Source organism: Cottoperca gobio, chromosome 13 (genome assembly GCF_900634415.1).
Source record: "Cottoperca gobio chromosome 13, fCotGob3.1, whole genome shotgun sequence".
Taxonomy (NCBI): Eukaryota; Metazoa; Chordata; class Actinopteri; order Perciformes; family Bovichtidae; genus Cottoperca; species Cottoperca gobio.
In genome coordinates, this window is record NC_041367.1 from 10,656,241 (window position 1) to 10,728,329 (window position 72,089).

The 72,089-nt window shown below is 39.5% G+C and overlaps 2 protein-coding genes across 2 annotated transcripts in view; one reads left to right on the forward strand and one right to left on the reverse strand.

Annotated features, from left to right (window-relative positions):
* The first annotated feature begins 14,911 nt into the window (after window positions 1-14,911).
* Window positions 14,912-51,581, forward strand: drd2a (dopamine receptor D2a). Its single transcript, XM_029446231.1, has 8 exons — window positions 14,912-15,288; window positions 36,006-36,316; window positions 41,491-41,600; window positions 45,405-45,541; window positions 47,194-47,402; window positions 48,307-48,393; window positions 48,703-49,090; window positions 49,611-51,581. The coding sequence occupies exons 2-8, from the start codon at window positions 36,038-36,040 to the stop codon at window positions 49,805-49,807; spliced, it is 1,407 nt and encodes a 468-aa protein (XP_029302091.1). The 5' UTR covers window positions 14,912-15,288; window positions 36,006-36,037; the 3' UTR covers window positions 49,808-51,581.
* A 14,685-nt stretch (window positions 51,582-66,266) lies between these two features.
* Window positions 66,267-72,089, reverse strand: part of ankk1 (ankyrin repeat and kinase domain containing 1) — a 5,842-nt gene continuing 19 nt past the window's right edge. The window contains exons 1-9 of the mRNA XM_029446839.1: window positions 71,924-72,089; window positions 71,419-71,701; window positions 71,158-71,309; window positions 70,807-70,856; window positions 69,835-69,990; window positions 68,801-68,925; window positions 68,349-68,382; window positions 67,605-67,845; window positions 66,267-67,299 (exon numbers count right to left, since the gene is read on the reverse strand). The exon at window positions 71,924-72,089 is cut by the window's right edge and continues 19 nt beyond it. Coding sequence (XP_029302699.1) covers window positions 66,267-67,299; window positions 67,605-67,845; window positions 68,349-68,382; window positions 68,801-68,925; window positions 69,835-69,990; window positions 70,807-70,856; window positions 71,158-71,309; window positions 71,419-71,701; window positions 71,924-72,089 — 2,240 coding nt within the window. The remainder of the gene's footprint in view (window positions 67,300-67,604; window positions 67,846-68,348; window positions 68,383-68,800; window positions 68,926-69,834; window positions 69,991-70,806; window positions 70,857-71,157; window positions 71,310-71,418; window positions 71,702-71,923) is intronic.

Sequence of the window (72,089 nt, forward strand, 5' to 3'; positions counted from 1 at the left end):
TTGTGCTGTATGTGGCCCCTGAACTAAAATGAGTTTGACACCCCTGTTGTAGATCCTGCTCAACAGGTAGCATTTACCAGGGAGGGGTGGGGTAATCGAGTAAACGGAGTGATGCGAAGCAAAACGAAGCAAAACGAAGCAAAACGAAGCGAAACGAGGCGATACGGAAATAGGCGAAAATAGACGGAAAGAGACGGAAATAGACAAAGGGAGGCGGCAATTGAAGGAAAGTGACGGAAACAATTGAGAATTGAGAGACAGATATATTTAGTATTGGTCCGAATACAGCTAAAACTGCACGTTAGAGTGGCCTTTTATTGTGACAGCCTAAGGATAAGGATATATATGATGCAATAATCTTAACACATGTGTGCCATATCGGTGGAGGGACCGCTGGCAAGTTGCTGCCGCGCCTCCACCGTGTTCTGTTTGTTTTGTTTGTTTTTTCTTTGTTGTCTGCTGCTGAAGCATCTCTACATGCTGCTCGTTTGGCAGTCGTCGTCATTTCGATGCCGACACCTGGTAGCCTGGAGCTAACCTCGCCGGTAAGGGGCTCACCTGAGCGGGACTGACAGGTGTCCTCTGTGCTCTCTGCGGCTGCATACTCCGATCTGGCGTGCCTTGCTACACACGCCTGACCGAGGCTGTCTTGCTGACTATCCTGCCTGTTCTCTGTGGCTCAAGGTTGTTCCTGTGTTGTATCGCTAACACGGAGGCTGCCCCGTCACTGTGTACCTGCCCACCGTCTAACCGGCTGACCTGCTGGCCCCGGGTCTCCCCGCCTGGGTGTAGCCTGCAGTCTGTGGCTACAGCTAACACACTCGACCCCTCTGCCCGGCTGGTTTCGTAGCCTCCTCGACATCACCTGGACTATGAAACTGCTGGATCATACTGATCATACATTCTGACCCTCTACACCACCATGGGGATCATCAAACTTTTCATATGGATTGCTCTTTGTTTTGTGTCTACACTATATGTCTGGTTTTGTTTGTCTTTTCTCCCTCTCATTGTTTTTGCTGTTTTTATCTCCTGTATTTTGTAAGGTGTCCTTGGGTGTCTTGAAAGGCGCCTCCAAATAAAATGTATTATTATTATTATTGACATCAGTGAACGCAGTGTGGCGAGTGTAAGACAGAGAAAGCTAGATGCGGAATGTCGCACTTCCAGGAGAAATGGACGAACGATTATTTGTTTGTGGAAGTAAAAGGCCAGTGTGCCTAGTTTGTGCGGACGTACTTGCAGTGATTAAAAATAATCTTGAGCGTCATTACTGCACGAAACATGCCGAACTGCACGAGCTGAACGGACGAGTGCGTTTGGATAAAGTTAACGCTCTTCGGCGGAGTTTGGCCCAACGAGCAGCTCTCTGCAGAGCGGAACATACAAACATGGACAGATAGAGAGGTAGACCACCACACCAATAACAGACTATTCCACCACTGCTGTGCAATTATCACTGCAATTTACAATTCTCACTTTATTTTCTATCAACCTCTTGGTACTTATATCATTTTTAATTCTATTTAATTATTGTTTATTTCCTTGTTACTTCATATGTTCTTTTGCTGTGACAAGATCAATTTCCCCGTTGTGGGACTAATAAAGGATTTCTGATTTCTGATAAAACAGAAAGATACATGGATACAAAAGTTGCTTTTTTGCATTTAGCATAAAAGAAAAGTGAAATGAATGGGCTGTATCTTAAAACATTTTTGCAGAGGTTATGAGTTCAATAATTAGTATGGCCCTCGAAGGATGTTGTAAAAACAAAATGGCCCTTGATAGGAAAAAGGTTCCCATCAGTGCGCTTTCAGTGGTTAAGTACGTTGGTAGATGTGAAACTTCTGCACAAACATGTTAGTGTTGTGACTTGTAACAAGTGAAATGTAACAATTGGATGTAATTGTCATGTCCCGTCAGATTATTTAATGTTATGATAGATAGATAGATAGATAGATAGATAGATAGATAGATAGATAGATAGATAGATAGATACATAGACACATAGATACATAGATACATAGATAGAAAGATAGATAGATAGATAGATAGATAGATAGATAGATAGATAGATAGATAGATAGATAGATAGATAGATAGATAGATAGATAGATAGATACATAGATACATAGATAGAAAGATAGATAGATAGATAGATAGATAGATAGATATATAGATAGATAGATAGATAGATAGATAGATAGATAGATAGATAGATAGATAGATAGATAGATAGATAGATAGATACATAGATAGATAGATAGATAGATACATAGATACATAGATACATAGATAGAAGATAGATAGATAGATAGATAGATAGATAGATAGATAGATAGATAGATACATAGATAGAAAGATAGATAGATAGATAGATAGATAGATAGATAGATAGATAGATAGATAGATAGATAGATAGATAGATAGATAGATAGATACATAGATAGATAGATAGATAGATACATAGATACATAGATAGATAGATAGATAGATAGATAGATAGATAGATAGATAGATAGATAGATAGATAGATAGATAGATAGATAGATAGATACAGGCTGTTGTGATTTGAAATTGAATTGAATCTGAATCTGAATCTGAATCTGAATCCCCCGGCCATCACCAAGAGGAGTTGTACAGTCTTATGGCCAGCGGGACAAAAGAGTTCTTGAGCCTGTCTGTGGAGGAGGACAGGGACAGCAGTCTGCCGCTGAACACGCTCCTCTGCCGGGTGAATGTGCTGTGCAGAGGGTGGTGGGCATTGTCCAGGATGGATGACAGTTTATCAAGGGTCCTTCTCTCTGTTACTGTCATGTATTTATGTTATAGTTTAGTTCATGTTCAGTGTTTAATGTCTCTCAGGCCACGTTATGTTAAGTTACCGTCACTCTTGTCTAGTGTCGTCTTGCACTTCCTGTTTTGTTTTGAAACTTTCCTTTCCCTCTCGTTCCAGGTCACTTAACTTCCTGCCTTTGTGTGTTTGAACAGCTTCTGTGATCGTCTGCCCCGCCCCTGATTGTTGTCACCTGTGTCCCCTTACCTCATGTATAAATAGTCCTGTCTCCCCTTGTCTTGTGCCAGTTCGTCTTGTAAAACTAATCAAGTGTATGGTTGTTGTTAATGGATAACTTTGGATTAAAATATATTTTGTTTGAAAGTCAGACAGTAATGCATTCTAAAGTATGATATCTAACATGAAGTGTCACACTTGACATGTCTGTGTGATGTATGACGAAGCCGGTCACAGCTCGGAAAAAGAAGACAACATGAACTGCTGATATTGCAAAGAGAGTTTGATGTAAAACAATTCTAAGCAGCAGTGTTGTGCTACCTTTCCAATTTATTTTGAGCCAATTCGTGTCAAAGTTAGCGGTGCTTGGTGGCAATTTTCCCCATAAGAAAACAATGGCACAGCCAGCGGCATAATCATGTGAAGGCAGCCAGACTCTAGGATAATCCAAAAATAGGCATCATCTGTAGAGTTTAGGCAGGCCCAGGCGCCAAGCGGCTATTTGACCTGAGATGACACCAATCTGTCACTCAAAGTGGCCACGGCCCTAATAATGCGTAACTTTAAGCTTAAATTCGTTACACAAAAATTCACTCCCCCCCCCCCCCCCCCCCATACAGTCATGAATATGGAATTTAGAGACCAAAACCGTTTTTTTGTACAAGGTTGTAAACATGTTTTTGGAACTTCCGCATAGGCTGTACTGCAATTACAAGTAGTGATGGCGAGATGAAGCTTCATGAAGCATTGAAGCTTTCCATCCAATTGGTTCGCTCATGGGCCGAAGCTTCATGGTGCTTCATTTGCTCTACTGCGCCATCAAGTGGACAATAAATGTAAAACCGCCGAAGTGCAAGGCTGCAGTGGATGTAAAGTATCTTTGCCCTGAAGATTCTTTGACGCACACATATAAGACTGAATATAATGTTCTATTCAAAAATAAAGAAACAAATGTGGGCTTTTTACGCCTAAATGATAGTGCAGTTTAAGATTGGACAGAGAGAAGGGGAATGACATGCAGCAAATAGCAGCAGGTCTGTTTCGAACCCTGGGCCGCTGCGGCAAGCATTTGAATGTGGGTCGCCTGCTCTACGAGCTGCGCCACCAGGGATGCGTAACATACACGTTGGATGTACATTATCTTTTCAACAGATTTAGATTTGGTATCTTTACTTGCTCACAAGGAAGATGATGCTGGCGTGCATAACAATTGTTTCACTAGTTGGCTGGCTCCATAATGATCCAATACAAACGCGATACTAACAACTCAACAGCAACAACGCATACTACGACAACAAACAACCCACACATTCGCAGTCATATAAAGTGTTGATTATGAGGGGGCTCAATTGCGATTCGCTCCCCCTTATATTTCGAATCGCACACCAAACCCGCGAACCTGTTCCTGAATCAGTCACGTGGTACGGCAGGTTCGCGAGGCTTCGAACGTCATCACATACGTCATCAACACAAGCCTCGATACGCGCTTCACAAAAACCTTCCGTGATTACTCGACACACGCTTCGAAGCCTCGACACGAAAGGACACATCACTAATTACAAGAACAAATTTGCTGATATACTTTAAGTGCTACATTTAGAGACATTAGGAGAAAATAAAGGGTTTTTCAGTTTAATCTTAGAAAAAAAACCAAAGATCCTGAGTCTGTAACGGATAATGTGTATAGTTCCTGCTGTAGAAATAGATAGAGCAATTAAGTTGCTGACCATATCAAATGTATTATTTGTTTTTAACCAGCCATTATTTAGCAGCCCATATAAAAAAGTAAACTTTGCAGACACGAAGATCCAGTAGAGCTCTTTATTGAAGCTATTGAAACTACCTCAAAGGCCTTTATAACAATTCCCACTCGCACACATTTAAAAATGTATTTTTGCACTGGGAATTAGAAAGAGAGGACTCTATTACTTACATGAAACATCTAATGTAATTGAGTATAACTTTAAATTTAGCTGGCATCTCGAAAATATCTGAGCTTAGCTGGAGAACTTGGAGGCATGAGGAGAGAAGGATAGGACGTACTAATGAGCAGTCATTTTTTAAGGTAGATACCTACAGTATATACTGCTGTTTCAATGTCCATTACGTTTTTACTCTGTATGTGAAATAAGTCCCTGTTACTTTTTCTACGAGTAGTACCATCTGATAACACGTGTTTTGTATATAAAATACCAGATGTTGAATTCTTTCTGCTGCTCAGGCTGGCCGCTGCACTTGATAAGATGATTGTACAGCGATTACTTCTTGAGCAGTATTTATTTTGTTTCACCTTCAGGTTTGTCATATGTCCTTCCTATACTGATCAGTCACTATGATAAACTGTGTGAGTGGACTTACTATGCTTATATCTATGTTACCCTTGAAACCAACACACACACGCACGCACACACACACACACACACACACACACACACACACACACACACACACACACACACACACACACACCGCTGTCCACTTCTTGGCTATATCATAAGACATTAATTGATTGTGATGGTTGTGAAGGTCCTACTGAGTGACAGTCAATAACACATTACATGCAGAGGACTGCTGTCACCAGTCATTTACAGCAAAAGCAGACCAGCATACGCACACATACAGTTCTCTCTCATACATATATAAACACAGCCACAAACACACATGTACACATGCTTGTCAACCAAATGGCAATATCACAGAGGGACTGAGAGAGCAGGCAATGCAAGAAAAAATCCAAATCCCATTGTGCTCTGCAGGCCTGTGAGGCTGCAGTGCTCTGTACTGTACATCTCCCATTACACTGCATCGCTAAATATTTTAAAGACATTGGTTGTCCAGATATACTCATTTACCCTGCTGCAAAATTACCAAACAAACTTATTTTTTGGAGCCGCAATGTTTGTGGTATAAAAACTATGAGGAGTGTCATAGTAATTGATTCAAACTGAATAAAAAATGCATGTTTAGACTGTGTTCCCTGTTGCTCTTGAGACAGCGGGGTACTTCAGATCTTTTCTTTGTGGTGTCATTTCATATTATTCATGGTTTCTCCCATCCTCCATGTGACTCTTTTTCAGTCATCCCTTGGCCCCTTGCCCATCCCATCTTCTTATCTCTCCATTCTCTTCTCCTCCTATCTCTTTGACTCCACTTTCTGCATCCTGTCCACATCCTCTCCTGCCTCACAGTATCCACATGGCATCAGTAGAGCTGTAGTGGTTCAATGCTTTGCACACCAATAAAACAGGACACTAAAGACACATTAACACACAAGCTGTAAACACGCTCTTGATCCGATACTTCTCTGAGTTCTCCCAATATACATATTGACTTGTCAGTGCGACATTAAACTTCACATAGAATATCCTTATATGTGAGAAGACATACTGTAATAGACTCAATATGAAGAGATAGTGTAGTGCTGTAGAGATGGCACAGAGACAGAGGGAAGAGGAAGGTAAGGAGGAGGGAGAGAAATAATGGCAAGACACAAAAAGATGACTTTGTCCTCGAAGAGAACAGTCACAGTGGAGGTACCGCATGATGAAATTAGAGAGGAGAATGAGAGATCACAGAGAAATGAAAGAAAACAAAGAGATGGAGAGTGAGAAAGAGAGACGGCTTGACAGTTTTGAAGATGACAGGCTCCATGGACGAATACGAGGAGTACATATGTTGCCTGAGGGTACGTGTGTAGAGTCAGAAGAGACAGCACTTGGGAACACCAGCACACCCTGGGCAAGGAGACCTCTTGCCTGGTCCAGAGTCCTTATGTAAATGAAGATCACAGCTTCTCAGTGTTTTAGGGTGATGAATAATCTGGAAAATGCAGATGAGGAGAGGGTTTGCACTGTAAAATTATGCTGCTGGGCACAGTGTGAATAAGCACAGTTTCAAGTCTTGACATGAAAGGAGCAAGTACAAGAAGAGCAACGCTGTAATGTAAGCAAGTAAGTCTAAACAAGCGTGTGCAGCCATTACCCTATCATGGAAATCAATGCATGGCCTTTGACACCGAGCGTGTACGCTTCAGTTACACTACTTGTGTTGCAGGTGGAATGTGCTGCTGTGTTTCAGACATGGTTCATTTCTCCGTCTCTCATGCGCTTGATGTTTGCTGACATATTCACAGAGGTCTGTGCTCCCAGGCCTTTCTCTTCATTATTTTTCCTTGAGTAATGCAGTGTGAGGCCTCTTTTGGTCACAGTGCCTGGCTTTGATAATTGCAGGCATAAATTAAAACATTTTCTCAAATAACATTCTATACGGAGCTCCACCGTGACCTTTACTTCCGAATAAAATATTTAGCTGGAGCGGCGTAGCTAATTAAAGAAGGCCATGTGGTCAGGTGGTAGGATCTGACAGTTTGTGACTCTGCCCAGCGGTTAATGGCAAAGGCTCTTCATGTGAGAGAGAGATGGCAATGAATCAAAAAGAATAACTTTTTTCTTACAATTGTGAGGGCTGTTTTGTTTCTGTACACATATTTAGTAGGCCTTTAAACAACCTCAAAACTTCCATACCTACACGTCACATCCTCGGTAGTTAACATTAGTAAACGAGACATTGAAGTTTAACAAGCGGTAAGCCTACATTTGAAGGTCTTTACTTACCATCGACATCTATCTTATTATTGCAGATGTTAGTGGTTAGAACAAGCAGAAACACCCAGCAGATAAAGTGGTCTCCTTTCTCAGTATCCACTAGGCCCATCGTTGTGTTGTCAGGACCCAAACCTGTCAGACCCAAAAGGCAAACGTCTAATATGCATGTTTTCAGACAGTAATTACTGTTTCAGACGTATGCCTGAATGTGCTGTGCTGCAAGCCAATTCCCCAGGAGAAAAAGGTACTTAATTCAACAAGCGGTAATGAGACTGCGATTGGCAGGGGTTTTGGTCTTTTGTTGTGCTGTTAAAGCCGATACCACTCATCCAACAAATGAAGTTGGCACACTGTGAAAGCACACCCCTTTGATCTGCACTCAGGCATCCATCTCTTAAACTGTATCCAGCCGCTGCCTTCACCAAATGGAGGCCAGCAGGTATAGCAACGGAGCACCGATTTGCCATACAATCCAGCATAAAGAGCACCAGATGTTCTCCACAGCTCTTTCTGACATAGATAAATTGTAGCACTCTACCTTCCCTCTTCACAATGTAGTGGATGGAGTGTCAGTGGCTGTCCTGGATGGTTCCGATTACTCTTCGGTATTTCCCATCTCTGTCAAGTCTGACTGTTATCTTCTTTTTTTCTACCACCCCTCCATCCAGACACTTGTGATTTTGCACTTTGGTACTTTTAAGCTTGTCTAAAAAAGTCTCCCCCTCTTGACCCGTACTTGTCTGGCCATCTCTCCTCATTGTCCTTTCTCCTCCTCATTCCTCTCTCCTCTCTCTTACTCAGGAGGAAGCCTCCACACTTGGGCTAATGATCACATCACAGGCTCACTTCTCTGCACTCGCTACCTTCCAATTATAGTCAAGAGTTGGCTTCTTTAAAATAAAGATGCTCATCCTGCTACTGAGGGCACTTCATCTCCTGCTGTCTTCATTACCCAAGGTTCTCTGTTTATCTGTTCATTCTCCAGTCATCGTCCGTTCCGCTCATCTTTTCTTTCATGTCTAGTTCTTTCTTCTTGTTTGGACCAAACTTTTTTTTCTAAAAACTATACAAAGTCTTGATCCAAACTTTGCCCTCTTCATCAAGTGATGCCATGCACAGGAGCCGACTCACTCAACCTTTGTTGAAGTAGTCAGCTAAAACGAAAGTAATTCTTCATGTCGAACAGAAGTAAAATGACTAAAACAGATTTTTCTGACATGACGTGATAATAAAATGTGCTAACCAGAGCATGGCCACAGCTGGGAGCAGATACAATTGGAAAAAGTTTAATCATTGTTGTCATGACTGTATGTTGAAGTGTATCATATTGTGTGGACTGTTGCGAAAGACTCACCAGCATATTTCTCTCAGCTACTGCAGCTATAAAATAAAATGTGTCTCTTTTAGACAGAGGTTGAATATAGTTAGTCAATCTGGGCATTAGCATGGAGATAGAAGGCATTTGCCCCCAGCACACCACAGGAGGCAAACACTTTTAAATGAAAGATGCAGGAGAAAACATTTACAGAATTTACTGAAACAGAAGAACATGAAGACACATAGATGATTATATTTTGGATGACGGGCGTACTCACTTCCTCCTTTTGTGCATTAACCTCCAAGAGACCTCAGCGACAGATGTGGTACATTTGAGATTTTAAAAGTGTTGCACATGTCTTCCTTGAATACTAAACTAGCTTTGACTTGAGATTTGTGAACGCTGAATGCAGAAGCCATGTTTTTTTTCCAGCCACAATGATGCAACAAAGTTTAGAGAAAAAGACAAACAGAGTTTTATAAAAAAGGTCCCCATTATGAGCTTTTTTATGCTGTTTCCTTTCACATTTCTTAATATCCATTCAGCTATATTCTCCTTTGTCCCACACACTCTCCTAAAGACCAGACCTATTGGTTAACATAAGGTGCATGTATGCTAGTATATATATTACAATTTGATTACATTAAAGCGTTTACCTGTTAAACCTTTTGGGAAAGAAACATTTTGTAGTCTTGTTATCACGGTGAGGTTGCCTGGCAGCTGAGTCTCTAGGAAACACATAACCATTATAAAATCACATATTCTTACACTTTCGCACGGATTGATCAAAAGAGGTGGTCTTTGGAGATACTAGAAGGAGGATTGTGTTATCTATGGACAGAGCTTGGCTGGCTGTTTACCCCTGTTTCCAGTCTTCCAAGTTACTTACCAGCTGCTGGCTATAGATTCATGTTGTTCAGACAATCATGAAGAAAGCAGAAAAGCATAGTTCATAAATGTCAAACATTTCCTTTAAAACACATAGAAACAAATATACAATCGTCCTGCTTATCTTTAGCTTCAAATACATCATGATATGTGTCCCATTGTGGTATTTTCTTTTGCCTCTGTTAGTTTTAGTAGACACAGGTCTCTATATAATGCATTGGGTTGTATAAATATTTAGCATTTGAAAGAATCCAAAATAAACAACCAAGGTTCATCTCCTGGCCTCCAGTTATGTGGAATGAGCTGACAAAGTTGAGAAAGGGATGATAACTTAAAGTCCTGTTGTGTGATGTGAGTCCCTCTGCGGTGTTGTTCCCACATGGAGCTGATTAAACCAGCAGTGAAACCTCTGAAGGGAAGCAATGCTTCAATCTGCAGCAACATCTAGCCAGTAAAGTCATTCATATGCCACGCTACTGCTGCCATTAACATCAATATGGTGCATGAAGTTGGGTTGTTTATGTTCTGTAGTCTTTTATGGTTGTATTTATATCAGCTGTTTATCTGAAGACTGGGCTGACTGCTCTATCTTGAGGTCCAACTCTATGATTAAAGCTTCCCTTGCATCAGCCCGGAGACTGCCTTATCTACTTATCTATATATATATATATATATATATATATCTGCTCCATCTATGTCCCTTCATTTAAAAGGCAAAAACCGTGGGAAACAAATAGTTACATAGAATATGCAACACTGTATGTGAGCAAAATAAAGAAATACAACAACAGACAAGAAAGAAAAAGGAAAAAACAAGAATTGATTTTAAATTCAATCAAACTGTAAACAGCTACTTTTCCATTTGGCCTCTGCATTGTGTGTAATCACTCCAAACACACCCAGAGAAAAGCTTTTTCAATTTAAAATCAGTCTACAATCAGTTCCAAACAGAGGGAACAGGAAACATGCAACAAACACTCTTTGTACTCAGCCTCTTTGAGGTGCCATAAGGCTAACAAGACTGTTTGAGAATGCACAGGCGATTCCACGGTGCCCCATCATACTGTCAACATGCTTCTCGGCTTGGCAGCTCCAGCGACGATTGACCTTGAGCCTCACAATTACCAGACTGTTTCTGTTCTCTTCCTCTTAACTCTACTCGGTCTCCCTGTTCTGACAAAGCCATAAATGGCATCGGATCCTTTTCATGGACAAATATAGTGCAATGAAACTGGAACCGATGAGATTTTAATATTTCAAGCATAAATTATTTACCTTACAGCTCCTCCTCCTCCTACATTCAAGCCAGCTCTGCCTCTCGCTTCATCCTACTTCCCCCTAGCTGCTGCGCTGTAGCATCTGATGAAATGTAACAATGAAACTAGATGGAAAGTTGCCATGAACATTGTAAAGCTCCACTCAACTGTAATGAGCAAAGTTCAGTCACACATTGCACAGGAAATAGTACAATTAAACTGGCCTATGAAAAAAACATAAATCCGGCCAGCAGAAAGCAGCTACTTTGTTGAGTTGATATTGGCTACAATTTTCCTCCATAATTGCTTCCAAAATGCATAATTACTTTGCCTCAGAATACATGATAAATCAGTATCTGTTAGAGAAAGAAAAAGTTAAACTGCTCTTCATTTAATCTTTCAGGCGGGCGGTGGTTTTCCTTCTAATTAATTTAATTACCATCACCATCTTACAGTTTAGTCTCATTATTCTCAATCCATTTAATACATGGCAAGATACACCGAATTCAAATGACAGTTCATGCAATTGTTGTTAAGATATTCAGTCCGGCACAAAGTTGTCGGCCGACTGACTGGCCAACTGACATTGCCATGTCTAGAGCCATGCCACTGGCAGCATGCACTTTTCATCCATGTCATACACTTTTCTGAAACACCTGGGCGCTGTAGTATTTAGCACATGTTTTTTGCTGTACTTTTATCGGAGACCATTTTTACTCGCGGATTAATACATATTCCGTGCACTAGTCAGCGGAACAGGCTCTACATAAACAACAGTAAACAACTAATAAGTGTGTTACAATACCCAGTGCAATGATGTGGCTCACTGATGTGTTTTTAATAGTTTTTGGACAATAAAAGAGGTCTATGGCACAGAGGAACAAACAACTATCAGTCTTTGGATGCACAATTCTTGTTAATAGCGTCAATTCATTGTTGGTTTTGACTTTTTTGTGTGGATGTGCTAACAATAACAAAAATGTAAAAGTTTTGCCAGACGTATCCTTCAAATACCCCACTCTCCCTGGAGGAAAGCTGCTAGTGCATCTCTCATAACCGGATATCTCCTTCTACTTTTCATCTCTTTCCCTCTATTCCTCATCTCTCCTTAACTCCACTCTGTGGCACATTGGCTGTCACCATCCTCTTCCAAACTGGCAGTCGTGCCAAAACTTCAACACAGTATGTCAGGTTCTTGAGGGACTGCCAGCCAGCAATTGAGCCTCTGTGTTGTTGGCATAGGATGTCACACATGCTTATTTGGTGCTAACCAGAGCTAACATCATACATTCTTTAAAAGATGAGGTGAACTTTAAAGCGATGACTGACGGTGCATAACATATGATTCACTTTCAAGATCAGTTCATGTTTGAGTTATGTTGTGTTTGCCGTATGTGTGAGTGAAAGAGTGAGTGAGAGCAGTGTCACAGTAGTGTCCTCCTCATGCTAGGTCTGTGCCTTTCCCCGACTCACCTCAAGTCGGCATCCGCCCACCAGTGGTGGCTCTGTGCCTTGGCCAGGCTGAGAGAGGAGTGTATGTGTCTTGAATCTACAATATCTCACCAAGTCCTGTTTAACATGAGGATAAAAAAAAGAATTCCATTCCTGAAGTGAATTTACCCCCTGACATTAAGATTAGACGCAATATTGTGGATCTCTCGACTGGAAGAAATCCTTGGTGGATTTAGTAACATTTCATTGTCATGACACGAGGGTGAAGCCGGTTTGTGAAATAGCATGAACTTAGCACCATCATCTAAGTTGCTGTGATTTATTTAGCATGCTGCCAACATACACTCATCAACTCAAGTTAATAGAGGCCATATCAGGCAGCACCAGGCTGCAATGTTGCCTTATGGCAGTCAGCAGTTAGATGTGTTTGTGCCTCCCACAACAAGCCTTGGGACTGTGCAAGTGTGTGTGTGTGTGTGTGTGTGTGTGTGTGTGTGTGCGTGTGTGTGTGTGTGTGTGTGTGTGTGTGTGTGTGTGTGTGTGAGGGTGTGTGTGTACTCTATCAGACTATGCATCCCACTGTGTGTATGTTTATGTGTCAATCAGTAGGAAAGTCTAAACTGGTTTTTTTTGCTATCTGCTTGAGAACAGATGTCACCACAAGAGTACAAAAGTGAGAACAGCCATTCTTTGCAAAGGGATATTCATACAGAGGAAAATGCCACACTCAGTTGTATCACTACTTTCTAACATTTCATCCAGCGTGAGGATTTTGGATGTTGTAATTTAGCTTTTTGCCTGTGTTGCTTACTCATGCTTCATTTACTTGTTTCCTACATATCACAAAATGCCTTTTGTTTTGATTGTTTGCAGTAAGCTAAAAAAATATATTCAAAACATAATAAATCTGGCAGTTGTGTGGCATTATGGGGGGTTTAGGGCGCAGGGATGTGTGGCTGTTCCTCTGCTCCAGTGGATTTCTCCCTGCATAATTACTGAATATCTATCGTATTTCAAAGTCAAATGGCTAAATGGTAAAAAGCTGCTTGACAAACCTCACTAAGAGGCTCTGACAGTGATCGCCCACTTTTCGTCTTCCTGTAATGAGAACAAGGGGCTCTATTGATTATACTGTGTTGTGTTACCATATATTAGCCACATTGTGCTTTAACAAAAAAACATGTTTAAGTCTCACCTGTGTGAAGTAACACAGCGAGGAGATGTGAAACCACTGAACATTTCAAATATTGATTACACTGGCAGTAATTTATATCATAAAACCAAACAAATAAGAGGATTACAGTTAACACACAAAAACTCTAGCTCTAAAATAATGATATTTGGAATGTTTGTTCTATCTATATACACAGACTGAGGAAGGTATGTATATAGGTTGTATTGGATGCATCTCCACCTACAGGTTGATGTAAATCTCAAGGATGTTATGAGGTCTTTGTGCTACATTGTTTCTCTCATTGTTTTTTCTCCTAACAGCTTAATTGCATTCACAAATGACCCCCTGTGTAAACTGGCTCCTGTTTACATGGCAGCAAGAATGAAAGCCATGCAGTGTTCTGGGGACGGAGATGTCAGTTATTGAATAATGACAGGAGGTTATATTCGTATTCTTATTATCATTCTTATAATAATAATAATAATAATAATAATAATAATAATAATAATAATAATTAATACATTGCTGCTGATATCCATCAGTTATGATCAGCTTTAATATTGCAAAATATTGTTAAAATGGTTGTTAATGTTTTATTGTTTGCATTTTCAAAAACTGTACTACCTTGTTGTACAATGTGCTTTGGCAATACTGTGTTTCAATATGGTCATGCCAATAAAGCCTCTTTGGATTTGACTTTGAATTTGAGAGAGAGAGAGAGAGAGAGAGAGAGAGAGAGAGAGAGAGAGAGAGAGAGAGAGAGAGAGAGAGAGAGAGAGAGAGAGGGGGGGGGGGGGGGGGGGGGAATATTGTTAATATAAGTGTATGGGCCCAAATGCACTACAGTCCACCTATTTCTTTGATCTCCCACTCCATTGCCATTTTCCACGTCATGAGCTAATGCACTAAGTCTAGCACAGGCCCTGACATGTATGTGTGCTCAATTATTCGCAGACTATTTCTCTCTCAAATCTCGTCCATTCTAGCATCAGTGGATGAAATACTTTAGATGCAGTTTGTGGCGCAAATTTGGCACGCAGTACGAACAATATGATGCAAACATAAGGTGATATAAGGTCTCCCCCATGACGGTGACCGTAAAGGAAATATACGTTCCTGCCAGGGTTTAAACAGATATAACCCCGCCTTGATTTTCCACAGTTCTTTACAGTCGCCGCTTCTCCGCCTTCTTCCGTCAGTACCGAAGGTAACTCTGTGCGTAAAGCTCCTGGACAGCACGCACAGTACAGTTTCAACCTACTTCACTGAACACCGAGACGGAAGAAAATCATTCTTCGAGGTTTCTGCTGAACGATCGGGAAACAGTTAATGATTTAAAGCTGTTTTTTTTTTTTTATTATTTATATGCAGCGGTTTTTGTTTTGGCTCTCAGGACCAGTGCAGTTTTCCCCAACATACTGTACTAATGCCTCGCACCCGAGCCGCTGCACCGACTCGGTTACATTTTAAAGAGTAAACAATGTGCAAAGCAAATGAAGGATACAGCAGGAGCTAACTGTGGGTGCGCTTGGATTTAACAGCCGGTGCCGACAAAAACAAAGATTCAAACTTATGGCGTGAAGGTAAGATATTTTTATCTTCTTCTGTGTAATGTGCTAAACTTGCATAAAACAAGATCATCTATAGCTCCGATCTATCAATATATGTAAAGCATGTATATCCAGCCTTACTCCTGAGGTGAGAGATTCGAGGTGATACCAAGTTATTTATTGTATGTGATTCCTAAGGTGTTAACTTTCAAGGTGAATTTGATGTTCCGAGACTATTTTGGCTTCATCCAATCCCGCTTTATTTGGCCATTTGCAAACGAACACTTTGAGTCCGTGTCTGTGAAGTGAGTAAGTGTGAGCGCATAAGCGCACTAGCAGTGTATGTGTCACACACGCATTATAGGGATGATTTATTTGTAGAGCAGGTCGGTTGTTTACAGTATTGATCCCGGTTGGTCTTTGGTGTCAAACAACTGAAAGCAAACATTTGCTCTCCGCCGTAATACAGGCCAGGAAAAGTGTTCCAAGTGAGCTGTAGTTGAATTCTTGAGACATGTCAGTGTGGCTGTGTCAAGCTGTTCTTTCCGGCCAACTGATTTCAGATCTGTTTGTCCCTTCCAGTTTGTAATTAGAGTGGGTTCTCCAGACGCAGCGCGTCCACGACACAGCGCTTGGTGCAGGGCAGGTGACTGCTATTCTGGCTGCACAACCCGTCCTGCATCCTATCAACCCTCGCTGAGCAGCTTTAACAAGTTAACAACAGCAGGCAATATTAACGAGGTGGAGAGAACTGGGTTGTTTATCTGCAGCTGTCTGATAAACCTGTGTGGGCTAACAGCATATCAGTCATACTACTGTCATAGAGTTTATAGTGGTCTATATCTGATTTATGTCGTTTAGTTCTCTGTATAAAGCCTTTAGCCTGATGTCACCGCATGGTTTTATTTATGTTGAGGCTGAGGTATACGGCAGAGAATGGTGATCATGATGATGCAGATATTGATATTCTGCTGTAGTCACTTTTTAATGAGTCAGTAAGTGAAGACAAAAAGGGAAAAGAGGGAAAAATGTAATGCTGTGCTGCTGCAAAATATTAGCAAACCCTCTATAATAAAGATAGGTTGTATAAAAACTGCTTTGAAATGTAGTGAGCAGCTGTGCTGTAAATCAGCAGGTATGGATCTTTGGATAGCTCAAACCTGGTCATACCATCCAGTTCCCATTGCTGTCACCGAAAAGGACAATGCCATGTTTTATTTGACAACTCCATTTGGCCAAAACTATACTAAATAATGACTATTTTAATGCTTTCTGAATAGAGGAAAGTGAACAGCTAATCCCAAGTGAAAGCATCTTTCAAATACCAAGATATCTCCTGAGACGTGTTGACAGATGTTGTGTCAATTTGCTGTCAGTCCAGTGACAGTTTCCAGAAACATTGTTCATCCATATGGATTCTACATCTTCCTGTCTCTGATCTGTCACACCTTGTGAGGAAAACAGCATCGCCTGAGCTGCCTGATGCCGCGCTTGTCAAGTCCAGTTGTTTGACACAGACAGCTTCATTGAATCAAATCTCCTGGCTGCTTCCAGACAACTGTCCATTTAAAAAAATTATATTTATCTCAGATTAAAATCAACATTTACATTGTGAGAGATCGGCTTGCATGAGGATATTTACGTCAAGCTGGTATACAGTCTTTAAGTGGATGAGGCACATTATTAACACAACAGTTAAGGGGTTTAAAGCCAAATCACTTGACGCTGGTCAGTCAATAGTGACATTTAAATTCAGCACACTTCTCCCAAGAGAGATGACATGTATTCAACAAAAACAACACCGTGTTCCGGCCTGTTCCTGTGATTAAATTAAATTACCAACCCAAACAAGTGTTGTTTGTTTACAGGCTTCGAGCACCCACATTTGATCCTATCTGTGAAATCACAACCTCATTTATTAAAGAGACTCTCCAGAAAAAAGCCATTCTCCATATGTGCTGCAGGGGTGAAGCCATGAGAATTAAGTAACAAATCGTTTAAAATTGAAGCATTATTTTTAGTTTTACAAGATGCTACAAAAAGCTACACAATGTACAAATGTAACATTTTTTTATTTCCCATTTAGGAGAGTAAAGTACATGTTTAATAGGCAAGTCCTGCATCCCTTGATACAAGTTAATGATTATAAAATGGTGTCTTGTATACTTCGATACCTAAATGATTATTTGTGATGCTTTCATGCAAAATGAACCATAGAACTGTTATGGTCCACTTACACCTTCTGATCATGAAGCATGAAAAACACGGCTCTTGCAGCAGACCCAGCATGTCAATGAAAGCAGTGGCTGTTTCCCGTAGTTGTATCAATGTAAGCAGAAAAGAATCAAAAGCTTCAACATTGTTTGGACCATTAGAACAAAAAAGGCTAAGGAATGGGCAAGACAGCTTTAGTGACCTTTGCGTGTGCTTCTGTCTGAAACATAAGTGACCTATGATGAAATATAAACAGTTTTCCTTTTCAGCAGAACCTAAAGCACTAACTGGCCTCCAATTTATAACCAGTGTGAACATACAGTAAACTCATCTAACCAGCAGGGGAATTATTATATATCTCAGTAATATTGCGTAATGCTTGCGTAGTTTCAAAACACCAGTGCATCTCCTCCTGTATGTCTTAAAGCATTTGTGTATTTTGACCAATTAATCATTTGATTGTATTGGATCTCTGTTATTGTATCTGACTGGCCTACATCCCCTCTCTCCTGAAACCCATTCCCCAGCATGTCAAATATGTCCACACTCTAGGGACCAGCACCATCACTGAAAGAATGGACGAGCCAATTAGGTCATGAAGCCAATGAGAAATCCAGCAGGATCTAGTAATGCTCCATGTTACAGTTATATGCTGAGAAAGTTATGCTGGCTTGATGGTCTGTCTGAACATTAATGGCGTGTCCATAATATATATATTGATCCAAATTGTGTATACAAACAGTATGGTGCATTGTGTTTGAGAAATGAGTGTAACGCTAAATGAGTGTGTGGGGATAGTATTGTGTTGCAATCAGTGTGCTCTTTTTGCATTTTGTGTTTCACTGAATATTCATTGTTAACACTGTTTATTCATGCTGTCACACATATTTTTATTTTGGAGTGCCTGCAGTATTGCTTACATGTTGAGGAGTACTCACACGGCACTGTATGATGTGCCTTACAAGTGCAGTTGATTTGAATATCACACCTTCACAAATTCATCTTTATATTTAGAATACATGCACGTGCAAATACACAACGTTGCCTTTCTGATAAACGCAGACCAAAATAACTCATACACACCTAACGCTCTGTTGGATAGAAATGCACCATCACACTTTTTTAAATTGAAAAATAGCCCATTTGTCTTGATCTTTTGAGGCATGAGCAATAGCCAGTCAAAACTCAGGGCGTGCAAAAAGAACAGTGAACATTTCCATGACTCTATCTTACTGATCCGCTGTTGAGCTAGACACACACACTCACACACACAATATATATCCACTGAGAGGTGTGAAAGTGCTTTAGCTACAGTTAAGCTGCATTGTCAGAGAATATCAGACACACTCTTGAGCAGCCACATACGTACGTGTGCATTAATGCACGTGTGCATTGCATACAGACACTCAATGATTATCTTTGGACAGGAAATGTCCTAATTGGTTGTGTCTCTTGTAGAGCTTGATAAAATATCAGTAAATGGCTAAAAAACTACTTTGAGGCCCACAGGGGTATCCTTTGAATGTTCCAGCGAACGATCTGAACCAATGGGACGACAGACATTGTGCAGCAATTGACAGGGTGACTATTAGAGCAGATAAAAAGCAATGAGGATTAATAGCAAAAGCAGAAAGAAAGAACAGAATTTCCCTGGGGAAATGAAATTCCTTCCCAATTATTTGAATGTGTAGTGTGTTTGGTCTGAATACCTTGAAATGGGGATGTGGGGTCCACTCAATAGTGTCTCCCTGTGAACTTTAAATTAGTAGCACTAATTCCAGATCATTCCAACTCCAGCAGATGGTGCCTGACACACACAGACCCCGAAGGAAAGGAAAAATATTTACACAGCTCACTCCCAAGCTCTTCTTTTGGCCCTGAATCGCAGCCTTTAAGAGGACAAAAAATTAAAAAGGTGAAAGTGAAATGGAGTGCGGTGATGTATCCGATTCGAGCGTGGCATGACACGACTGATGCATCACTTTGAACCATTTTTTCCTCAACCTCTTGTGTCAAGTGCCAAATGAAAGCTGGGGTTGTACTAAACAGCATTTCAGTGGCAGCTTCGTTGACATTTTCCTCAAGACTCTGCGAGTCTTTTGTTTGGTGAACAAAGCAAGCATAGATCCTCCTGTCTGTATGACCTTTTGGTCTTGGCTTTGATAAATTATTGTCCTATACAATACTTTCTTAGCAACTGCTAATCTCTGAAAATAGCAAAGCCTACGGACACCACAGTTTTGAAGTACACGGCAACTTCAATCGGCAACTATCAGTTTTCAATAGATTAGTGAGTAATAAGGTGATTAGTCATTTCTGTTTTTATATGTTTGACTGTTATTATAATACTGTGCTCACAATGTTCGGGAAACATAAAAGTACACAGTGCGTTGTTTTTACCAGGAGGAGGTGACATGGCAGTATTAGGCCCTCTCTAATTAGGATTTTAGGGATACTAATTCAATATTGGACTTTGGATATCCACTGATACCGAGTACCGCTCCGATACTAGTGATTAATAAATAAGCTGTACACCTCACTGTGTGGAGGTGACTGGGATCATTATTTTATGTGGTAGGCAACATTGCTTTCCTAACTTTGTAAAACAAAATGTAACAAAATAAATACATAGATGTAAATGTACTGAAGTGGTCCTTATTAAAATAATGGTATCTGATACCAGATCGGCCCATTGTTAACGATACCGGATCCAGCTCTTTGAGTCAGAATCGGATTAACATCCGATATTGAATATTACTATCGGTATCAGTGCTTCTCTAATTTAATGATACTAGTGCAGTCCACTTCAAAAGAACGAGATCACGGGTACAAGCGGCCGAAATGGGTTTTCTCAGACAGGTGGCTGGCGTCTCTCCTAGAGATAGGGTGAGAAGCTCAGCCATCCGTGAGAGACTCGGAGTAGTTGAAAGGAGCCAGTTGAGGTGGTTCGGGCATCTAGTAAGGATGCCACCTGGGCGCCTCCCTAGGGAGGTGTTCCAGGCACGTCCAGCTGGGAGGAGGCCCCCGGGAAGACCCAGGACTCGGTGGAGAGATTATATCTCCTCACTGGCCTGAGAACGCCTCAGGATCCCCCAGTCGGAGCTGGAGGATGTGGCCCGGAGAAGGGAAGATTGGGGTTCCTTACTGGAGCTGCTGCCCCCGCGACCCGATCCCGGATAAGCGGTAGACGATGGATGGATGGATAGTGCAGTCCAAAAGTGTGGCTTGTAGCATTCAGGAGAACTGCTCATTGCCCATTGACTGAAGGAAGAGTCCAGTTGTAACGTTAGTATATCCAGCATCCAGCAGCAAAAGTGAACTGCAATCAATGATGTACAACCGGTAAAGGTCCACAGCACATGACATTCTCGACTCAGTACGCTGAGCCCTTAAGCCCCGCCCCTGCTGCTGTACAGTGACCTATTGCTTGTTTATACAAAGTGTATTAATATTGACCTAAAATCTCACCTACCTAAACACTACACGCTTGGGGGTCTCCCGCAATTCTGCGCCAAGCGTGAAGTAGGTCAGATGAAGGACATACCCACACACACAGACAGTCAGAGATTCCTTGCTTTGTATTTGGATAGATTACAATTGGCTCATTCAATTCCAATCACTTGAGCGTTTTAGAGAAAGCATCCACATAATAGACCCTGCAACCCCTCAAAGACCAGCATTTGAATCTTGCCTTAGAAATAGTGAATAGGTTTTCCTCTCTTGTGCACATCAGCGATGACAGAGCAGCTTGAAAGCAAATAAAAAAACCCTCATCTTTCATATACCTGGTAAAAGTGACAACCACAAGATAACATTGCGGTTTCTGTTGTCACTACCAATCCATCGGGCCATGTGACCTTTTTGCAGACTCACTTGTTGCATCTCATCCTATTGTGGTCTGTTGATCTTCTGATTGCAGAAATGGTAGAAGCAGCTGCTGAAAATTAGTTTTTAACAAGTGTCCTCCAAATCTAATTTTTAATGAGCAAAGGGCTGACATCTTTTCAAAAGTCTCGTTAGCTTGTAGCATGCTGTAACAGGCCGATGCATTTTATACGTGCAAAATAGTAAAACCAATGCAGATACTGATGAGAACCTTTGTACTTTCATGGAAGGGCGAGAGATTTTTTTACAATGTAAAGTAAATGACCAGTACAATGAAGGTGTCTGCTGTTATTACAGGCTGCCTCTAATAATAACTCACTTATCACTGAAATTATACCTTCCTCTCCCTTGGAATTCCACCTCCTATGGCATTTAATTAAAGCAGATAGCTTTGCTGAAAATATCTTGTGTATGTACTGGCCACATTTTAATTAAATGAAAAAAATGAAGAAAAGTAACCAATTTATGCAGCATTTTCACCTCGTGATTGTGGGGACTGGGGGCTAGGAGGTTTCGGTCAATTGATAGATAGTCTCTTCTTTCACAGTGGGTGAAGATAATGTTCTGGTGTGATCTCAATTTAGTAAAGCAAATTAGTTAAAACAGACTGTATTTCTATGTCAAACTCAGAGCAGAGAGAATGAAGGAAGACACAAGCATGGCACAATTGCACATTGATCTGCTAATCACTAGTGCAACGAATCTGCCTGCTTCACTGCATCTCTAGTCGCACCTCAGCCAACAGCACCGTCCAGGCCAGTGGGGGGATATGCGGGATTACGAACTGCCTGAGATGACTGCACAGTAAGCAAATGGATCGGAAAGGAAAAACCCAGTTTAATTAACTTCACCTATTTTTATTGTAAACAACACACTTGTTGCAGACAGGTACAGTGGGGCCTACAGTTGCACTTGATTTACTCTGAGCTTACGAGCCTCTGCTGACCACGCAACATGTGTCAGGTTGAGCAGTGATGCTGTGTGTGCATGTTTGTGTACACACCTGCATCCGTTCCTATGTGCGTATCGTGTTCTTCTTGGCTTGTAATGGAAAAGCAGCCACGCAGCCGTTTGTTTGTGTGTGTATGTGTGTGTGTGTGTGCATGTGTGCATGTGAAGTATGCGGCCTCACAAGAGACAAGACCGGTTGTTAGGCTGGAGCTTCCCTGCAACCTAATGAGGTCGATGGAGGCTTGTTACCAACCTCTCTGTCCTCTCCTTCCAGTGGGTGGATGCTTTACCATTGTTACCATTATGGCTAGATTTGAGTAGGTAATAGCTGAAATCATCACAAAAATAACCTTTATGTCTTACTGTATCAACAACACTATAACATTGATGCATAGCTGGAATGTGTACCCAGAGGGCCTTTGTCTTTGTGGATGATGCATCAGTACCTTTTATTTAGCCCTTTATATATATGTCTTCCTTTTTCTCAATGTGACTTCTCCTGAGGCTTCCTGGATGGTCTCTAATGTTTCATTAGTTTTCACCGCTTTCTGACAGCATTTCCACATTGAAAAGTCCCTTGTCAGGATTATAATATGTACTCTGAATGCCATTTCTAGTGATACAGGTCATTGCATACGTCAGTCAAATAGTGGTCCCTTTTCTACCTTTCTACGTCAAGTCAGGTAGCTCAGCATTCTGACACAAGAAACTTCAGTGTGTTTCCTCTTTTTCCTCCTCTTCTTTAATCAGATGCATTGTGTTCTTCTTTTTCCTCCTCTTCATTAATCAGATGCATTGTGTTCTTCTTTTTCCTCCTCTTCATTAATCGAAATGCACGCTGCCTGAAAAGACAGATTTGATTTTATAATCATCGTTATAAAAATTATTTTCCAAACTGCAACTCTTCAACTACTGTAGTTGTGTGATGAATATATTAGTTTACCACTAAGAACACAACAGATTGCAGCTGCAAGAGTGGATTTTTATGTTTCATATAGAAAGGAAAAAGCAATCTACAGTATATTTCTTATAAATCATTCACTATGTATTCATTTTTTATTGCCCTACCTCAGAAGGGCACCACACCAAACTGGATGCACCTTTACGTAAGAAGGATGTTACTATAAAATATTTCGTAATGGTGAGTGCAGAGAGAAAAGAGGGATAATTGCAACACCAAGATAATGACACTGTAATTGCTACTCTGAATGAGCAGGTTTATTTTCAGCACACTACCACCTACACAGCCAGCCTGTAGAATGCGGCTTCACAATTGTACGGAGTTGCCTCTTAACTCACACAGCAACAAAAGGGAGCTATTTTATGAGAAAGGGAATTCACAAGATAGTCATTGACTTTGCATCAATGATTTTGACCCGCACCTAAGAGGGGATGTGTCAGATGGAAAACTAATTAGGTTGAAGGCTATCGCAGGATGGAATCAAACACTTGGACAGTATTGACTGAGAGGTATCAGCTTGAAGTTCTCCTTCCCCTTTGAATATGTTGATACTGGGAATTAGGATTTAATGTTGCAAGAGCTGGAGAGGGTTAACAAAACTAAATACCCTAACTGTACCATTAGAACTGTATGTGCGTATTAGCTTATCATACATAGTTAAATGAGGAAATCAGGTGTGAATGATATGCAAAAAACAATTTAGAAAAGAAAATAACTTTCCCATATTATCCACACAAATTGTATTTATTAATTGATTATTAGATGACACTTTCATTTGGATTCATTCAGTATAATTCACATTTCACATTTTTATCAGAGTATTTCAAACAATGCCCAAGAACGTAAAAGGAACAAAGAATGCAAAAAAACCCCAATGGGCTGTGTCGCATTGTCGAGGGGTAATGAAGCGACTGTCGTAAATGGTGTGTTTCTGTTCTATTGCATTCACATGTGGTACGTGTTGTTTGTGTGTGTAATATGGAATTGTATCTGTGTCTTAGTGAGTGTTAGAGGGTTTAACAATCACATTTCAGGGCTCTAAAATAGCAGTGATTCAATACAACCAAATAGTTGATTAAATGAGGCTTATTGTAAGATTAACAGTGCGGTTTATTGCAAGGTTTAATAAACTGATGACTGCATCGCTGCTGATTGGATGAGATTAGCACTCCACAACAACGAGGAACAGGTTTATTAGTTTTCCCCCTTCCTGATGCCAGTTCAGAGACCATTCAAAATGTTATGGGAGATTCAACTGCAATTACAAAACAGTTGCTGTGTACGATGCAGCCTACGATTACAACCCAAACATAATGCTTTACTATTTTGGGCTGTAATAATATAGTTACGGTGAAAGCAAAATAAGAACAATTTGTGGATATAACCAAAGTAATTATGGTTGAACATTTGTTTACAATTATTGGGTAAAGTCATGCCTACCCCCCCCCCCATGACATAATTATTGTAATCTAATTATTTTATAAGTGCTCCATTATTACAAAAATAATTACACCACGATTTGATGTCTGTAATCTCAAACAAATGGCAGCTCCTAAACTATAACAAACACCACTCATACATTCATACTGTTGATAATATAATAACAGTTAGTAATACCCATGTTTACAAATCAAAAGATGAAATATCTTTAAGTATTATAACCTGTCTCTGCTTTTGTGAATGTGTGTGTCAGATACTGCAAGCATTGGCTTTATCCACTTGGAATGAAATGCTGCACTTTATCTGATGAAAGAAAGAAAACATGTACTGGGTACAAAACAAACACCCTCACTTGTGCTTCTTATCTCTTTTTTGTTAGGCAGGTGAGGCAGGGGTGCTCGCCAGTCTGCAGAGAAAAGCCTTGTCACTACTGTGGAAAGCCAGGATAGCCAGATAATGCCTCTTGCTTTCATAGATCAGCGCTAGGGTCACTTGGGCATAAGAAGATGTGGTTGGATGTTAGACTGAGGGATTGTGGGTAGAAAGGGAGGTCAGGCTATTTAAGGATTGTATCCAGGACAGGTTAACTGCTTACAATTAAGAAGTTCACCTTGTTGACTACAGCACTATACGACCTGTTTAATGACGAGAGATGGATACACTGTAGCTGCTGCTCTTAATTCACCCGTTTACTGTAATAATAAAACATTCACATAAATATGAGTATGTATGATGACATGATTGTAGCATGAACAGCTTTCAGTGTGCTTGCAATATCTCAGTGTGTCTTTTTTTTATAGAGCTTCCAGTCAAATTGATTAAACTCACTCAAATCCTTAAATGCCTCTATAATAGGGGCAATGTATGCATTGTGATGCATCAGTTTAAGTACCGACTGTAACCAGTTTGACTGCATGCAGCATCTCAAAGATCGTATCCTGTTGGTAAAGTAGCTTTGTCTTTATGTTTTACCTTGAATCATTTTGGTGGTGTAATTGACCTTTCGCCAAGCACCGTCTCCCTTAGTTCCTATTGCTGTGCCTGTCAAGCTTCCGTTCTGTAATTGTCACAATTGTCCGCCTCAGTTTTGTGTATTCCTGCTCATTCTGCCTCTCTGTCCCTCTCTGCAGACACAGTTCCACTAGTTCAGGCCCCTTCAGGCGTGTTATTCTTTACCTGTCCACCAGATGCCCTCAGACTTTTCTCCTTTCATCCCAGATCCAGCCACTCCCATCTGCCCCGCAATCACCTCATTCATCTCACCTGAGCTTCCCGCCCATCTCCCCACCTGCACCTCATATCCTCATCAGCCCTGCAGTACTTTTACAAGCCTCTTTCTCCCCCAGTCAGTGCCATTTAGTCTAAGTTGCCGTGTGCCTTTGCGTTGCATCTGTTACCTAAAAAAAACAAAAACCTGAACTCTGACACTTATAACCTCCAGGTTCTGAACCTCTGCCATCTTTAAATTCCCCATGTGCCCCTTTTAAATTGGTTTTCTTGTTTGGATTGCCTTCCTGGTACTGCCTGCCTTGTTATTTAAGATTTTGAAATTGCCTATATTGAGCCTAGTATGTCTGAAAAAATAGGTTCATGTTAGAACTTGGTTTGATGGGTAAGAAGCTGGAATATAGGTAGTGAGAAAGTGTGTTACCTTAAATGTTTACTGCAATGTCCGCTTGGTCAAGCAGCTTTGGTAGCAGTGCTAAAGATATTTTGGTTCTGTTTGAGTGAGCCTTGTTCTTGTAGCTTTCCTCTTTGGATGATTAGGTTGGCTGGTGAGACATTATTAGGAGAAACCTTTGGGAATGTGGCACTTTGGCTGGCACTTACTTGCTTATTCTAGCTTTGTCTAACTGGTAGATGGAACTGTCTAGCTGCAGTCCTTGAGGTGATTTACAGATCAATATTGTGTATACTTTAGGTCGCAGGTTAAATCTCCCGTCCTGCTGACTTACTCCTCGCTGTTGTGTTTAAAAAGCAAACAAAAAAAAGAAAACTGCATGTTGAGTGGGTACCATTTTACACTTTAGGACAAGGGTCGGGAACCTATGGCTCTTTCGATGACACAATATCGCTTGCTGACATTTTAACAAGTAATAAATAATTATACTGTGTCATTTTAAAGTAAAACATTTAGCAGTGGATTTAGTTTTAGTTTTCCCCTCTCCTTTCCTCCACTATGTCTCTGACTGTAACTGTGTGTGTGTGTGTCTGTGTGTGTCTGTGTGTATGTGTGTGTGTAGGGGGCGGAACCCTGCCCTTCGCGAAACAGCTGACGAGAAACTGCGCAAATTCAGCACTTTCCCTCGACTGAACCATGTTCAGAATGTATCTCCTCAGGAAAAGACTTACATTGACTCTTATAAAGTTTCCTGTCTGTGTTACGTGCTTATTACATGTTCCATCTCCAGAGCTTTACAACACAGCGCTTCCTGGTGTATGATGCAGTGATACACCGTCAGCTCACCTGCACAGTTCTCCAGCTGCATCTTCTCCCGCATCCTGCACTAATCCGCTCTTTTCATCACATCGCAGCCTCCGTCTGTTGTCAGTCCTGTCAGTTTGTCCCGGGGCAGTTTCATTTCATTCACACATTTAGATACTTCCACAGACAATGGTAGGGGAAACACTGATACCGCTTTTAGTACTCGGATTTTATTAAATGTATGGCTCTCAAGGAAATACATTTAAAAATATTTGGCTTTTATGGCTCTCCCAGCCAAAAACGTTCCCGACCCCTGCTTTAGGATGTGGATCTGTTCTCAGGAGTTCAGAAACTGCCACTCTAAGGCTGCTGTAGCCAGTTTTATGTCATTGCAGGGTGCATGTGTGTAATTAATAACGTTAATTATGGCCCTGTTCCATTTAGGTGGGCCAGGGCCCTGGTATTATCCATGATGGCTCAATGCAACTGCTGTGACACTATAAATAAGCTTGGACCATAATTCAATAACAATAACACCTGTGTTAACACTAATGAACTGCTGTAAATTCACTGTGGATTAAAAGCAGTATACTTTCAGTATTAAGTGTTACTGTTAAATCATAATTTACATGTCATTTAACAGTTAATGCATTCGGTTAACCATAACTAATTTATCATTAAACCATATTTTCTGTCAAGCAGTGGAAATGCTATATGCCCTTCTACGAAGTCGTACTGATAACTGTAGGCAAATGGTTCTGTGGTGATGATAGCACTTTTTATTTATCAAACCACTCATAAACTAAGACTTATTTTTAAGTGAAGAGACGTGACAGGCTATTCCTGAGCGTGACTTTGGACAGCACAGCTTTGGTAATGAAAGGTACAAACCTGTATCCTTATCTCTGGAAATTGGCAATGTCAAGTATTTTGTCTGACATTTCAGATAATGTTTCATGAGGTCAGTATTTCAAATTATTGCTGTCAAAAGAGCCTGTTGTCAGACGAGGGAGGGTTGTTTGGCTTGATCACCTGGGCCTTCCAGGCTATCAAAGCTGCCCCGTGGCCCAATCCCAATGTCCCTCTTAGGCCTTTAGACCTGATCCCTCACATAATAACTGTTTTCACCTGGTAAGTGTTTGAGTGTGAGAGGCTTCAAGGACTTGTCGTGGTATAAATGGGAATGGGACATTTTACAGCAACGTATAATGTTACCTTGACGATGCCAAATCAGATTACCTTGACGATGCCAAAACAGTAAGAGATGCGTTAGGGACTTTTTGTTTTATATTCTTTACTGCCTGATTCAAACGTTTTCCAAGCTGTTGCCTTGCGGAGTGGATGTAATTGTCAAATAATACATTTATTCGTTTTTGTCAAAATGGCATCATTAAGCATTAAAAGAAACTGTTGATGAATAAACCTGCGTGTTTTATAGCCTGGGCTTTCATTCCTCTGATTTGCTGTGTTCTTATGTACCACCTTAAGTCCTTGCTGCTTCACCCAAACATAATAATAATTTGAATAGCAGTTACTCACAGCCTTTTACCTTGAATTTCTTCTTTTTTTTTTTAAGATAATTTTGTTTTTCTTGCGTGCCTCCATGGTGAACAAGGATTCACAAAACAGAAAAAAGTCTTAATTATTTGAAGTAAATGGGGGGCCGTGTTTAACTATATTAAAACATCTGTTAACAAAAAGGCTGTCGCGGCCGATAAACATCCAAGTGTTCCTGTAACAGCCACTGACGCATTAGGAACGTTTTCTATTTTATGCACTTTGTCTTACAAAGTCATTAAATTTTATCTTCTACCCACAGTTTCCAATCCAGCATCTAAAGTCTATAAAAGAGTATTGCAGATATTTCCTGTTTCAGTTGATCTGAAAGTGTTAGGAATGCTTGTAGCTAAGATTGCCTTTTTTTATGACCACAAACTTTGCAAGTCCATCATTCTAAATATTCTCATGGCATCCTATTACAGCAAGGTGTATGGGCTGCAGCATTGATTTTTAAGTAAATCAGCCACATCTTTCCATCACACTAAAAACAAAAAAGAAACTAATGGATATAATTGTTACTTTTAAATTGAAATTAGATTTGAAATGGTTGTTGAAAGAGTAAATGCATTATGTAGCTTAGTGATTGCACAGATGCAGACATTTGTTGTATCATGATTAATCAGTCCATGTAGTTGTATGCTTTTTTATGTCCCCAAACATTTGTACATTTATGTTGGTGAAACTGTTGTTTAAGCAAACTGCATAATGTCAGATGGTGTTCTGGTGATCTCCCACACGCAAACACACACTCCCCTCAAAACAGTTGAAGCCAAAATAACACACTCACAATTGAATTACACATCAAATAAGAGATGCAACAGGAACAATCTTCACAAAATGTTCACACAGTTATAATAGTCTATACATTTTTAGCAATGCTATCACACTGTGTTAACTTTGCTGGCTGCAAGATTAGTTTGATAGGAGATGAAGAACACCCACTCAGTTTCTGTGATTGTCAACTCTACCTTGAAGTTGAAGCTCCCCATCGCATCCTGGTCATTTTATGTATCCGTGTTTGTGTGTGAGAGTTTTACTACCAGCAACTTATTGCCGACTGTTCTCATTTACATTTGGTGAAAGGTGTGTTTTCAAATTAGGAAATCGCAGCACGTAGAAAAATAATTAGATAAACTGGTATTGATCAGCAGCACATAAACCTTTGCAGAAGGAAAGGCCAATTTGTACTGTGAGAGCGTAAATGTTCTATTTATTGCATCATAATATTTTAGTAAAATTACTACATTCATCATGGTTATTTTACTTTCTAATTTGTGTATCATTTACATTACACTTATGCAGGAAAAAGGGCGGGATGAATGTTGACTCAAGTTCACCTTAGAAAAATCTTATTTATGTTTTTACTCACAAAATGCAAGAAAGTCAAACGTAATATGGTAATGGTTCCCCGATGATCTCTGTTTGTGGTTGAAGGCTTTGTCGAGCCTGCTAAGGCAAAGAAAGCCTGGCTCTGACTAACTTGCTTTGTAGTACAACTCTCTGATTTGCAACCTTTGTAATTACACGAGGCAGTTTATTTCACTCCATTGCACTGACACACTCAAAACCACTCATCCTGGTCTTTATAACGTTCTGGTTTGCTTCACTATAGCTCTGGCATTGTACCTGTTAACATTTTATACACTCTTAAAATAGTAGGAAGAACAGCTAAAGAGTTTTCTATAATTGAACATATCGGATTTGTCATTGATCTCTAATCCGTTTGCTTTGAGCTACTTTGGGTTTCTCTTTCGCCCCTTTAGTATTAGCCCATCACCATGAACTAATTACACACACAAAATTACACCAGGCTGGGCAGAAGGCCGATTGCTCAGACATCCCCTTATCTAAGAATGTTGCTTTCCTGGTCAAGTTTCTATTCCAACAGTTTTCTTGCTCAAATCTTCAAAACTAAGCACATCCGTGTATTTGGCTTTGAAATAATCATCAGAGGATATTACTGACTTTACCTAAGGCTTACGCCTAGTCCATGTTTGTGCAACAGACAATTATACTGTAAACTTTCTGAAAACCGTTCCATACTTCTAAACCTTGTTTTGTTTGTAGTTCCAACCTGTGTGCCTCTCTCTCTCTATAGTTTCTCCTCTTTGTTTGGTCTTTTCACTTCTCTGTGCTAGACCATCGGCCGTCCTGGGACCTCGCTCTCTTCTGGCTGTCTGTGTCTTTTCAGATGTTTTGGATCCGAATCTTAAGATTCTACCTTTCCTGTTGTATTTCTCTCCCTTTGTGTGCATGTTATCCTTGAGTCTCTTTCCTCTGTGAGTTTGCAGAATCCTGTTGTCTGATAATCAGGTCTTTACTATACCTCACTTCAACTAGTGTTTCCTGTATCATATCTTTGTGCTTGTGGGACACTTAAGTGGCTTAATCATGAAAGACAAATAAGTAAATTGCATGGTCATTTTACAAAACAAAAACAGCAGAGAACCCTGCACACTGCCCTGGGGAACCCCACAGCTGACAGGCATTGTCTCTTTTTTTTAAAGCCCACCAACCTCAGTCCACTTGTCCCTTCCTGACATTTTGTTGTCATCCACAACGTTTGCCTTTAACTAAGATATTAACTGAGTTGAGGTACATTTGCAAGTGTAGTCAAACCAAACCACACATACACCACACATACTCGCTCTTCTCCCTTAAGCAAGATTTTCCAAAACCAGACTGAAAAATGTAGAGACTGATTTTTCTTCTTTGTTATTTTAGGATTTGTGTGGCCTAGCTTCTCTATCTTCTCCTAGAGAGATCTGAACACCAGCATATGCCCTGAGAATGCTGATTCAGTGCTTACTTTCCTCACCACGTGATTCATTTGTTTTATCAGTCACTAGAATCAACAGCACTGTGGGATAAACACAGGCTGGCTTGGCAATCAAATGGGCATCCAGGTCACAAGGGAACTAAATCACCAAGACTTGTATTCAATCCTTTGGTCCGGATCCTCTGGCTTGGCCAGGTTCCCTCAACTACAGTGCCTCCAGAACTCCAGAATTATTGGCACCCCTTTAGTAAAAAATGAGCAAAACAAGATGCAAAGAATGTACTTTTCCTCATATTTCATTCAAAATACTAACAAAAATTGAACATTTAATAGAGGCAACATAATTGAAATAAACATTAAATTCTTATCATGAAACAAATATTGTTCTCAAAAACATGTGTGCCACAATTATTGGCACCCCTTCCTTTAATATTTTGTGCAGCCTCCTTTTGCCAGGATTACAGCTCTGAGTCTTCTCCTGTAATGCCTGATGAGGTTGGTGAACACATGGCACGGGATCTGAGATCATTCTTCCACATAATCTCTCCAGATCCTTCAGATTCCGAGGTTGACGCTTGTGGACTCTCTTCTTCAGCTCATCCAACACATGTTCTATAGGATTTAGGTCCGGGGACTGTGATGGCCGTGGCAAAACTTTTATTCTGTGGTCAGTAAACCATTGTTGTGAATATTTTGAGTGAAAGGCCAAGACGATAAACAGAAACGACATTTTTATTACGGTGTGTTTTGCTCATTTTTTTACTAAAGGGCTGCCAATTATTCTGGTAGGCACTGTAGGCTTTTACAAATGATAGTGTTTGAGGGTGCGATGGCAGTGAGGGATTAGCATTAGCAGCTTCTACTGGGTCATAGGTCTCTGTGCAAAAGTGGGAAGGATCTGGATTAGTGTTAGTCCCTATGTACACAAACAATATGGATATGCTCAAAGATGGGGTTGCCTATTAGAAGATTGTCATTTAAATAAGGGACACTGGTTCATACTTTAGCTTTTGGCAGGTATCCACTTCGTTGATGATTCCTAGTGCAAGACACTGAATCTCTCTAGGGGGATTTACCCTGACCTCTGACTTTCCTATGGAGAAGGACATTATTATTATCATAATCAGTTGCAGTTGCAGTTCACAGAGATGTCATTTAAATAATAGACGATATTGAAGGCAGCTGCGAGAGAGCGAAGGTTTCTTTTTATAAGCAAGCTCCAGCTTTCAGGCAAGCAGTGAGAATAGTCTCACGTACTGTAAGTAAGGAAGTGGAGCGGGCAAATAAATAAGATTAGACAGCACAGGGCATCTGCAGGGTACACACACTGACTTGTGCCCCAGAGCAATGCTTACACATCCTAACAGGAGCACTCTTCCTTCACCCACTCCTTCTCCTTCCTCTCTAACTTCTTCTCTCTAAATCCTCCTCCCGACACTGAAGCTTTCCTTTTCCCTCCTCTGGTGAATTTTCTTATTAATTATTATCTACTGTGCTCAAAAATGGTAGATGTGTTTGGTGTACTGAAAGTATTTAGTTGTGTACATCCTTCTGTACTATCTACGCTCTGTAATGATAATCTGAACTAAAAACAGCAGACAAAAAATAATTGTTTCAGGTCCTGAAGGCTAGAATAAGTATGCAAACCTTTTTGAAAGTGTAAGGTAATTTAATCTGTGCAGTGACATTCATATGAATTGTCGGTTGCACGTACCTGATCCTATTAAACAATTCTCAAATTGCTAAGTGTCTGTCCTTCACAAGTGAAACGTGACTTGAAAACTCTTGAGGTCCTTCACATTCAAGATTTTCAAAGACCTCTGAATAAGAACACGTCGTGCTCATGTGAGGCTAGAAAGGGCACACAGGCATTTATAAAACATTTGGCTTTCCCAAGTCAACAGTCACTGTGAGCAGATTTAATATACCAAATAAAATAAAAAAGCTGCGTTCAGACATTTACAATAAAACACAACCCTGAGGAATATATGTTGTTCTTTAAGGATAACATGAAGAAAACCACTGCCTGAAAAACGTAAACCGAAACATGGCTTGACATGTCAGGTTTTCTAAATATAACCTGAATGTATGCCCCAAATTGCCTTAGACATGTTTTAAAGCAATAAAACATTGCATAACAACACCAGGACTTCAAGGATACGTTCACATTTCTTTTTATGTCCATCTGGATAGATACTCACATGACCATATTTACATTGAAACAGTGTTTTCCCTCCTCTTCATGGCCGTCACAGTTCTGTTTCCTTGTTGAGCTGAGGAATAGTAAAACTTGTGCAACCGAAAATGTTGTACTAAAAGACTATCTTTGGAGAATAACCTCTTACCTGATTCAGTCTGCCGTAGACTCATTGGCTGAACAAAGGAATGCATTTTTGCGACTAGGTGGGGAGGATGTGAATGTGCAAAAAAAATCATTTTTATTTTTTATAAAAACAAAATCTAAAAATGTTTTTGCTTTATCTACAAACAATTTTGCGACCCCCCCCTGCAGTACCACCGCGGACCCCTGGGGATCGCAGACCCCCTGTTGAAGACCTATGCTCTATATCGTTCATTTACTTTTTTACTTTGTTCAACAAGGTTTTTGCAGTTAGCCCTTGGCTGGAGGAAGGAGGTAACAGTGACAGATAACAGTTATAACCTAACACCAAAACAATGTAGAATCGCAAAGACAACTAAATTCTACAGAAACAATTACAAGGGTAATACAACAATTGTTTGCTTGTGGAAATAAAACATAAGGTGCGACAATACAAAGGAGTTGGATGAAGATGAGGATGTGAAGGGCTGGAGAACCAATCATGGTGTGAGTGAGCGAGAAGTGAAAAGGGAGCTGAGAAAGTGAAGAACAGCATAAACATTCATGTAGACAGGTATGAGAGGACTTTTGACTTTTGATAAAAAAGGATGTTTGCGTATTTCTGACATCATTGTAAAAAGATGAGACGTAAAGCTTCATTAAGTTTGCAACAGTGTTTTCCATAGTGTCACTTTATAATAGCAAATAAGAGAGAAGTATCATATGTGATCATTGTAATCAAACTGAAAAATGATGCAATCAAAATAAACAGAGTTCAAATATTCATAACCCAGGAATATCCAGGCTGTAATCATATCCCATATCCCTGGGACTTAAGATTGTCACTGCTCTAGCTGTTGTGCATATGCCAATACAGACTTTGAAACTTACATTATATATGCTGTTTTAAGCAAAATGCAGATTGATGGTAGCAGAAGTAAATTCAGTCATAGTTTCATTATGCAATGAGAACCACATGTCGCAATGTCGCATGGACTGACTGTCACAAGGTCCTTGAAGGATTTATGATAATGGTGCATAATGATGCATTGTGGCTGGTTTGTGACACATTGGCTAGGCACACATTCTTTTATTGTTTTGTTCTATATGATTATGGAAGTCATACGATTAGAATTGAAGATTATTCGCTGCCATTCACTCTTTCAAAGTTGTGTGTTTCTAGTCAGTTCAAATGGATGTAAATAACGAATGTGCAGTGACTCTCGTCACTTCGATAAAACAAAAGCTTTTATGTTGTGTTTTTCCCGCACAATTCCACTAATGAGAGTTTTTTTTTTTATTGTTCATATCCGTTTGTTTGTTTTTTAGACCTGCCACTTGGGAGGCACACATTGCTGTTTTTAAATGCAAACCTGTTGCTGATACTCGACTGTAGCGCCTAAACACTACCACTTACCGTGCCCTGTAGTGCTATGGAGTGTGTCCTCATGTTGTTTGTGTCTCATACAGGCATGAGATATATACAAAACCAAAATATTATTAGATCATTTCATGAGGAAGGAAAAGCATTCAGCATGTTTGCTAGGCCTCAAGGATACACACAGTGGGTTTTGATGTGAAACACTGAATGTAAACGCAACTGTGTTTGCATACAAGAAAACTTTTCAGACGTTTTTTCAGAAACTTTAATGTTTCTGAAATCTCTTTTTGAGTATCACCTTTTTTTCACCTCTTCTTTCCTTACAAAAATAATGAAAGGAAAAACAAATTTAGCCGCACATCAATATTCTGAAAGTGTGTTTTCATTCTTCACCAGAGGAAATACATAACTTTGAAGTTACAATATGTTCTGGTGAAGGACAACTTCAGGCTTTTGAGTATTCATTTCGTACAAAGCCTCATCAGTTACATGACGCATTTGCATTTCTGCCAGATCCCATAATGAACTTCTTAAAGTCTTGATTTTTCCCTTTCAATTCATTCAAGGGTTTCTAGAGCAAAAATGTGATCCGATGCTTCTACAAGACCTTCTACATCATTTTATACATATTTTGAATCTCCACTGTAATTTAAAAATAATAATGCACCCATTAAGAGATTAACAGACAGATTGCTTCTGCATAGCAATTACTTCAGGAATGCAGATTATCCTAAAAAGTAAATTCTTATTTTATAAACTGTTACTGCAAATAGCAACATGAATACAACTACTTTTAAATGCTATTTTCTCTCTGTGTGTCTGCATGTTTTGCAGGGCCCATTCTTGGCCTTCGTCACTCACAGCTAATGGATGTCTTAACCCAGTATGCCTACAATGACAGTTTCAATGATAATGGAACATGGAGCTTCAACGGAACAGATCAAGAGCAGAAGCACCCTTACAACTACTATGCCATGCTGCTTACTCTGCTCATCTTCGTCATCGTCTTCGGCAACGTGCTGGTATGCATAGCTGTGTCCAGAGAGAAGGCCCTGCAGACCACCACCAACTACCTGATCGTCAGCCTGGCTGTCGCTGACCTTCTGGTGGCCACACTGGTTATGCCATGGGTTGTCTACTTAGAGGTAGGATAGCCGAGATGCACACACACCCAAACAACATTTACACACATGTATACTCTGCACATAACGGTAGAGAAGTAAACAACCTGATAGGCCGTATGCAGCAGACATGCTCTCCCTATCTCGACTGTACACTTATACCTATTTTTCTCTGTGTTCATCTTATGTCATTGTATAAGCATTAGAAGACAAAACAAAGGGATTTGCAGACTTGTAGTTCAACAAGAAGATTCCAGTTTCTATATTATCTCCAATATAACAAAGGTGTATACTGTCAACAAAACATCAGAGGGTAGGCTCTGAAACCAAGAAACACTTTTCTTAAGAAAATGATCAACTTCAAAGACAGAATTGGCATTAAGATGTAAAAAGAATTGCAAAGCATATTATGCCTACAGCAGGGATTTATATGAGATCCGGTGCCAGTAAAATAATGCTGAAAAGGTTTTGAGCCAAGCAAGCCGCCCGCAGTTATCAACAGGTCAAAGGCCCATGGTGAAACAAGGGTGACTGCTGATATGTTCACATTATCATCGTAAATATCAGTCCTGCAGTGGTTAAAAGGCCTGTAATATAGCAACACCATGTGACAACATTAAAATGTCAGACCGGTCTATTCAGTCAGAGGTCAGACGTTTATGAATAATTCTTCCTAATTCCAGGATATATCATTTTGCATTCTACTGCTGTGTGGGATAATGCTGTTTTTAAAGCAGTTATGCACATCAATGCCTGCTAACCAGCGCAACCTAAAACAGAACAGAGTCTCGGGTCCAGCATTAATTCATCTCCAATCCACTAAATCAATAGCAAGCAGGATGTGGGCTATCTTTCAGAAGAGTCTCTCTCTATCTCTCAGTCGCTGCTCATTTCTTCTGTCTATGTTCTGTGTCCCGGGGTTATTTCTCACCATCAGGTTTTAGGTCACGCTGTCTAATGTAGAGAAAGGCAATCTAAGACTACAGAGACTCTAAATCTCCTTTGCCTCTTTGTGAGTCATGATGATTATCACTCTGATCAGATTACAAGTGTATCAATCCATAGGATGTCATGGTCTCTCCATGTATGTTTGTTTGTATATACTGCAAAGTCGTGACTGGCAATGTGTCATTCTGTAACAGTAATCTGACAGGGATATGAGTACTCTTTTAAGTGGCTAATCCATTGCTGTTACCAATAAACAAAATAACTTTTTTTGTGATCATCGGCACCAATTATCAGACTGAAGCTTGTTTATCCATTAAGTATGCAACTTGCTGTGTTTCTTTTTATCAGACTTATTCACTTGCTCTCTCTATTGATGTGGGCAGGTGGGTCCACACGGCGGTAGCCTACATTAAAGTACTTTAGTAATGATGGAGAGGAATTGAAATGTATCAAAGCAGCCATTTATCAAAGCTCCCAATTGTAGCATAACACTTTCTCAATAAAATATTTATATCATAGCAGAAAAGTGAGTCTCTGACACGGACAAGGACTGTAAGTGGTCAGCTGCGTTCTTCTTTCTGCCAGCATTCAATGCTTCTTTCTGTTTCTTTGGGGAAGCCCACTATTGTCACTTTCTTCATAATGAGGGCAGGAACAAATAAAAAAAATTGTGGATTAAAGGGGTTCTCCAGTAATTTAGTATTTCAAGTCTATAAAGTTAAGGTACTCACAAGAATCAGATTAAAAAAATAAATCAAAGTAACATAACCTAGCTCAAGAAGCCTACATAATATAAATCAATAACATCATTGTATTTGACCCTCCATGCCTGATAAATGCTGACATCCTTCAAACTCCATGCCCCCAGCTTTTAACATAAGCTTTTTGTCATACATTTCTAGTCTCCAGGTCAAAGGCAAGATAACCCAGAAGACATCATTATGACATTATCAGGGTTATTTTCCCACCAGAGCCACAGATGACATTATCCAAATATTTTTACAGGCTGAGTTGTACTCCTAATGACAGGTAAACTGTCAATCATGTGTATAATATGTGCTGTTAGAAAAAAGACAGCATGTGCTTTGAACATTTTAGAATGTATCGTCCGACATAATTTGTTATTGTGTCTTCCATCATAGACACAACCTAATGTCCTTTAGTACTGAAGACTTTCCTCTTTGATAAAGCTTATACTTAGGGATGGCTCAGGCTTGCCTTGAGCCAAGCCGTAGTTACGTGGCTTAGACTGCTGGGGGACTTATAACTCTCTCCTCCTCCATCTCTCTCTCCTCCTCCTCCTCCTCCTCCTCCTCCTCCTCTCCCTCTCGATCTGTATGCATTAATGTCCTTTAAATGCATGTTACTAACTCAGCATCCGGGGCATCATCCCCGGAGTTTCTGTGTCTTTCATCTGGCAGGTTGCCACTATTAAAGGTTACATCTTGATCATGAATCATGGCTGCACCAGTTACCCTGGTCCTGCCTGACACCTAAGTAAACAATTTTTTTTGGAGGCACCAGGAAGCTTCTTTTGTCATCCTTCTGCAGCCATCTTTTTCATATACGATCTCATCATCATTCCTGTCACATCGATTGTCTCTGTTGTATTTTTGCCATGTTGTTTATTCTCAACACACGACATCTATTGCACGTCTGTCCGTCCTGGGAGAGGGATCCTCCTCAGTTGCTCTCCCTGAGATTTCTTCCATTTTTCCCTTTAATTGTGGGTTTTTCCTTGTGCGATGCGAGGGTCTAAGGACAGAGGGTGTCGTATGCCGTACAGTCTGTAAAGCACACTGAGACAAATGTGTAATTTGTGATATTGTATAATTAATTAGATTCGATTTAATTTTGATAAAATCATGAGCATCTTCAGATAATAACAAACACCTCAGTGTTCATTGTTAGGTAACACTAATGTGGCTTGTTTTTGGTTTCAGACTCACATACAGGTTTCTTTATCTATTTGCAGACATTTTATTTTCTTAATTTTAGTGTCCCGACCATGGCCGTGACTAAGTTTCTTGTGTTAATAATGTATCAGCATGAACTTTAGTGAGAGCTTAGTCACAGAGAGTGGGCAGGACATTCAACTTGCCCTTTATTATTAAATGCTGAATTAGCATTAATTACCACAGTTTTTGCTGTGTGACTGATTTAGAGGGAACATTAACCAGGCTCAAAAACAGAAATATTAAAAGCAATTACAAGAGTCTGTAATACATCAGATAGTAAAACTTTTCCAAGGGAAATTACAAAGAAATCCCCTTTAAGTGCAGTTTACAGTTCATTCTATTAAAAAGGTGCATATATGAAACCAAGATTAGCATGTACTCATATGGTAATCTAAGGTTTATAGATGAATATCATGATATCGTTATTCCTTCTTGTCAGTAAGGAAGTCAATTTGGATACAGAGATAAAGAGTAGCATTTGTCATTGGACATGTAATATGTGTAAACAATATGTGCTATTTAACTGCAGTTTGAGTCCTTTACTTTGTCTTTGCAATATTTTGCAAGTTGTTTTTATGAATGCATCGAAGCATTTCTGATATAAATGAACCTGTAGTTATAAAGTTTGTTGTTCATTGTTATTATTATTATTTCTATAAAGACAGCCGAGTTTTAGATGAAACAGCAGACTGCGTCACTTTTGATTCAGCCTGATTTTAAGTGAAGTCTCAAATTGCACTTTCTAACCACTTTCTCAATACCCTTGCCCCCTTTACTGGATTTTCAATTCCCAAAATCTTACCTTTGCAAATTAAATCAGACTGCGGATACCTTCTGAATTATGATTTGCTATGCACATATGCACAGTGTGAAGTTATAAATGAAGCTGCAGTAGTTGGCTTTACCAGAGTGAAATAGCAAGGACAAAATTGCAAAAATGCTTATATCCCCTCAGTCAACTCTTTTAGCATATATTTGTTTTGATTTCATTGCCTGAGACAAGCACTTTAATATCCACTGAACATGTTTCCCCATGCTGATAGGAATAGATCGGTGTTCCAGCTACGAGGGCCCGTAATGGATTTCGTCTCTTGTGAGGATCTTAAATTTGTTATGAGCTGCAGCACTGATGAGGATGTGAAAAAGTATGGTTGTGTTGGTGTCGCTGGTGAGAGGAGCAATCTGTAAATTGTCATATAAAGATCAAGAACAAGAAATTGAGTGATGGAATGGACGGAGAGAAACGGAGGATAGTGTAGCGATACCGAGAAGACAAATGTCAAGAGCATAAGGTCGGAAAAATGCAAAAAAAAGAAGAGAGGAGAGGTTGCGACAGGGAGAAGGGCGCTCATTAGGCTGTCAGATCATTCTGCAATCACCGCTAGTGTTGTAGCCACCAGCAACAACATACGGCTTTTTAAACTGGCGTTTGATTTTATGAAGACATGGCCTAGGGACAAAGATTAATTTGCCACAGAGAGGTAGCGGTTGCCCCCCGACACACTCATCTCTCTTACCCTTTTTAGAGCCATGGGACGAAGCAGGTGGGATGTCGTGTCAGGCCAGTTAGTCGGGCGGCTCAGACCTGTCAGAACATCACTGACGTTGATTTTATATTTGGCTTTTATCATGTAACAGAGAGCTACCGAGGTATGAATACAAATAGGTTTCGATCATGTCTTTGATTGAAAGCCACCTGGGGCTGCAGACCGGGATGCATGTCAAAGGATAATTATCTCACTAACACTGAAGGTGCCAAATATTTGCTATAATCTATTGTATTTAGTTCACTGTTATGAATTGTCAAAAGATGTCATGAAGTTACTGAACAGACGAATCAGATAATCTGTTTCCACCATATAACAGAATAAATATAACAGACCATTTGGATTCTGTGTATACTGTTAAAATATATATGCCAGCTGCTTTTCACCTGCAATGTATCACTTCAGATGAGACGGCTCACGCCTTTTTCAAACTCTTTTCCCTTCAGACGCCACTCACAACTCGGAGCATTCAGATGCTTTGTTGCATGCGTATTCATTTTAACCTAATTTATTCTTTCCTCTTATGATTCAGTTGTGCTCTCTGTTCTGTGGAAATAATATGAAAAAATAATATGAAAAAATAAACAAGGAGGCTTGACTGTCTTGACTTGATTGATTGTTTTTTTGTCGGAGAAGTAAAACACATCATTTTTGCCGAGGTGCTGCCTTTTCTGAGCAAGTGTAGTGACTTTGTTCTGTTGACTGTTGCTATAAACTGCCATTTGTTGATGTTTTTTTCTTCTAGGTAGTGGGAGAGTGGCGCTTTAGCAAGATTCACTGTGACATCTTTGTCACTCTGGATGTGATGATGTGTACAGCCAGCATCCTCAATCTCTGTGCCATCAGCATTGATCGGTGAGTTCACCAATGCACTGATTGTTTAGGCCTGTCTGTCATGCTTTCTCTATGGGTTTTCAATGGAAATCTTTAAGTGCATGACTATGAACCTGTAAGACAGATGCTTAGAGAATGACATATAATGGCAACATTGCACACTGTATGCACAATAGGCTGTAACCCAATACAATAAAGCAGTAGCATACACTTTAATACTTTAATAACCAATCACAAAAGAAATGCATGCGTTAAAGTCCAATGAACACATATTGTAGTAATAAATAGAATGCATTGAAATCCTGAGATGAGGACAAGTAATGGGGAAGGCAAGAAAATGTAGCTACATGAAATATTTATTAACCAAAGAGTTAACAGCCTTTATTTGGATCTTAACTACTCACTTAACTAAAGTTGCGTCTTTATCGCAGTGACAAAGTCTGTCCGCAGACAGAAAGATATATAAACACCGGGCAAAGTACTCAAAACCTCCTCTGTGGTAGTTCATGATGACACACAGACAGACTCCCAAGGGGAAAACAATACCAGCGTCGCCGTCGCGGCTGGTAATAAAGCTTTATTTAAAACAGTTCATGAGGGCACCTGTTTTGTCACCAGAACATCTCCACCGGGATTCATTAATGCCTTGTCCAAAAATAAATTCACTTGTTTAGCTGTGTAGCTGTCATGATGATTCATTAATTAATGACAGTGCCTCTATTAAAGTAGATCGCAAAGTGCTGAAAGAAGCAGAGTTGCACCGGAAAGCTGTTCATCTGAAGAGCATGTTAAGCTCGAGCTTTCAATAATGAACTGCAGGAATCATGTAATGTTGACAGAATATGTATTGAAAGTGAGAGACCTTTGTTTGCTGACATCTGAAGAATACCAAGGGGCGTTCCGTTTCCCATATTTTCATTTTATAAAATTCTGCCAAGATACATTTTACACGATTTTCTGCTTGGCTGCATTTCTTTTACCTTAAATCCATACGCGAAATAAAAACTCACCGTGGTCACACAAACACAATTTCAACTATTACTGACGGGAATGAATTAGAATGCAAAGGTCTGTCATATGTGGAGAAAAGCTTATTAAAAGATTATTGTTTGCATGTAATTTAAATGAGTGTTACAAGCAGAGAGGTATAGCATCAAAATAGCTTACTGTGTACTTATACACATACTAATCACAGGCCTATTTGTTACAAGATAATTTCTACATCAAAGGATTGTTTTTTTCCACTATTAACATTGTTCTTCACTGATGTGTCGACATCTTACTTTTGGAATTTTGTGACCACAGGCCAGAAAATAGTTTGTTTTAGTTACTCTATTGCTAAAAGAAAGAACACATTAAACATCAGTTGTAGTCAGCTACTCATTCTCTGTGAGTAGAGAGGACTAATAGTCATAAGACAAAAGTGCTTTTGTGTAGGAGGTGATATGAATACACATGCCAAATGTGTTTCAACACAACTCAAATTATGGGGCTAAATATGACATTCAGAGCGTATCTATGATATAGGGATTGCTAAATGGTATACAGACTGCATTTATATAGTGATTGCTAGTAATAGTGACAACTGGAAGTGCTTTACAACACAAGCCAGTATTCACACACACACACACACACACACACACACACACACACACACACACACACACACATTCATACTCTGGTGGCAGAGGCTACCATGCCTGCTCACCTCGAGCGATAAACATTCACACAGCAACAGTGCTGACAGAGCTATCAGTGTTAACCTGAGGGGGAACTGGAGTTTGGGCATTACGCTTCCGCAACAACACCGTGGGTTTGGGCGGAAATATCAGCGGTAATATGAGCGAAGAGCGGCTCGCCAGTGGGACACACAAAAGAAGCTAACATCCACTAGCATGCACGTGCAGAACAGAGATGCTCGGACTACAACTTGTGCTTTAATTCACTGCTCAGGACGCCATTACTCAACTATATCTTCACATAGCAAATAGTTGTGTGCTGCTGTATTAATATTCTGAATGTCGTATATATAGAACCTTTAAATTGAACCTATAGACACTTCCCTGTCATAATGCTCTCAGTGAGTCATAATGTGCACTAAAAATACATCTCCAAAGATTTGAGGCGTAGCCTATAACCTGTGAATGTGGGCAGGATATCCTTCACATTTGGTGCAGAAAACATCTGTGTACTTATTTTGTTAGAGCTTGGTAGCATGTCACAAGATTAAAAAAAGAGACCCAATATGTCATTTTTATGATATGTACAAATTGCAGGTATATTTGTGTGATTGATTCGCGAACCTTCAATGGATTTGGATTATAGATTAAAACCTTTAATGTACAAAAGCTTAATATAGCAGGCATAATTGCACATCCTTTTAATTAGGAACTGCAGCTGTATAGCACATATAATTCCTGCTGCTATTTATAGGTGCTGTGATTTAACCATCCGGGAGGAAAAAGCTTTTCACATGTGTTACACCGTCTGTAACAATCCAGCATTAATCTACCCAGCAAAGATTCTTCCTTTAATCACAATAAAATAATATTTTCATATGCATGTAGAAGGTTTTTTCATACCAATTGTACATAAATAAATTGTTCTTGAAAGCAACTTGAAACTGGACTCATCTTTTGTATTTTTTCACATACTTATAAATAAAGCTGAATGTGATTGCATTGTTTACATTTCTGTTTGCTGGCTTGCAGTGCACGTCTTCACTGCCTTTGATGGAACATTGTTGCATGTTGTTGCACGTTACCACCGGCAACATTGTATTGCTTTGCTTTTCATCAAACAAACAAAACCGCTACTCGTAACTAACTAACTTCTCATGGTACCTTTAATGAACGCTCTGTGTATAATGTATCTGTGTGTGCATCCTATTAGCTAAAGCAAAGAAATTAACATAGACAACCTTTGCATTAAGTGTTCTCTTTGAGGGCAGAAGAGCCAGCTCAACTTCATTTCATAATAAATAACATATTATTTATTTTAAGCTTTTCTGAACCCAGCTGCTCTCTCGCTGCAGCCAAGTGTATACCCCTCCCCAAAATTGAGATTCAGGAGCGGGTGGACGAAAACATTAATCTGCTGGTGTTGTTCTGGAAAAACACTTTTCTTTTAGCCTTGCACCAGCACTGTGCAATATCAATCTTGGTCCAATAAGGGGAGATTTTTCCATACCCAAGGATTCTTTTACCCAAGACCTTGGTATAGTGTGATGCACAATACATGATCAATAATACAATCCCCTTGTATTTATTACTTCCCTTGTGTGTTTCAATAAAGAAACCCAAGCAAAAAGTATCTTTAAAGCCTTACCCACTTAGCTTTACATCCAAATTGCACAGAAATCAATAAATGAGTAAAAAAACTGTCCATTTTCTGGTGATTACAGCAGCTCACTAATAAGGTCAACTGATGTAGCAAAGTTAAATGATAACATATTTCCTTGGAGAAAAACACAGCCTTCCTTACAGTTCATCTTCTACATGTACACTGCAGCCGACACCACATTTCCTAAGCACACGTCCAACATCAAAAAGGATCTGATCAAAGATGACAGGCAAGATCTCCTGGTTTTACATTACGGTCCTCATATTCTCCGTCCTCTTTTGAGCTGAAATCTATTGATGAAGAAAGAGAACTAGGAACAGAAAAAGGATACATCTAGCCGTAGATCATTGAATGAATTCAAACCATACAAGTGTATGACAGATTTATTTGTTCATACTTTTCTCTTTTCGTTTTGTCAAAGTGTTTTTTTATGGGTTTTTTTTCATACATTCACATTAAAGTACTTTTTTTCACCCCTTACAGTTACACAGCAGTTGCAATGCCAATGCTGTACAACACTCGCTACAGTTCCAGGAGACGGGTCACGATAATGATCTCTGTGGTGTGGGTGCTGTCGTTCGCCATATCATGCCCCTTATTGTTTGGCTTAAATAACACAGGTAAGAAAGAGAACGATACGTGCAATAAATGATTTTTCATGTTTTGTGTGACTTTAATGGGGCCATTGTGGTGCTGTATTATTCATGTATACACCCACTGCACAGTACTCAGCATGTGCATTGTACACACATATACATTGTGAAGATGCTATGTTTGACATTGCACTAAAGCAGATTGTCAATGTCAGTGCTCATTTGCATTGTGTTACTAAAGTGAATATAAACTTACCATACAAAGTAAAATATTACTTCATGCTGACACTTAATTGCTTTAAGTGAGCCATAGCCTTTTATGTTGCTTATTCCACAGAACAAGGGCTTTACAGAGGATTACAGTTAAAGCGGGTTTTGATTAATGGGCTTCTTAGATGTTGATTCAGCCACAACTGCTTGCAAGTAAGCTGTGGCTGCAGATCTTGCCAGTGTGAGCTTCAGGAAACATGAAAGCAGCTGAAACAAAAGCAATAACGATTTGTTTTTAAGCTATAGCAACTCATATTTTAAATATTTATATTGGGGGTTTTTTTTAGCGATGGATTGAAAGCTTGTGAAACTGTGGAGGGAGAACAAGTTTGTCAGAGTTGTCATTTCAAACTCAGATGATCACAACTTCACACACTCACGCACACATGTTTGTAAAATTGGATGTCTTGCCAGAGACTGATTCAAGAAATAATGGTCAAAATAGAAGCAGCAGAGGCGGCGGAGGTATCCTGACTCTCTAATATGGGTCAAGCTCCAAAAACAATTGATTTTACATTTCCCATAATGCCCACTTCTTTCAAACTCCACACCTTCAGTTTGTAACGCAGCTTTTTCTGTTTTTTTTTTAACATGGTTATTTTCAAAAGGGTTATTTTTACAAACTGTGGAAAACTCTTACCAAAGCTAGATGATGTTATACTGTTCTCACTGACGATTCCTAGTAAAGAGAATTTTATATGTCGAATCGTACTGTCCCTTTAATGGAACACCCGCTCTACCCCTGAACCGCAACCTCCCTGAAGTGTGAAGACAAGTTGTTAACATGAACTACACAATTACTGTGACATCTACAGTATACACGACAACTCAGTTGTTATGAAGTTTACTGGGTTCAGTGTGTGTGTGTGTGTGTGTGTGTGTGTGTGTGTGTGTGTGTGTGTGTGTGTGTGTGTGTGTGTGTGTGTTCTGGTGTGAAAGGAGTTTTTTCCAGTTTTTTTTGAAACCCAGTGCAAATTTACTGGCTTTAAAAGTAAATAAATAAAATCTAAAATTAACAAGCAATCAGTGCAGGGAATCTAAAATTGGGGTGATATGATCTCTCCATTTGGCACCAGATAGAAGCCTTGTGGCGGCCTTCTGGAGGCAGTTCTGAGTGAGGTCAATGGGAATAAAAAGCGATTGCATTGGTCTAAGCGAATATGAGGGAGGAAGGGGAAAGAAAATTGTGTGAATGACCTCTAGGTGAGGGGAATACGAGGAGTGGTTCTATTTTTTGATTAATTTTCAAAAGATTGAAATCAAAGAACCAAAAAGTTTCCTCAATGTATTGTAGAAAGTTGTCCGAGAGTCACACTGACAAAACACAACAAAACTACATAAAAAAAGCAATTTTGAATGAAACATAACACGCCGTCTGAGGCTTTTATTCACTGTGCTTATCTCCACAGCTACTCGTGATGAGTCTCAATGTGTGATCGCCAATCCGGCCTTCGTGGTATACTCTTCCATTGTGTCCTTCTATGTTCCCTTCATCATCACTCTGCTGGTTTATGTGCAAATTTATGTGGTCCTGAGGAAGCGCAGAAAACGTGTAAACACCAAACCGAAGCAGCGTGTCTGTCAGGCTGCCGACCCTGATATGCCCACTTCGCTAAAGGTGAGCTTGGGTTAGGGTTACTACTGCTTGCCGTTTAATACTAAAGCTTTTACGGCTTTGATGTGAAACTGAGATTTATGTACACCTTTATTACACCTGAGCTCTTTATCTTTCTGCTTACTGATTGTTGAAGGATGTCTTTTTCAACCAGTGTGAGAGAAACAAACAGTGTGCCCTTTGAATTCATTTGTGTATTTATGAAACTGCAATCAATAATTTCCTCAACCCAATTATACTTGATGGTTTTATGGATAGGCATTGCAATACATAACAACATATTGTAGAGAATGGACTTCCTTTGGAAGAACAGTGCAAGACAAAGAGATTAAAAGGCCAAGTGTCCTCCACCCTACTCTATAACTGGCTCCATCCAGGAGATCAATTTTAATCTCAATGTTACATTCGCTGGCTGGTTTTCAGTGTTGAAATCTATCACACTACTTTAATTATGATGGCCCTAAAATGACCAATTTGTTTTTGTTTTTTACGGACCTAGACAGTAAATGGGCTCTGCACAGGAAGCCGAGTAATGCTTTTGATCAGTACACTATATTATGTATGTTCATGCATGGCTTCACCATGTGATTTCTGCGTGAGTACAGGGATAATAAAGACTGCACATTACTCTTTAATTAAAAGATCTGTGAATTTGTTATATGGCCACATATTTACGGATTATGTGCATAATCTTTACGGAGTAAAACCAAGTTTCACTTATACTGTTAATTGTTGAATGAGTTTGAATCATCTTGGTGAAATAAACATTTCTCAAAGTGGCAGGTAAATAGACTTGCGGCTCCCCTTTACCCCGAAGCTTGTGGGACCTGTGCTTAGACATCCCTTTTGTCAGTTGTGCTTTGACATTGTACCCTCTTGCGTGTCTGACACAGCTTTTTCATTTCAGGATAAGTGCACTCATCCAGAGGATGTGAGGTTGTGCACCATGATTGTTAAATCTAATGGGAGTTTTCCCGTCAACAAGAAGAAAGTGGTGTGTACTCTTGTTTGTTCTTTTGCTTACGGCTTCTTTTTTTTTCATAAAAAGTTTAATTGTTAGAAACATATTTGTGTTTCCCGTAGAAGATTTAGCACCTTGAAATTTTCCTCCATTTCAAGAGAACATATAGCTTGAAAAGGCACATTTCTGCTTCTGTGAACACAGCAAACCAAAATGAAAGACTGAAAGCATGAACATTTATTTTCTGTTTACTACCTTGTTATTGTAAATGTCACCCTTTGCCTAAATACAAAAAAAAAAACATCTTCTGAATCCATGTTTTTGTTATCTGACCTTGCTCAGATATTCATCAAAGATGTAGTCAATGAGGGGGAAGATCTGGAGCTGGATGAGCTGAACAACAGTGGCAGCAGCCAGAAACAGAAGCAGCAGCCACAGTGTGCTCTTGGAGACACTCCAGCCACCAGCCACCAGCTACTGATGCCAAACAAAGGCAACGCGAGCCCCACCTCCACACCTCCCACACCACCTGAGCAGGGCCAGAAAGCAGAAAAGAATGGAGATCCTACCAAGGAGGCCCTCGGGGATCCAGCACCCGTTGTGGCCAAAGCCTTCCAGACGCAGGCCTTACCTAATGGCAAGACTCAGACCTCTGTGAAAACTCTGAGCAAGAGGAAGATCTCCCAGCAGAAGGAGAAGAAGGCCACTCAGATGTTAGCCATCGTCCTTGGTAAGTTAGTTTACTTCTAACTCAGTTTTTTTAAATTTACATTTGTTATAAATAATTTAAGTGACATTAAAGTTAAATTAAATGCTATTTTATGTGAAAATACCCACCAAATTATAACTGACACTGTTTGAAACGAAGCATTTCCACAACCAAATAACTATGTTTTTGTTATCAACTTTGCACATGCAAGTGGTTACAACATCAAACCAGCGGGGGACTCTGTTCAAACTCATTAAGACTCAATATTTGTTTCTCTTCTAATTTACCACAAACTAATCCTGTAATGTACGATTTAAAAAGCTGTACGAGCCCCCTTCAATCTCTTTTTGGTAAGACCTAAAACAGAGCTTTAAAACAAGACAAGCAGTGATGCAATGAAATGAAATCCTACCGATACTTTGATTTTAGAGTCCAACTACATTTTTAACCGTAATTGGGCTTTGAATATAAGAGCCTGCTTCTTTTTCCGCTTTTCTGACTCATTTTCTAATATTCCCATTTCTTTTTTGTATCTCCTCAGGTGTATTCATCATATGCTGGCTGCCATTTTTCATTACGCATATCTTGAACACCCACTGCACAAAATGCAAGGTCCCCGCTGAGATGTATAATGCTTTCACTTGGCTGGGCTACGTGAATAGTGCTATAAATCCCATCATATATACCACCTTTAACGTGGAGTTTAGAAAGGCGTTCATTAAGATCTTGCACTGCTAATCTGCAGCATCACTTGTCCGATCAGACTGAGGGAAGTGCGATAAATAAAAGCATCTCTTCTGGCAAATACCTCATCCTGTTAAGGAAAACTCACCACGGGGGGGGAAACTACAATCTGCTTTTTAAAGTTATGGAGCTGAGTGACTGAAAAACTGACAGTGTCTTATTGAAAGGCATGTTGGCTCTATATGTGAATTGTTTGTGGGGTCCTGTTCTCCAAATCACTGAATGTAAAACAAGAAATGTCTGTAACAATGAACTGTTTCATGGAGAAAAGAAAAATGTAACATTGTTCTCTAACATCATTGTATTTGTCACGTAGGGAGCCATCTGTGTATACCACACATACAAGTTGCAAACTGCTATTTATTGTGTGTGTACTTTATTATTTTTGATGATGGAAATTTTCTGCAAATCTTATAGATATCAAGCCAGTGTTCATCGCAGTGTTAAAACTGATACGTAAGCTCTCAATCTTAAAACCTGAATCACTGATTGGAATGTGTCAAAGACAAGAGACAAGTGACTTGCTTTATAATGTGGCTATGCCAATATCCACATATTTGCAATTTTATAAATTGAAAAATCATATATTATTATTATTATTATTAATATTAATGTTATTGTTGTTGTTATTATTGTTATTATTATTTGCTGTACATAGTTTTTCTTAAAACATTATATATGCCTGCAATGGAAATGTGATGCATGCTACACTGCTCTTCTACTTGACTATTCATGAAATGTATATTTAACAAAAAAATGACAAAAATGTCCAATAAATGAAGTTATGAGACACTACGGTGCCACATGAATATTAGTGTTTGTCGTGTTTATACAGATACACCCATAAATGACTTGACAGTAGTCAGCAGCCTCTCTCTTATTCCCAGGACTGTTTTGCAGTATGAGTAATGTTGTTTACTGAAAGTAACTCTGAGCACCGCTGCAGTAGGGTTGTTCTGTGGCAAACTAATGACCTGTATGTGGACTTTGCAGCTCCCAGGTATAATCATGTGGATTTGTGCTACCCCTGAAGCAACTCCCCGGGGCCTTTGCTGAGTAAGAATGAGGTGAACTTGGCAAAACTGAAATAACAGATACAGCAATACATCTATGTGTGTTGTTGGCTGACAAATCCTGCATTTCATTTCAGTTTAACAATAAAGACATTATTGACAACGATATGTTTATGTTTTTATGAATTTCAGCCAGAGAGCACTGTAGCTAAAGGGAAATCACAAAGTTATGTCATTGCCAGGAGATATGTTCCAATTTAGACAAGAAAAGAAGTCTGTAAAAAGTGTTTGTTTTTATATGATCAGTGTCTAAAACACATGCTCATCTTTCTTGTCTAGGTGCTGGGTAGACAAGTATTCAACAATGTACAATACTTCCTTTATAAAAATCTTTTAACTTTATTAGATTTAGAAAAAGTACAACATTTCAAGCCTGAATTGGCTCTTCATCAGGTACAGAGGTCTCAATCGCTTCCATGTTAAGTGAGATGCATGTTTATAATAACAAAAGAAAATCAAGTGTGTAAGTTTGCCCTTGGAAGTTCATGCTGTCTAAATGAATTGATATTTGTGTATGACTTTTATTCCTGTGATTGTTCTTAGAGTGATTTATTTGTGAATACATATGTGTGTAATTCTTTGACTTGATTCCTTGATCATATACACAGCGTACTTTTTGCAGATACTTCTGTGTCTGATGAAGAACCAATTTGTGGTCAGAACTTTGCACTTCTTCTAGATGTAATGAAGTTAATATGCTTTCAAAGGAAGAATTCCACAGTGACCATACTTGTGCCAAAAGGTCATTTTGTTGTGATGGCAAAAACAAATCCAAATAAATAAACGTTTGAAAATACAACTAACAGTCTATGTCAGGGGTGTCAAACTCATTTTAGTTCAGGGGCCACATGCAGCACAATTTTATCTCATGTGGGCCGGACCAGTAAAATCAGAGCATAATAACCTATAAATAACCACAATTAGTTTTAGTGCAAAAAAAGTACAAGTACATTTACAAATTGAATCTTTTTACAAAACATTATGACCAACCTGAATTTTTTAAAGAAAAAAAGGTGCAATTTTAACAATATTATGCCTCAGTTTATCATCTACACATGTGCATTACAACATACATGTCACAGTGTATCTGCAAAGACACAAAACATTTTGTCACGTGTATCTGGAACTTTAGTTTACTTTATGATCAAAACAACTCATTTTTTTACATTTTGCAAATTCATCCCGGATTGGACCCCCTGGCAGGCCGGCTTTGGCCCGCGCTGCACGTTTGACACCCCTGGTCTATGTGGTGTCATGTAGACAGGGGAGGGATGGCGTAATGCCTTTTGTTGTGGCTGTTTGTTGCAGTATTTCATGAGTAGTTTACATCACTGATAATTCATCACCGAAGCGTAACACCAGTCTCTGTGATGACCAAAGTCAAACCAAAGACAGTCTCGCATTGCATCGTTTTTTAAGGGGGGAAGAAAAATAGTTACATGAGAGGCAAGAGCCAGCAACAACAACAGCAACAGCTACATGATATATAATGCTGTTAGCAATCACTGAGTGCAACCCTAGTTACAAAGGTAACAGAATGAAAAGTTCTCACTTTTCAAGGCAATTCATCACTCGTGGTGAGTGCTGCCGCTGCAGTTGGCAGAGGGTTCTTGCCGAGTTCACCTCTATCTGTTGTGATGTTCTGTTTGAATCGAAAGAAACTAAATAGTTTTACGCCGACGAATGGAGGTCAGAAGACATAAGAGTTTTTCTGCAATCTAACAGCAGTAAAAGACTACAGAGTAGTAGTGGAAGTACTCAGTTTATTAGCATTAAAAGCACTTATTATGAAGAATGGCCCATTTCAGAATAATGCATATAAAATTATTGGATTATAAATAGTGGACTGAAAAGTAGAAGTAGAAGTATAAAGTAGCAGAAAATTAAATTAGTGAAAAAATAATAAAATAACAAATAAATTGTATGTAAGTTCAGTAGTTGAGGTAATGTACATACTGCAGTTACTTTCAACCACTGCTACAGGGTGAAAAGCATCTCTAGCTAAAGGAAATAGTGAGTATTAAAACATTGACTCATTAAATGTGTCTGCCTTGATAGAACATTTGTTGTAGGTGAAAAGTAATTACTAGCTTTAAAGGAATAGTTTAATATTTCCCTTTGTGCACAGAGTTAGATGGGAAGATAATCTAGAGGTAGCCTGACTCCACCTTCTAGCTCAACCTCACTATTTAACACGTCACATGTTGTTTGTTGAATCCGTACTAAAACCAAAGTGTAAAAACTATAAGGCAGATTCTGTAGTTGTGATGAACATATTTTGTAACCCTAACCCTAAGGACTCAGTAACAGCTGTATGTTATTATCTAGTGTACCACACCAGCCAGCAGAATGTTTCCTCATGGCAGCTCAAAAGTGTCAAATCTCTTTTAATTTTCTTTTTGTCGAACGAGAGCAGAATCAGATCGGTACAGAGGGCGTTTTTTTTCAGTTGCACTGAGTCCCTTCAGGCCGCGGCTGACTGATGTAGTGTACTTGGTGACACGGCTTAATGGACTTGCACCATCTCCTAGGACATTTGGATTGTACGCCCCTTGGCAAACACTATCAGTGCAAAGTTGTTACGGAAGAGCCAGGACACAAGTTGTTTTGATGACAAAGAAAAAACAATCATTTATATTAATACAGCCAATGAAATGTGATTGTGTGTCTTGTAATGCAGTAAAGGTAATCCCACTGGTACACACGGAGGTGTAAAATGAACTTGTCTGTAATATTTATGTCTAAAAAGCATGTCCTATTGTACTATTGAGGCACATGCACTCGTCTAATAGAGTGGCTTATGTGTCTGCTTTACTGGCACAGATTCATATGATCCATTTGTATTGTATCTACTATATATGGATATCCCGTAGACCTCTGTGACACATGTACATATGGTATTTCCATAATAAAATCCCCAGGGGGAATTTCTCACACCAACATACTGGACCAGCACCAATCATGTCTGACACATGCTGTATATAGGCACTGTTGCCGACTTCGTAATAGCTATTGAATCATTTTAATTATTTACATTTTGTACGTACTATTATTAAAGAATATCTTGGCTTGTCAGTCATTCTAATGCATGCACAAGGCTATTGTATTGCCTTAAAGCACTCAGTTATCATGTTGTTATACTATGTATATATTTGAATTTGTATGGTCTTTGCTGGATATCTAAATTATTAAGTGTGATTGGCATGTATCTAAACATGTAAACATAAATGAATATGTAAGAACTTTCACATGGAATGAAATAATCACATTGTAATTCACAGGCGAGGAGACAAATGACACATGGTCACACATATAGAAACATGTTAATTGGTTATATCTCACAATGCACAAGAGCTTTAAATAGTAATGCAATAATTCCTGTCAGCCTTTTAACTGCCGTGGTTTTTATCCCTCTTTTATCATTATTGCTTCAAGGCAGCTCCATGCTTCTGATTACATTTCAGATTACATCAGAGGAAATCTCTTGAATGCTGTTCAGCCCGCCCCCAGTGTCACTCCTTCTGCTGCCCCTTTGGGCTCTAAATCAAGCATCACTAAAATACTGAAGCTGCAATTCACTTTGGTGTTGCCTACAACACAGACACACAATCTGAGATCCACACACCAACATAAACGTCCAAGGCCATCTCTGGCTTGTCTTTTAATACCATATCTGAACTGACACTTATCCGAGCAGGGGCACTCATCGGTGATTTATAATGTTATACTCTATGTCATCGATTCTGCCGTAAAGAATATCAAAGGGGATGCCAATAACAAAAAAAGGTTATCCTGCCAGTTCAGTTGTGCAAGGGCAATGCTGCAGCATGAAACACAGGGTCTCGGAGGAGAGACTGTTGTCTGTCTTCCCCTTATTTTCCTCCTTCAGTCTCCAGTGGGTGTTTTCCCTCGACACTGCTCGATGGTCACTGGCTATGGAGAGCTCAGTAACAGGCGTGTGCATTGGTTAGAAAAGGAGAGTTCAAACAGAAGTGGGACAACTCCACTGCTGTTTAGGAATAAGGAGACTCTTAATTAACTGAATCACAATAGCTGAATTATTCAAATCTTCTCATACCAAGGAACATAGTCCTTAAGTGTGAATAGTTCTGGACCATCAACCAGCAACATTTATACTCTGCCCAGGCCCCGCAGGCTATGTGCTTAGTGAGACAAAGATGCACAATATGGTAATAGCTTTGAAGAAGTTATCCTAAAAAGTCAGAGAGTTGCATTGCATTGTTCGGCCTGCTCAAGAGACATAAAGAGGAAATGTAAAAGAGATTATTTCATTGTCTGCTTCCTGAGAAGTATGTGATAGTAATGAGAGTTCATCACAAATAGGTTATGTCTAATTCAGTCTCTATTCCCATGCATGTTAGTTAAAATGGTTACCATTTGTTTCTGTTACTTTAATTCCCCGGTTTTTAAATTCCATTTCATCAATATTTTATTTTTCATTTTTTTGTGACTATAATTAAAGAAATAATACTGTGGGTTTTCCTGTTTGCATCTTAAAGTCTACTAAATAAGAAAACCAAAACCAAGAATAAAATCTTCTATGTTTTTCTTTTTGTGGATTTTTGCGTTTCATCACTGTGCAGGTGTAAGTAGTAAGTCATAAAGGCTGAGAAGGTATGCCCTTCGCAGCAGCAAACGGAGCAAAGAAGGAAATCTGTCAGATTGTAATGATTTCTGAGGGGAATTACTGTTGATGACAGACACTGACCTTCACTGTTGGGTTCAGCTGTGATGACAGATGGCTTGTGGCCTGTTTTAGAAGCATATGCATTATAACACTCAACAGAAATATCCTGACTTGTAGCCTAAGCATTGTATTCATATTTAGTTTTCTTCTTTTCTTTAGACAAGTGTGTGAAGTAAAAATATATTATTTATTTAAATATGCAACACAGCACCACCTATAAGCTTTTGACATACTGTACCATCTCAGTCAAAAACTATTATCATGGCCGCAACTTCTATGAGCGCCACCACTAGAGGTCAGAACTGGTCATTAGTCTAGGTGGGGGAACTTGAGCTACAGCACTTGGTGTGTGCTCCTCTTTAAAGGATACTTGGAAAACATGAGACAGTATTTGGAGCATGATTTACCTTAATCAGCATTAATTAAATCAGTATCAACATTGTTGCAGTACTTGCTATTAGTTAAGCGTCAAGTTAGCCTACCCACGCTAATTGTCAAGGAGCTGGAGGATACGTCCCCTCATCTCACGCCTTGACTACTGCAACTCCCTCCTGGCTGGTCTACCTTCATGTGCCATCCGACCTCTACAGCTCTTCCAGAATGCAGCAGCCCGACTGGTCTATAACATCCCCAAGTTCTCCCACAATATACTGCTTCTCCGCTTTCTTCACTGGTTACCAGTGGCTCCTCGAAACTGCTTCAAGACACCAGTGCTGGCTAACCGTGCTGTGAATAGATCGGCCCCTTCCTATATCCAGGCCATTGTCAAAACATTCACCCCAGCCTGCTCTCTTCGCTCTGCATCAGCCAATTGGCTCGCTACTCCCTCGCTGCGAGTCGGAACCAGATAACCCACAACAGAAACCCGCCTGTTTGCGGTCCTGGCTCCAAAATGGTGGAACGAACTCCCCATTGATATCAGGTCAGCACAAAGTCTTCACATCGGCTTCTGTTTTGACTGCACCTTGGCCAATTAAAAAAAATTCTATTTTCTAATTTCTGTATGTTGCACTTAAATTGATTTGGCTTATTTGAAGCTAATGGCTGGGATTATATTTTCTCATTTCTGTACGTAGCACTTACATTGGTTTGCCTTATTTGAAGTTAATGGTCTGGCTTATTTCAACCTATTGTACTGCACTTAAAATGATTTAACCTATTTGAAGCTAATGCACTTGCAAGATTCTTACTGTTCTTTGTACCCTCATTATTTTTTGCACTTATTGTAAGTCGTTTTGGACAAAAGTGTCAGCTCTATGAAATGTAATGTAAAAGCTGATATGGCATTTGGAAAAGCCCCCTTTGAATGACAGCAGCCGCTGCACTCTTATCATCATTGAGGCTCGATTAAGACACTCACATCACTTTAAACGGATCTTACTGTGACCTTTATGAAGAAATGTGTTTGTTGCAGTAGCAATCCAACACCTTGAGCACTCCTCCAAGATATAACCAATCATTAAATCATTTGGATGTGAAATGAAATGCCTTATAAATTATGAATATTGTCCCCCTTGGCAAAAACTCTTGACTTTAGCAATTATTGCTTCGTATGTGGCATTGACCTCATGATTCTCACACATTCATTTTGTTTTTATTTCCTCATTAAAGTGACGCTATAACAGAGTTTAAAATAGATGACAATGATCAAACAACAAACAGGGGAGCAGTTGGGAATCCCCTTGTTTCACTGTTTAGTTTTTTTATGTTTTTTTATGTTGAGTGATTACTTTGATGTGCTTTAGTGAAGCGTGCTTTCTAACAATAATGGTGAAGATGAGATATGAATAAATATGATAAATGATAAAGGGATAGAAAAAAAACCAAAAAAGCTTTACTTTATCTAAATGTATTTCAAAGTACTGCCCTAATTAAAAACACTTTCTTGATAGATTTGTCTGCATTAGAAATGTCCTGCTTGATGCAAGGGTCAAGATGAATAGTAATTGTAATTTATTTGTTCAGATTGAGACTTTTGCATCTTTAGAAGAAATAAAGCAATGCCAATTGTGATGCCATTAGGGAGGAAGTGGTCCCTCCTCAAAAAGCAGCAAATCAATTGCATGGTAAAAGCAAGTTAAAAGTGTCAAACAGGAACACAGTGAAGTTTCAAAACATGGAAGTCGTTTAATCTCAAAGTGTGCCTGCGGGAAAGAAATTGAAAGAAAAGGGTAATATTGCAATGGATATGATTGAATCTATTGGATACACTTCACACCTTTTTTTCTTCTCTGTTCCTGTAAATTTGGCTTGATATGCATACACGACAGTATGATGTTGAAAAGCAAGTGACTGAAGATAAGTTCAGCGAGCTGAACTTCTCTCTAACCAACTGATTCCACTAGGCTCTTTTCTGCTTTAGTGTCTGTGAAGATCGGTCTAAGTTATTTGTTATCAGGTATCCCCCTAGGCAGAGTATCAATCTAAATCCTTACACAATATATCAAATCAGAAGCCTGAGATTGGTATAGGAGCAGTGGGCTGTGTTGTTAATTGTGATGGCCATCATGGGGTTGAAAGTGAGAGATTGGAGAGCTCTCTTGGTGCAGATAGACTTTATCACATTCTTGGCGAGATGAGTCCTTCGCTCTCTCTCTGTGTATCCACTTTAGCCCTATTTAATGTGTTCCACTTTTTGCTTTTACACACGCTTCCTCCCCCCCCCCCCCCCCCCCCCAGGTTCTTTCCTTTCTTCACTGCCCTCTCCAATCAGAGAAAGGAGAAGCATTTCAATGCTGCACCTGACCCTTGCAAATAGAAAGATATCAGTATTATCATTTTTAATTATTTAGTTATTTAGTTTTGGACAAATGTTCCCAGCAGAACTGTAGCTACCTTTGAGCACACTGAGATCATGTCCTTGGTCATTTTTATTGGGATTTCTTTACTCGGTACTAATACATCTGTAGAAATTAACTACTTGCTACATTTTGGCAAGAAACATACAATCCCCAAGCCCAAACTTCTGTCATGTGCGCCGCTAATGGGAGTTTACGGTTATGCTGTTGAGAAAACTGATTTCACAATCCACAGCCTTTATTTTTTGAAGGCACTGGGAAGCTTTTTTGACTTTGTCCTGGATCCATGTTTTTTATATTTGATCACATCATGTATTTTTACTATGTTGTTTATTCTAAACACACGACATCTATTGCATGGCTGTCCGTCCTGGGAAAGGGGTCCCACCTCAGTTTCCCCCTTTATTTGTGGGGTTTCTTTTAGGGAGTTTTTCCTCTGGATTACGCGGTGCAAGGGTCTAAGGACAGAGGATGTCGTATGCTGCACAGTGTGTAAAGCACACTAAGACAAATGTGTAATTTGTGATATTGGGCTATATAAATAAATGTATATAAAAAAACACCCTTTGTGTCCGAGTGTGCAACACAGGTTACAACCCATGCCAAATAACCGCAACGTCAAAGGTTTGATTCCAGTTGGTACCTTTGTTGCATGTCATAATTCCCTTCTCTCTCTCCCTGTCTGCTTCTTCTCTATCAACTATCTAATAAAGCTGAAAATGCTCCAAAAAATAATTTAAACATGAATTATGCAAAATGAAGACAAAGGCAGAAAAAGATTCTTAATAGTGTGTGCAATCTGCAGAATTTCGACATAGTAACCACATTTTTAAAATATATATCAACTTTTGGGTCATGAACATCCTTTTGAATGTTGCTTATCCTCCCAGCATCATAGGCACACCGTGGCTTCTTTAGCATGAGGTTTGAGAGCCTTAGCTCGACGGTAGCTATCGACCTCAGAGACATCAACATGTTAGCGTCACAGATAGTTGACAGTCATTAAGAGTGAGTGATTAACCATGACAATACTGTCACCTAGTTATGTGTGTAAGTGACAACCTGATACGAAATAAAAGACAGAGATTATCATCTACGCTGTATCTAATTAAAGGTTTTAGGGAATTTCCAATAATCTAAAACACCAGTCTTGCCGTAATCTGTATTTATTGAATGTATTGATTCATCTAGATCCTGGCCATACAACTGGTGTGAAAGAGCCTGGAAGAGTTATAACAAATAACATTCTCAATTAGTATTTTCTACCTTGCTGCAAATATATCAAGAGGATTTCACTGGTGCTTTTGAAAGAGATTTGGCACAATTTCAATGGAAGTAGTATAAAATACGACCTTTTCGGGGAATATATATGAGGTAAAATATGAGGCCACAGTTGTATCGACACAGCTAAAATAAGCCATCATGTGCCATGATGGACTTAGTTTTATTAGAAGGTAAAGGTTCAATGGCACCCTCAAACAACCAAAACGACAAAGGCACGGTGCGATGGGGCTAAAAAGGTCACTGCGCTGTTCCTCAACTGCTTTAACAACAAATAGAAACAAGTCTAAATACGTTTGTACGTACTTTCCGCCTGACGAGGACCACAATGTATTAGGCTAGCTAGAAACTGCTAACAGAAGCTAACGTAAGCAAACAGATGCAACAGTATTGCCCGGTATTTCTCCTGAAACGTCAACAGTAAGAAAACTTTAATATATGTAATATTTTGTTTGCTGCTAACATTATTAAATAATTTGCATTACCCTATTCCACTGTAGGCCTATTTAATTGTTTGGAGTTAGCTAGCATTAGCTTCTAGCCCAAATGTTAACACATGTGTATGTAACATTAGAGCCTGCAGGGAATTCTTTTTAACAGGTTCTTTATGTTTGTGTCAGTGATGCAAAGACAAACAAGTTCAACTATATTTGTAGAAAAGTGACCTGCACCAGACCAATCCTCATTACCTGTTGTCTCAGTATACAGTAGCTGTTATGTCATTGGCTGTATGATACTGGGTTGAATGGGGTATGATGGGTAAAACCTTCACCAGTTTAAGTCTTCTGCAGTGGGATACTTTTGATTTGCAGTATATTTGTAAGCTTAGTATTTAGGGTTTGAATAAGTTTAGGTGAATCATGCTGTGTCATCATTTGTTTTTCTTAAAACGCTGCCCCATCTCGTGCAGGGCAGTACATTTGCATGTGTGCATGCTGTTTTGACATACCTGCATGCCATTAATACTCAATAATGCACACAGTAAGCTAAGTGACTGAGGAGCATGTTAAGAGTGACAGGAAGTGAGCAGCAGCAGCATTAACTAAGGCTTTGTGGTGTGTTGTTGTAAAGAAGGAAAAGGCTTGAGATGAAAACACTTCTTGTTCATCTTCAAAGGTTGGATGTAATCTTCACTGAAGCCTGAAGGACATGAGGTGGAGACAGGAGGAAATGAAACAGATACATATCTGAGTGGTGTTTGATTCACTGTCGGTTCAGTCCTCCTGGCAGCTTGTCCAAGGAGAGAAGTGCTTGGACGTTATGATAATATTGTGATATCCAATGCTCTCCCTCTACAAGAGCAATATCATTTTTTTCTCATTAATCTGCAGCATAAAACTTTCAAAGAGTTTGGTCAAGTGCCCTTCATGACTTTTTCTAGTTCTCTTTGTTTTGTAAAATGAACCCATCGAAACACAGCACGCTACTCTTGAGTCACAAGCACTTGGAGTGTATCTTCTATAATTAAACGGTTCTATAACAGACTACCCTATTACTTCTTTACAGTCTTGGGAAAATAAATCTGCAAATTGCTCTCAAATATTAAAATCCTGATGACACACTTTTCATTATTCATTTCTTTGTAGAATGGTGAATAATTGCCCCTCAAAGAAAAACATATCAATATACAATAAATAAAACCCTTTTTGACAGTTGTATAGTAAAGGAAGTGGATTTGCTTTGGTATAAAGCTTATATATGATATAATTGAAGATGACGGCACACCTGACACATGCAAGTGCATCAGTGTTCCAGAGGCTATTATTTCTGGTGCAATGCCCAAAGGCTTAAGACCGAATAACAAACAAATAATTTATAGAGAGAATACATGTTTTAGAGTAAACTGTGGTCGTTTAATTATTTCTGTGTAACCTCTTTATACAACCTATCTGTTACGTTTGATTAGAACACAAACAACTCCTGCATTAGGCCATGTGAAAATGCACAGAGCTGGTGCTGCACTCATAATGGTAATGCTCAGCATTATGGCTGCTAATGCAGTGCTAGCTCATCAACTATATTATATTGTATGAAGATAGAGTTGAAAATAGTTTTTTGCTTTAAATGAATTAATCCAGATTTAACATTTGTTCGAGCACAAATTAGTTTGATGAAGAAGAAAAGGAAACAAAATCCTCATCCATGTCTTTGGATTCATTATAGATTGCTTATTATAACAGACCTTAATGAGGGTTTGTGGTGCATGAAATCAACACATATAGACTTGATTTCTCTTACAAAGCATCTTAGTAGTGAGGGGACATACTGCTAAACTATGCAAAGTGAGGGCATGCAAATAGTGGTGTGTGTTTCTGCTCTGTGCTAGAGAGATAGGAGAGATAAGATCCACCATTAATCATTTTACAGGAACGAGACGACACCGAGGAAAGGGAACTTACGGGATAATAAGAATACACTGACGAAAACAAGACCATTCAATTGCAATAGGCCAATAGCTTTGAGAAGACTTTCTGCAGTATAGGAATATACTATGATTTTAAAATCTTCCAGGCAATATTTCAGAATGATCTTTTGAAAGCCAATTTACGTCCTTATATAGCTTACTTATTCAAATAGTTTATGTGATGAGGGAGTAAACGCTTCCACTCAGTAATCTGAAAGGAACTTTACCAGGGTGAAAAAGAGCACTTGTCACTTTCAGCAAGTCTCAACCTTGGGGATTTAGAGAGGCCAACCTGGGGGGGGGGGGGGTTTCCACTGTCATATTGCAGATTGAGAGGTCGCTAAGAGATGACAAGGGCAAAAAATGTTTTCCATATTATCACTGGGAGAAAAAAAACCTACCTCAGGAGAGATGATAGATCACTCAATCAATTATTGCGCAAGGATCAGAGAAGCCTACCTAGGCCTGGCCCTGCTGAGGCGACACACCTGGATCAAAAGACACAGCTGCATCAGTCATGATTGCAGCTGCTTAACACCGCAGGAAATCGCTCAATGGCAAGATTAACCCCGCCAGTTAAGAGGGGCTCTGGAGAAAGCGTGTAATGGCTCTCCTCTGAGAAGCTAAATATACAGATAAGTAGCCAGATTACATGCTATTATTAAAATGAGAGCTGTGAGTGTCAAGCAGTGCAACAAAATAAAAAACGTAATATCTGTAGGTAGTGATGGGCAAATGAAGCTTTTGTGAAGCACTGATCCACTTCAGCCAATTGTTTCGGAAATGGGTTCATTACTTGAAGCTTCAGGTACAGTGACCTCTACTGGCGAAGTGCAAGGCTGCAGTGGATTTAAAGTATCTTTGCCTTGAAAATTCTTTGACGCACACATCTAAGACTGAATATCATGTTCTATTTAAAAATAAAGATTGATGATTGTGTGTATGTGTTATTGAGAAGAGAGTGCTGGGAAAAAATGTTGGGCTTTTTTAAGCCTTAAGATTGGATAGATAGAAGGGGAATGACATGCAGCAAATGGCCACAGGTTGGATTTGAACCCCACACCGCTGTGGGAAGCCTTTGAATGAGGGATGCCTGCTCTACGAGCTGCGCCATTGGGGCAAGGCATGAAAATGTGGGATCTAGATATGTTTTCTTTACTTGCTCACAAGGAACAGATGATGCTGGCGTACATACAAATTGTTTCGCTAGTTGGCTGGCTGCATAATGATCCAATACAAACGCAATACCAACAACTCAACAGCAACAACGCATACTACTATGACAACAACCCACAAATTTGTGGTTATAAAGTGTTGAGGCGCTCAAATTCAAAACTGTCTCAACCTGTCAGAATCGAGACGAGGCAAGTGCTAGCGAATCACCTGATTGGACCGCAAACCAGTCCGGTGATTTATTCAGGAAATGAAGCAGTTACTGCTTCGGACGTCACATGTCACGTGACTTGAAGCAAGCTTCAATAAGATCAAACAGCTCATCCATAGCAGGCCCATATCCAAATGATCTAACTGTGTAAGTTGTTGAAAAGGCTATTATGTATGTACATTGCTAGAGAAGAGTTTTACAATGAAGCCTTGTGTAGGTGGGTGGGTGGAAATACACTATGGTGAGCTGTAATCTTCTGTTAAATCGATTAGGAAGATACTTTTCTGTTTCATTTAAAACAATTATGCAAGTTACCGTTACTGCATTGCGTAAAAACGTAAGCAAAAGCATGGTGCACGGAGAAATGTGGACAAAACATCATTAATGTGTTTCATTAAGCTATTTTCTTATTCCATGTGAATGATATACATGTTACATAAGCACAGTTATTAAAGAAAGTTATTAAGGAACAAGGACATTATCTTCTTCCTGCTTGTCCTCCTAATAGAAAATAAAATTAGTCTAGGTGCCTGCAAACACAATTACTGGCTGGATAGAAAGTATCCGATGTGTCACCGTATGTGTGAAAAGGTTGGGGCAGCACCATTGATTTCGGTAGGGCCTGATTACACGTTGTAGGAAAAGTGAGTAAAAGATTTCCGGAACTGTGAGTAGAACAATGGTGTGGTTAAACATAAAGGCTTGTTTCCTTTCAATGAAAGAAAGACAAACACACTGTTGGACAGGTTAGACAATGACACAGCTCCGTGAATTCCACAGATGAGTGTCATCCCCATCTGTTAAATTGTCACCAGACGGTTTACTGTTGATAACAATCATACAAATGTGGTTTGCTTCCAATTTGTGAGATACGGAAGGCCTCATACATTTCGAATGGGAGTTGATGTAGTAAAAAGTTCACTTTAAACCATAAATCATCGCACCCAATCTGAACTACACGGCCCACTCCAGGAAGCCTCTTTGTATAATGTGATAGCTGGTTTTCAAACTCAGAAGGATAAATTACAGTGCGAGCAGGGTCAGCAGATACTTTACTTTGTCAGGCTGCTGATATAGGCTGTGTGACATTACATCTCAGGGTTTTGCTTATCTAAATATAAGGCAGCATGAGTGAGAACTGTCTCATGATAGCTGTCTAAAAATGATTAAAAATGTAATTGAACACAAGTAGGGATGGATTGTGGCCAAAGAATGAAACTAGAGAGAAATAGAAGGGCTCTCTGAGAGTGTCATTTCCATAAGTGGGGCTGGTAGTTTTTCTGTTATCCTGCTGACATATAGGAAAACAAACCAACTGATGGTGGAGGTAATTAGCCTCCTTTGTGGAGGTCATTAGCAATGCCGTCATGCTGTTAATGTAAATAAACACTTCATGTTGCTACTTTTCACAGTAAAACCTTTTTAGTGTGTTTTTAGTGCATGCATTTATTGTGAAGTGGTAAATTTGATTTTGATTTGTATACTTTTAGGCAGTGGTTTGGTTTTACACAGTGTACTGGTCTGCTGAACAGCCACAGGCAACTTTAATTTTAGTGAGCCTTAAACCTCTAACACACACAGTATGCCTTCTCCAATTTGTATAATCCTCCTAGGATTAGAAGTGGGCAGATGGATGGTTCAGTGTTGTCATAAAAACATTTTAAAAAATGGCTAACTCTGGGAGACAACCCAAACGTGCACCTAATATACTTAAGGTCAAACGTCGTTCAGAAAAAACAAGTTTTGGAATAAAATAAATCATTACAAAAGACACCAGTACCTTACTTAAAAAACAAAAAAAAGGAAAATCTAAGATCAGTCTGAGTCCAACTTAACTCTGCTCTGTTCATTTACAGTAATTTGATTCAGCTCACCTCCCACCCCTCCATCAGAGTCGTTCCCTTGTGGTCCCAATGAAAACCCTGTGAAGGCGTAGGTCAATATAGCACCTGAACCCATGCATTTCATTTCAATGTAATAAGATGTCACAGTGGTAAATGAGTGTGGCATAAACTTGGCAGTCCTTTCTTCAGCCTGAAGGGAATGGCTAATAATCCAAGTTACCTTGCCTTATCGTAAAGCATACATGTACTAAAGTTGGGTTCAATAGACTCATCTAAGTAATGCCAGTGACAGTGATGCACTAGTTCTGTTGTCATTATTAGACACATAGAGTCTTAACAGGTTTAATCAAATGAATACCTCTATAAGTCTTTACAACAGCAGCTCTTTTATATTTTCATTTTCATCTGTGTGGCAGCAGCATTAATTTGATCTACAGGAAAACATAAGCAAGCAAGCAATGTGATTCAGAGAGGAAAATCAATGTGTTTGGTCGTTACATTACACTTCACCCGATTGTGACCCCGTGTGTTCTCTTCCTCTTATTTTCCACCATAACGTCCCTGTACCATTTTATGTCATTAATTTGTATATAAATACCTGATCTGGCATCAGAAAATGGCAAGACCATGTGGTATGTCTGTTGTATCAAATAGGTAAAATAAATAATAATAATTAATTAATTAAAAAAATCTTAAATCTTTTTTTTTAATTATAAAATACTTTGAGAACATCTAGTTTACATAACATGTACAGATAAGTAGTAGTCTTTGTGCATTTACTTATAATTGTATTTATAATTTAATAAAAATATAATTATCTATTCTAAAAATAATAAAATAATATAAATAAAATCTAAATCTAAATCTTGCTTAAAGCTTAAAGCTATTCAAAAGGATGATAATAATCCATTTTATTGATGTTTCATTATAATGCGTAACATTCATTTTGCATCACCCAGAACTACTTCTTCAGTAGTTTTACTATTTCCCATTTTTCACACCTCTGAGCCACATTCAGAGCTGTGGATCCAGAAGAGTCCAGCACAGTCCTCTCTGCCCCATTTAGCAGCAAAGCTTTTACAACAGGCATACAGTCGTGCTGTGCAGCCAGGTGTAAAGGTGTCGACTTTCCCAAGTTTAATGCATTAACATCTGCATGATGTGATAGCAAGTGGAGGACACTTTGGAAACTGGCACTGGAACAAGCTACATGTAGTGGCGTCCATCCTTCACTGTCCTCCGACACATTTGGGTCAGCTTTGGCTGCCAGGAGTTTTGCCACCACCTCTGGCTCACCCTGGTGGCAGGCGAGGTGGAGTGGGGTCCATCCATTCTCACCACTAGCGTTTACACAACCACCCTGACTCTCCAGCTGAACCGCCGTGGCTTCATGTCCCCTTAGGGCAGCCAGGTGCATGGGAGTCCAGCCTTGAAGTGACCTAGAGTCTGGACTGGTCCCGTTTAACAACAGCTGCCTGCATATGCCTGTATGACCCATCAGAGCAGCCAGGTGAAGTGGAGTGTATCCTCTGCTGTCCGCACTTTCAATCTTTACCCCACTCTTCAATAACTGTCTGACTACTCTATTATGGCCTTCCTCAGCTGATAGGTGTAGAGCAGTGGAGAGAGAGTGGTCGGTAGCGTTGGGATCTGCTCCATGAGAGAGGAGGAGCTTGACAATATTCAAATGCCCATAGGCGGAGGCTAGGTGGAGCGGCGTCCTCCCTTGAGCTTCCTGTTCTCCGACTGCTTCCTCTGGCAGCCGCGAAAGCAGCAGGCGCACCACTGTTTCATGGCCATTCTGGCAGGCCAGGTGCAACGGCATCCAACCGACTTTTTCCCGGGCATCCGCCACAGCTCCTTTGTCCAAGAGAAGACGGACAGTCCTGTCATCGCCGTTCTGAGCAGCAAAATGGAGCGCTGTCCACTGGTCCTCATCTCCTTGGGTGGCAGCTGCACCATGTTCCAGCAACAAATAGATGACGTCGTGAAGTCTGTCGAAAAAGAAGTTTCAGTTAAAGGGTACAGTATTACTGACTTTTGTCATCACTGTGAGTTTTTCAGGCAACCAGCAGAGACTCAGTATTTATACTAAGCATCTCATCTCTCTGCAAGAAAGCAAATAAGAATATTTCCCAAAATGTTGACCTATTGCTTTAACTTTGAATAAAGAGTAGAAAGTCTTTGCTTAGCCTTAGAACTGCAGATATTTCTTTTATATACCCAGTTGCTATTAAAAATGACTTTTTTTCTAGTGTCACTTGAAAAACAGTTTTTTTAAATATATTTTTATACAGACCTCTGCAGAACAGCAATTATAAGAGGAGTGTATCCTTTGTCAGTCGAACAGTTCACTTCCGCACCCAGACTCAGGACATGCTCGACACTCTCTGCATCTCCACTGGCTACTGTGTAGTGGAGGAGGCTCTTTTCCCCAGAAAACTGTCTTTTCACATCTTCTCTCTTCACAGACTGTCTGAAACGGCCAAAGTCCTTTTTGGAGAGCAACGAGAGAATGCTGTTTTTGCCACCATGGTCATCTGTGAAATGAAAGCAAAGGACATCATATGAGAAAAAGAGCTGCAGAAATGGTGATAGTACTGAGGAAACTATTGTTTTTATGTGCTGTGGTTTAATTGAGTTTCCTCATTTCTTTACAAGCTGTGTGCTTGTGTACATAATAGCAGAGGGCGAAGCTTTCTGGAATCTGTGGAGCTCAGTCAATACCTTGTACATTAGTATTTGAACATCATGCACCTATTGGTTTATATATTAATGGAGAGTGGCATTGAAAGGATCTATAGAAAGTATTGTAAATTATCGATTCAATAATATAGTCAACATTTCAGAGGAAACGGATCAAAGAGACTGCGTGAATGTTTCTTTTATATTCCCTTCGACTAATAGTTGACTCTGCCTTTTAGTACTAAAGGTAATAATAAAAATGTGACAGCACTGTAAATAGCACTTCTTAAATGTCAGTCCTCCAGGCTTTGTACTGCATTGAACATGATTTTTCATCCTACTCTACCTAAGTGTTTACCTGAGGGAAGGTCAGGCATCTCAGGCAAATCAATCTGAAATGGAAAAGAAAGAACAGAAATGGTTATTTTCTGTGACATTAATCATCACAAGTGGTTAATTAGCACATACAGCAAATCTATCGATGTGAGCATGGGTCTTCAAGGGTATGAATGACTCAACCGCTAAACAGCTACAGTATAAATAACTGGATACGTTATATGCACATTCAGCAAAGAAAATTTAGTTTCTGCTGCCTTGAAGTGGCCAACAAATCAGTTATTGCAAGTTAAAAGCAACACCGTGCCTAATTACATCCTCACAGGGCCGCTAGACTGTTTTTCTTGTCTAAACTGCATTACATTTTTTCCACACTTCCCTATGATATCATAAACCTGCCCTTTGTGTCAAAGGTGGAGCAGGATACAGTAAATTCTACAGTTCCATTCAAGCAGAGTATCGAGCAGGACTAACTTTATGTATCGGGGAAACGAGCCATGGATAATCTGATTTCTGTCCCTTGTCATCATTTGCGTGACGTTGGATTTTTTCTGGGATCGTCAGGACTTCACTCAGAGCTTCTGTTTTCCTCACAGTGTCTGCAAACACAACAGCAGTCAAGGAAAATACTGTTATTCATTTGCAAACAAATATGTTCCAAGACTCAAAACTCTAAAACTCAGGGGGATACTCTTATAATTGCATCATTACATGAACACAAAGACCAGTCATGCATTAATTAAATATTATGCGGTAACAGCAGTGAGTTAAACATTTTTTAAATAGCTTCTGTTTATGAATAGACATGACATTTGTACTCATCAACCCAGCTTCTAAAGCCATAAATTCTTGTCTAAACAAAAGGTGACTCACTTAAATGTATGCAATTCACTCAGGCGTTAAACAGTGTTCTCTATGAGCCTTTAGACTACTAATTGTTGACTTGATAATTACAAACAAGGCCAAAGAGGACAACACGTGTGTGCCAGAAGCCTTTGATGGCGGCAGATTAAAACACGGATGTTTCAACATGATTTCAAAATGTCTGTTTTTCATTCTTTGGCACTTGTCCATCCTTCAGTCTGTGAAAGTCTGCGTTTGATAGCATTTCCATGTTTTATGTTTTATGTTGGCAGTCTCATTAAGGGCAAAGCAAATTAACATTGAAATGCCAAAAGCAATTACACACCATCGTCAGACATATTTGACAAATTACACATCATCTTTCTACGAATGCACCCAAAGATATTGTGCATGCTATGATCTTTAGGACACACAGGCGATAAACCAGTGTTATCGGGTGACCGGGATCCCTCTCTGCCACATTACTTGTTAAATCTCATCGTGCATTTGGGAAATCAGCTTTTTCTGTTAAAGCCAGCTCAGCAGCTTTCAGAACTCAGTGAATGTCTAAAAGAGATGCCGTTCCGTTAACAGCTTTAAATCCAGATCAGGACGTTGGCTGAAAACAATTAAACTCTTGTTTTTTTGCTTTTTGAACTCTGCACCTGAGAACTGTGGCCTCTTCTGGCAATCCTGGTCCCAGCAATGCGTCATGATGCTGATCATCTGATCACACTTACGGGGCTTTGGTTTGGGTATCATCTCCACACTGGGTCTCTTACCATGTGACACCTGTAAGAGCACTGTGGTCATACTGCACCCTGGGCACACAACATAGATGTCAGACACAAGCTTTAATGTAGATTGACACAATCATATGACAGTGATAGTCATTGATTCAACACAAAGTGTTTTACCTGTTTGTTATGTTAAAGGTAGAGCCAGGCTAGCTTTTCCCCTGTTTATATAGTTTACGCTTAGCTAAGCTAACCATCTCATAGTTGTAGCTTCATGTTTAATGGACAGACATGAGAGTGGTGATGATTTCATATAAATATCTGTAAGAAAGCAGTCAAACTATTTCTTTAAAAGGATTATTATGTTTAAGTAAATAAAACAAAGTTGTCTTATGTCTTTGGTGTGCTGGGATTAAGTTCACATAAAAAAGGTGCAAGGGTTAAATAAAAGGTGCTTATGGGGGAAAAAACAAACGATGACCTTATTTATAGGAGAAATTAATTCAAAGGACGTTGGACAGTATATTCCAGCCTGTTAGTGTAACCTCTACATCTATATACCTTTCAGGTTATTTCAATGAAATACTTTGCTTATATACATATTTTCAACATTTGGGAGAGCTGAGGCTTGCTTAAATGTTTCATCTTCACTTTGCAACATTGGCAACAAATATTAAGAGGGTTAATAGTTGAATCAATGAAAAAATGAATATTGACATTTTCTATTACAACATTTTCCAAAACAACTGTGAAATTTAGTCCTAGAAACGCAAAGATGAAAATGCCTTGACCCTCAAGCTGTTTGAGTGATTGTGTTGAGTGTTACATGACGCTGAAGTAACAAATCTGCATGTGTTTCATATGAAGATGTGATGCATTTCAAATTAATATATTCCCTACCTGCATACGGTTTGTGCTGTGTTAGAATCTCCCACATCACTATTCCAAAGCTGTAGATCAAAGCAAAAAAAAAGGCATTTCAGTCCTAACTTTCTCACTTTTGCGCATCCTGCATTCAGTGAACTTTGTGGCTCTCCTTCTTTGATATGAGAATAGCTCAGATACAACAAAACCAATTAATATAAAAGGGTAAGAAAGAGTGAGTCAGACATGAGTTGAATATATATAAATATGTCCCAGTAACTTGGGATACAGTCAGAATATATACAGTGGAGAGCAAGGTTGCATTGAATTAGAGGAAGAAGCAGTGACTCTGATGGTGCAATTTCAAAAATGCCCTTGGTAAGTCACCTGTAAACATCAAAGGTAGTTCCTGGAGGATCGGGGCACTGAGTGAAGGTTTCGGGAGGAATGTAACTTATGTTCCCTCTTACTGTCAGGTTCTCCATGAACAACTTCTTGCTCATGCCCTCTGTCCAGTGGATTAAAGCAAAATCTGATATCTTAGTAGAAAAACAAGAATTCCAGACATGATTTAAAACATCGATCTGCAGACCTGAGAAATGTGAAGAGATCACAGTCTCATCAGTTTGTGTTTTGAGTTCCACTGACCTTGACGTGGAGATGATCGTCTAGCAGGATGTTAGATGACTTGAGGTTAAGATGTAGTAGTGGAGGTTTCATGCTGTGAAGGAAATGCATTCCCATAGAGGTCTCGTGAATCATCTGGAACTTCTTTGGCCACATCAAAGTGTGACTTGCTAACAGATTGTTCAGCGACCCATTACTCATGTGCTCCATCACCACAGCAGTCGCTTCACTGCACAGTCCGTAGACGGAGACAATATGCCTGGATTTCACTTTGGCTATGTTGGATGCCTCGTCTATTATTCTCCTGTGATGTAAAAAAATAGTGAAGGTAGCTTTGGGCATTAACCAGGTCTTTTGAACTCTGACCACAGTTTCCTGTATCAAACTTTATAGAGGTGTAAAGACTAATCAAAGCACACAACTGTCCCAATATGCCAATAAATTGCTTTAAATTCAAACAGTTACTTGTACCTGACAGCAGGATGATGCATCATTTGTGCTAGTTCTTCATGATTTTAAATCTCACCTGTAAAAGTTGTTTGCACACAAGGTTGTGTCAAAGCTCTTCAAGGCACATTTTTCCCGCTCGAGCTTGAGCTTGACCTGGTACATTTGACCAGATCTGCATTCTGCTACCTTAATCCAGTCAGTTTCAAAGTCGTCCTTCTTGAAGTTCCTTAACTGCCTGGGGG

Excerpts from the sequence above, each read along its gene's own strand:
- drd2a (XM_029446231.1), top strand. The coding sequence starts at position 36,038 with ATGGATGTCTTAACCCAGTATGCCTACAATGACAGTTTCAATGATAAT. Across the intron at positions 45,542-47,193 it reads GTTTGGCTTAAATAACACAG|CTACTCGTGATGAGTCTCAA; the intron begins GTAAGAAAGAGA and ends TTATCTCCACAG. Across the intron at positions 48,394-48,702 it reads CCGTCAACAAGAAGAAAGTG|ATATTCATCAAAGATGTAGT; the intron begins GTGTGTACTCTT and ends GACCTTGCTCAG.